This window comes from Copadichromis virginalis, linkage group LG13 (genome assembly GCF_057382275.1).
Source record: "Copadichromis virginalis isolate Kocher_CV1m ecotype Utaka linkage group LG13, C_Virginalis_male_GT1.1, whole genome shotgun sequence".
NCBI lineage: Eukaryota > Metazoa > Chordata > Actinopteri > Cichliformes > Cichlidae > Copadichromis > Copadichromis virginalis.
The window spans coordinates 16964600-17036688 of record NC_140630.1 but is presented as its reverse complement, the minus strand read 5'-3'; the positions used below and the strand labels follow the sequence as shown (position 1 = coordinate 17036688).

The 72089-nt window shown below is 41.6% G+C and overlaps 1 protein-coding gene across 10 annotated transcripts; it reads left to right on the top strand.

Moving 5' to 3' along the window:
* Positions 1-15444: 15444 nt before the first annotated feature.
* Positions 15445-44826, top strand: pax2a (paired box 2a). Of its 10 annotated transcripts, none has more exons than XM_085477620.1 (13): positions 15445-16044; positions 17485-17650; positions 18309-18329; positions 18786-18983; positions 22434-22519; positions 22694-22813; positions 23771-23815; positions 30572-30747; positions 32660-32780; positions 38933-39148; positions 40313-40414; positions 41717-41803; positions 42005-44826. In XM_085477620.1, the coding sequence occupies exons 1-13, from the start codon at positions 16002-16004 to the stop codon at positions 42124-42126; spliced, it is 1503 nt and encodes a 500-aa protein (XP_085333746.1). In that variant the 5' UTR covers positions 15445-16001; the 3' UTR covers positions 42127-44826. The 10 variants fall into 10 exon arrangements, with proteins under 10 accessions (XP_085333746.1, XP_085333747.1, XP_085333738.1 ...); XM_085477621.1 differs by having other exon boundaries at positions 41986-42132; XM_085477612.1 differs by lacking the exon at positions 38933-39148.
* The last annotated feature ends 27263 nt before the right edge of the window (positions 44827-72089 follow it).

The window sequence follows — 72089 nt, the reverse complement described above, 5'->3', positions numbered from 1 at the left end:
CTCTTAATTTTCTCATTTGTGTTATATGGCACAATGAAATGGATATCATTATATAGAATAGCACTATCATACAAATACCATGCTGTGTCCTTGAAGGCAGCATAATAAATGGTTCATCACTGGCAACCAAATGGCAAGACAAATTTATGGCTACTGATCTCTTCTCATCATCAGAGCAAAGTACTCAGTAAAATTTCATTGTAACTTCCAGGGAAATAAATAAATTTGGCCCTTGACCTTGAAGAAAAATCACCTCCCACACATCCAGCTTGACTTGATGGACCCCTCTGCCTCTTTCACACCCCCCTTCTCTCTCTTTCAGTCGCCTCCATACATCTTACCTTCTTTGTCACTGTGTCCATAGGCTAAAGATGGGTATCGCACCTTCACTAGCTCTATACTTCGACCCCCTGAGATTTGTGCAAGCGAGTGTTTCTGTCTCCTCTGTCTCTGCTGAGACCCCAACCCACCCCCGCAAGGAGCAATGATAGAAAGATAGGGGGAGTGCGAATACAGAAGATCTTCAGGGAGGGACTGACAGAAGAGGGAGAATATGTGGAGTGGGGTTGGAGGAAGAAGATGGCGAGAAATGACAGGAGATTAATATGCAGAGGGTCTCAGTTTAAGTCAAGAAAAAAGGACAAAAGTAGAAAACAATAAAGGGAGCAAAGCCCTGGATGCTGGGCATCTCTGAATTAAACACATAGCTGTGGGCTAAGGTGCTGTCAGCCTGGGTGCAGTGACATTCCTGTCTGATAATCTGCCCTGCCATAAAATTAGAATAGCAAATACCCCACTGACAGAGATGCATGTCCTCCCTCTCTTGCGCCACCATAAAAAACTCCTGCCAGTGTCTTGGAATGCCACAAACTTCAATTTAAATTTACTGCGCCGCAAAAGGAGAAGTGATATGCATTCGAAAATTTTAATAACCTATTAAGTTATGACTTCAATTTCATTTTATGAATATTTTCCTTGGGGAGCGCTGCCGTCGCAAGAGAAAGACAGAAATTTAAAAAAGATAAATAGTGCCATTAATCTATAACATTGCGCTCCCATTATTCTTGAAAATGAGAAGTTATTTTTGCTCAGATCGTCACATAATTATCTCCTTATACTTGACTTACAAGCCAGAAAATGACCATGTTTGAAAAATTTGAGGACTGTCTTTTGTTTCAGGGGGAAAAAAATCATAATTTGTCTTAATATATTGTCTATCTGACAAGGAATATTTGAAGTTGATTAGGCTTCAATGGCTTTATTATTAACAACTACTGGTTCAGTAGGAGATAAGTACTCCACGTCTGACATGCTGTGAGATACAATTGCTCCAAAGGTCAGTAAGCCTGCTCTATTTTGAAAGATCACTAAACTATAAATTCTCCAACATCGTGCTTTACCATTTAAACTGCTTTTAAGCTGCAAAACTATTAAACAACTCATCTCAACTCCACTTTGTGGAGGGTGAATGTGGGAGTGCAGCAGGGTATAATAGCTTTAATCTGTCTGTTGTTTGTCTCATGGGCATTAAACACCATCTTGATATGAGTGAGACTACAGTGCACACAGGAGGGGGTCCTCATAATATTTAATAGGTCATCAAAGGGAATGGGGGGTAGACTGCTGACATTTGCCTGGATAGTTAGGAGAAACCCCAGGAGTTGTCATATGACTCATTACCAGAGCACAGTCGACTTGGTTGCATCATCGTTCAAAGAGGCTGTCTGGCAGAAAAATCATAATCCAACACATATAACTATTCAAGTCACAATGGCTCCATTAAGTAGCATGAGATTTTGATTCTTGTTTCCACCCTGAAAATAGAGACTAATCAGTTAATAAAATTCTATTACTGCCACCATGAATGAGATAGTTGCTGTCATTAGTGTGGAAAAACCCTGTGAGTAAAGCGGCCTGAGCTGGTGCCATGCTGCAGCTCAAACGAGGGCTTTCCACAGACAGATGCGGGCAGGCTGTCTCGCGGCTGTGTCTCTGTTGGCGTACCACTTCCCCTGCCAGCTACCTCTGGTCAAAGTTTAAAAACTGAAGCCTACCAAGATGATGAAAGGACATCATTTGGAGCTTCAAGATTTTCCACAAGAGGGAAAAAATGAAATGTGGTGAGCGGGACAGCTGCTGACCTCCTCGGGCCTCCTGGACAGCAGGTGTCAGAGAAGCATGGTGAGAGTCAAACTTAATGAGTACCCCGCAGTCTATTTTATACTTAAATAGCCTTTGGATGTATTTAGATTGACACAAGAGAGGCCCATTTGTCAAATAATGAATCTAAACATTGCTGTTGTGAGATGAAGCTCTTGATTTTAAAAATTGTGGGAAAAATCTGCCTTTTTTTCCTCTTTACATTCAAACACTGCATAAGCACAACAGGTCATACTTAAGAAAATTGTTGTTTTTCTTGGGCTGTCATTCAATTAAGCTTAAGCTTAACAACCTATATTTTAAAAATAAAACTTTTTTATGTTAGCTTCCAGCAAATTTGAAGTCGTATCAAGCTTATCCTACCTTTGGATTGAGCTAAAATATTTAGATTAGGGGATGGCAAAATGGGGGAATTTGCAAGTCCAGAAATACATATAGAGAGAAACACAAAACATGTCATTTTAATTCCCAGAGTTCTAAATACTTTCAACAGGATGGAGTTTACTATTGATGAAAACAAGAGCCCAGTGTTGGAGGATGGTTCAGCATCCACCAGCTTTTTAGACCCAAGTGTAGACTGAGCTCTGACCCCGGTTCACAAAATCCTCGCCATACAGAAGCAAACAGAACACGGACATTTCAAAAGAAAATTTAGCTGTCACTTCCAAGACCCCTCAAACTTTAGACAACCCCCACAGCCCTGCAAAAAAACAGCAGCAGGGCACTTAAATGCCCCTCACACATTGATTCCTTTTCCCAAGGGCCCAAACCAATTTCTCTTGTTTTCAGACACTCTCCCTCCCTGAACCTGCAGTGGCCATCAAAGACATTCATCCATCCACCCAGGATGACTATGACTGATCTTGCCACCAAACGATCAATTTGTATTTGCTCTGTCTTTCTCCATTTTTTTCTTTTCTACGTGTGCGTTGCGTTGTTCTTTCCCTCCTTCTCATCTCTTTCCTTCTGTTTCCCTCACTTCATCCTCTTGCTATTTTGTTGATGTGCAGAATATGATGAAAAAGTGAGAGTGCAGATGGCTCTGACACCGTGGCACGTGAAAGCAACAAACCAATCACTATTTGACCTTGGAGAACAACTAATTCATATGTTCATCCATCCATTTGACACACCTAACTTTCCTTTTCATTTCAGCAAAATTCACGTGAACATTAATGTAAAATATCCAGTAATAGGTCTTAGTGCAGTTTGAATTTGCGAATTGCACACTAAGTTATTTCAAACAAGCTTCAGCATGCCTGATTTGTTCAGTAGTATATGTCTCTCCTTCATTCATTAAGTTGTAATTGGACATGATTCTCATCCAGGAATGCGGCATCCTCGGATTCCTCCAAGGCACGCAAGGTGATGATGACAGTGCTAGAAAGAGCTGTTAATCCATCTTGTAATTGCGCCGAGCAGATTGCAGGGTTGGACGTGTCTGTGAAAAGGCTGCAGAGAAGCATTTGTCACCAGACGTGAACAATAGGAGGCATTGTGTATTTGAGTGTATCTGCATGTGCAGTGAAAGCTTTTGTATGTATTTGGGAGGGTGTGGTGTGTGTGTGTGTGTGTGTGTGTGTGTGTGTGTGTGTGTGTGTGTGTGTGTGTGTGTGTGTGTGTGTGTGTGTGTGTGTCTGGAGGTGGTAAATGAAGGTAAATGTGTTGTTTATACGTGTGATTCTGGTATATGTTATAGTAAATGGCCTTATGTGTGTGTGTGTCCTGCATCTTGATGTGGATAGTGGTGTGTGTGTGTGTGTGTGTGTGTGTGTGCGTGTGTGTGTGTGTGTCGGGGGTCCCTTTTCCTTACTATTCACAGACAATTTGTAAGGCCGGCTGTTGAAGTCAGGCTGAAGCTCGTGGAACAGCTGGAGCCTCTCAATGATTGATAAACGTGGCGGCAAGAACTTCATCTCCCCCTGAATGAAGACAAAGGCCCCACAATGCTCAGCCAGTGTGTTACGCCTGCCTATCGTTAAGTGCGGGCTGCGGACCTGCCCCGGTCCTCAGCTGGGGGAGTCGAGGTGCCAAGAGAGAGGTCAGGACCCAAACTAATTACCATTTTATGACAAAATGGTTCTTTCTTTGTGGTTATATAATTGATTTACCTTTCAGGGGGAGATCATTATTAAGTGGCCTTGGGAGGGTGGGATTAAAAGGAGGCAAAAGGAGATTAGCTTCACTTTTACATGTCCTCAGTGTCATAAAAGTGCAAACCAAATATGTCTACAAATATGAATAAAGTAATTACACAGCCTGAAATAAAGCTATATCATATACCATTTGCATGTGATTGAATATCCTTTACAAAGAACTACCATGAAAGCAACAAATGGACTATTTAATATTGAATTGTAGAAATCACTGACCCCATGAGTGGGTATGTGTCATGAATTACGTACTTCCACCATGAAAACAGTAAGCAAATAATCAGTTATGAATGATTAAAAGTGTTTTTCAGAGTTGTATCGATTCTGGCAAATACCGCCACATTTTCCAGGGAGAGATTTTAACAGAGACGTGTTCAGAGGTCCGCTGCCTCGGTGTCGTAAACTTTTGCCTGTTTGTGACCCATGCAGGAGCAGGTCAGTGACTCAGAGCAGGGCCAGCTCTGTCAAAGTCACCATGGGGGCTGATAATTGTTACATTTGGCTGTGATGATTCCCACCCAAGAATCTGCTTCATGTGACTACACAGTGAACAGCCAATATGTGTGCCGGCATCTGGATTTTGCATTTTTGTCATCTTATGTCATCTTTCCAGTCAAAGATTTGAAAATTTGAAAAATCTGCTGCTATTGCACAATGTTTGTTTTTGAAAGGTCTGACTTATGTCTTCAATACATCGTTTGCTTATGCGCATTACCTCTTATAGTTGCAAGCATTTCCTTCTGTGAAACAAATGATGTTTTGTACTCCCAACTTTCTCTCTTGGACTCAGAGAGCATTGTAGCCTGCGTACATCCATCCTTGACCTATTTAATGGCTGGGTTCTGTCGAAGACCCGCTGCACAAATTGGAAAGTTTTCAGTCACTAAGTGAAATGCATGGCTCTGCCTCCGCTCCAGAAAAATTGGGGATTGTTCTATTTTAATTCCAGACTCAATTTCAGACGTCCTCCACGCTGCAACAAAAGTGGATTTCAGACCCACGGTTGTTGACATTTCAGCTGCCAGGACACACGATGAATGAGTGAATATTGATGAACACAAAAGATGTACCCAGGCCATTTTTCCTCCGCTCTCTGTTATTGTTGGTGTGGAGGTGGGGAGAAGAGGAGAGATGAAGCGCCCTTTGGCTCCCCTGGGAGCGAGGAACCCCTCTCCATATTCAGAATATTCCCTGTGAAGTTCAGAAAGAGATATCAATCTCACTTTGAGGCTCTGGGCCTTCATTTGTTTGTGAGAGATGCGGAGCGCTGCTCAGATGACTGTGCCAATTCTTCAAATCCCACTTACAGTAGGAGTTCGCACAAACACGCACACCGTACACTGCAGAGCATCTGCCACTTCCCTCAGCCTCTTAGTCTCAGGCATCAGGGTCTGTGGCAGTGGAGAGTGCACGGTGGCACTCTTAGGTCTTGATTGAGGAAGCAGTTGCAGCTTTGTCAGCATACTCTGGTTGTTTGGGCAGAAGCAACACAAGTTGTTGTTTTTTGTTGTTGAAGAAAAATGAGAGAGAACAAAAAAGACCTGACATATTGCAGGTGAATTTAAAGTTATTTTGTTGGTTTGCTGATTGATCAGCGAAGCCACTAAACTTTTAGCACTTTGATTTTTATTGCAGGCATCAGGAAAGTGGAGGATGGGGTAAATATGGAGAAGACACTCGTCTATGTCACGTACTTCCTAATTAATGGACACCTGAGCTCCCAGCTTCACTATATTTGAATGCTGCAATTTATTTATTGATTATAAAATGCAACTTCTCCCATCACTAACTGGTTCAAGATCATTTTGCACATCGCCTCTCGTTCTGCCTTAATTTTTTGTCAGCTCCTTAATGCTTGCTCTCCAACTAAATAAATCTAAGAGAAACTGATTAAGAAGAAATATCCCAAGCTGAATATGATGGATAAATACAGAATGAAGCATGGTGTAAAATCATTGGGTGTAAATAAACACACCTAATATTTCACATGGAGAATTATTTTCTGTTGCTATATAATTTATCTCACAGCTTTTTGTTTGTATGTTTGTTTTTGAGCACATGCTGTCTCGTGACAGGCAAATCTCTTTAAAATATTATAGAAGACATTTACTCCTATTCCCTCTCTCCCTCTAGCTCTGTCTCTCTTCACACCACCTTTGCACATCTCTCCTAAAGACACCATTGTGTCAGGTGCACAGCCTGGCTATGGTTTGGTTTTAGGAAGGCAATGGGCCATGCAGGCCTTTTTTCCACAGTGGGATTCTGAGTGGAGTCTTTGCCCTCACATGCATTCAGTTGGGCCTGCTTTACCAACACTATTGATTGCAGGTGATGTTCTGGACTCAGTCCAGCTGACCTCGAGGGGGCATTAGATACATCATTGTCCGTAGAGGAGCCTCTAGAGACCAGAGAGAAGCAGCACGTGTGTTAAGGATTCTGACTGACCAGAAACTGCATCTGTCGGTTTTTAGGACATAAAGCATCTGGGCTGAGTGGTGTATGTTTGAAGAGTGAAGTTCGATGATCTCAGTAGTGAAGCAGGAAATAGATACTCCACAGACAAAAACGTTTTCAGCTGACCATTCATGCACCACATAGAGTATTCCTCAACTTCTTCACCTTTTCCTTTTGCCCGCTAATTAGAAATCTTAATATGCAATCATGTTAACATTGGGTCTAATTTGTGCACCGTGCCTCTTTGTTTCTTACACACCTCACAGCAATTGATGGATATCCAATGAGACGCAGAGTCCCTGCCAAAGGGAGTAGCTCTGCAGCATGTGACACATCGCTGAGGCTGTGGGGAAGTACGCCTTAAATTAATTAACATCGGACCTCTTGTAGCTGTTCACTTCTGTAAACAAACATTTTAATATGCAGTGATTAATTAAATCTGCCAAGCTCCTCTGCCCCTCCCATAGATCTTCCTTCACTCTTACTTTCCCCATCTTGTTAAAGAGTTTATTATGTGCTGTGCAAGATTCACAACTTTCACAACAACTCCAGGAACGCTCCTTCAAGGCATAGATTCTCTAAACGTTCAACCTGATAGGTGATATTTTATTTCTGCTGTCCTGTTTGCTTCTAGAATTTCCATTTCAGATGAAAACTAGGACCGATTCTTACGTGAAACTTTTAAGGAAAGGATTAACAACATTCAGTGCAAATCTGCAAGAGCCCTCATCTCTTTAGAAGCTTCTGGGTTCTCCCTGCTTTGGCTGACTTCAATGAATAATCTTTTTTCTGGCATCTATTATACTGTAGCAGTTTACTATGTGCAAGTGTCTTATTATATCCAATAAGAAAAAAAATGAATATTAATGTGCAGGCTTTATTTAGTCAACCATGTTCAAAGTGTCTTACTTTCAAATCATTTAAATCACGCAAGCCTGCACTATATGTATGTATACTTGCTTCCAAATAGATAAATAAAACCCTGTTAATTCTATAATGAGCAAACAAACATTAGGGGAAATCTGCATGGCAGCTACATTAGAATAGAGCCGTGCCAAATATCTATGGATTAAGGTTCATTTGGCAAGATTTAGCCATGATAAACAAATTCAAACACTTCAATAAATCCCTCAAATTATCTACAGTGGATAGTTTTGCATTTATCAAATATGAAATAATAAATCAAAATAAAAAAGATTGCACTAGTTTATGGAAATCCACATCAGCGGGGAATGGATGCCTACTCAAGGGGCATCACTGCACAGGTAAGCTGCTTTTGGAGGGTTCATGTAAATTCTAAAGTCCAAAAGTCAATTACTGGGGCATCTCAAGCGTGTGTTACTGAAAGACTCTGATGTTTTATTGAAGAGAGGCTTTAATTCATCAGGCTTCTCAGCTCCCTTTCATGCAGCTTGGAGAGGGAGAACATGGTACCTCCTTCAGATGGCCAGTGTCATATATCACACACACACACACAGGAAGAAAGAAAGAAAGAAAGAGAGAGAGCGAGAGACAGAGAACACACACTAATGCCCAAAAACAACTCTCAGGTGGTCTGCTTCACTCCACTGACCAGACCATTACCCCCCTACACACACACACACACACATGCACAGCCCTCTTAGTGCAGACCACACAGACTAAACAAGAAACTCTAACTCACCCATTCAGTATTTTCAGCTTTTTCTGTACAATTATAAACATTTCTAACTACTTAATGTAAAATTTCAGTTAAAATTTCAAGAAAAGTCTAATTATACCCACATAGACACTTCACTGGCCATTTTGCTGGGCTTTTGAGATTTGACTTAAGTGCTGTATCTTAATAAAATCTACAGTACCTTGATAGATCATTGCATCACAGCTGGTTTGATAGCATTGGAAGGTGGGATGTACTGTGTTATTCTGCCGTTCCTACCTGCTGATCGCAGTGCGCCTCTGTGCTTTGTTCCCGCTGGAATATTAATAAACAAATACTGCTCATCGGCTGACACAGTGCCATCATAACAGAACGAGCACTCTGTCTGTCTCTAATGTCTCCACAGCTGGAATTAAGGCTCATGGTGACATTGCCCACAGAAAGGCACGCAGACAGCTTATTTTTCTACTGTGATTAGCCAAACTGTGCAGCTCATATACAAATGGAAATGGGATGTGCATGAGTGTCCCCCTCTTCTTACCCTCTCTCTCCCATCTGTCAAGACAATAGATTTTAATCTTTAATCCATGAGCAGCCATTGAATACTGGGGAATTACAAATTACAGATGTTTCACTGTGCTTCTTTTTTTCTCCCACTCTCTCGCACAGACACGCACAAGATCTCCTGCCCACTGTGTTTTTATCCGTTCAGGCCCTTCAGCTACCTGCTACCACACAAAGGTGTTCACACTCCCGCACTCGCCACAAACAAATGAGTGCAGCGGGGAGAGGGAGAGACACACAAGTACGCACGTTTCACACACTCGTTCTGTGCCATCATGGTACCATATGACACTGTCATCATTTGGTAATTAAACCCTTGCTGGCTTTAAATATGAAAAGCTGGCAAGAGTTGATGATGATGATACTGGCTGTCGCTCAGCCCAGATTTCCGACAAACCATCCAGACACCAGGCAGGAAACATATTGTCACGATGTTGTCTTAGTTTGGCCGTCCATTCCCCCCGCCCCGGTGAAAAGAAACAAGATACACGTGGTGTATTTGATCCTTTTTTACTGTTTAGGTATGTAACAATAGTTAGATGAAACTGTAAGATTACAGTTTTTTTTTAGTTTCCAAAAAACTAAAAAAAAACAAAAAAACAAACAAAAAAACAAGAAAGAAATATATGTGACTGTAACGACAGAGTGTGGTGTGATAAATGATGGGCGCAGCCTGGTGCATGGAGTTACAATGGCCTCCGAGTGAGGAGAGGGAGTTGGTGCCAAGGAGAGATGGGGGATGGGGGGCATGAAGGGTGAAGGGGGCGAGGTTTATTTAATGTTCAGCCCATGAGCAAGTGGGACGCTATTTTTTAAAAACGGGAAAGGAGAGGTGGCGGGGGCAGTGGCAGTGTGGTGGTGGGGGCTTTAGGATGAAGGGTGGAAGTGGAAGTGAAAACTTTGGCTGTCCGTGGAGAGGAGACAGGAGGAGAACCTTTACATATACATGTATGCACCTACACGCACGCGCTCCTCACCACCAAACACACACACTTCTTCGCTTTCAGCATCTTGGCAGTCTTGGACAGAGTAGATACTGTTGACTAGTCTAATGGACTCTGCCATAAGATCTCTCTCCCCCTCACACCTCCGTCTAACCAAAATTCACTCCTCTCCCTCAATTTTCAATCTGCCTCTCCTGCAGACGCCGGTCATAACCCGTAAATGCGGTGTGTGGCTCTGAGAAGAGCTTAGGTTCCATTACTGACAGCCCACACAGCTTTACGGCCATTTAAGATCCTCGATTTGGGTTCCTCCCATTTGGATGTTCCTGCAGACCCTTAGTGTGTCGCCTGAACAGACAGAGAGGGAAAAAAACACTTAGTGAGATCGTTAATGTCAAGCTTACCAAGGCAGACTCAGCTCTTGCTGCTTGAAATGTATTTTTAATACTCAGCAATAAACAATAGCACTGTGAAAACAAGACAATAGCGTGTGTGTGTGTGTGTGTGTGTGTGTGTGTGTGTGTGTGTGTGTGTGTGTGTGTGTGTGCGTCAGTCTGCAGACTGTTAGGGATGATGAAATCATTATAATAACAGAAAGCTTAATACATAAACACATTTTCTAGATATTTAATTAAAAATGAGCTTCCTAAATTTGGATAGTTTTATTATTTCCTATTGAAAAACCATTAAAAAAATCTGATTATTTGATTAATTTGCCAATAGTTTCTGCTTCTAAATCAATGCTTTCACTTAATTATTACACCTTATCTGGTGCAATTGTTTTTTGGAAACAATATATTTTCTTTATGTGAGACATTTAAATGATGTGTCAGGAAGATCTAATGTTTTCAAAAGGAGACAGCACCCAGCTGCAAAGTGTGTTCCTGTTTAAATGACATTTTAAGCGAGGAAGAGCTGCGTATAAAGGCTTCCATAATATCCATTACTGGTCCTTGGTCCAGTGGCAGTCTTATTGCCATTTCTGAACTTCAAGCACTGTAAAGACTCTTATAATACAAAATGTTTGTTAAATAGCCGATAGAGACGCCATAATCTTTTAATGTTGGATTTTATAGCTTTACCACGCTCTGTCGTTCTTGTGGATATTGTAATATTGCATTTTTACTGGTTATTCATCTGTTAATGTTCCAGTTACTAAGTTTTATACTCTCCCTTATACATTTTTTTTTGTATTTCTTTCCACTGTTAAACACACAGAGAAAGTTTCCTGGGCAAAGTTTATCTGCGTGACACCTGACTGCATTAAGTATCTCACTTTAGGTTAGGTCTGACAGGCAGGTGGAAACAACTACTGAAAATGTAGAGTTTACAATTAGAGCTGCACTATCATATTTCCTGTTTGTCCCCCACTCTGAGACACAGAGAGAGAGGGAGAGGGAGAGAGGCCTGTACCATAAACAGCCTACATTCTGACATTTAACCATTATTTTTTAGATAATGGCCTTTTCCCTCTAATAATTTTAAGTATTTTTCTTCTATAGGATTAATACATAAATTCAACATTTTATTAATTCAACTTAGTGTTTAAGAGGTAGGACTGACAAGTCACTTCTTACATTTTTGAATAAACTGTAAAGTCTCCAGAGAAAATCATATGTAGTCCACAGTGTGTCGAGTTATAACAAAGTCTGCAACATGATGTTAATAAATCTACATCAGTGCTGCCGAATAAAACAGTGAAAGGCACAGCTGTTTGCAATTTGAAATCGATTTTTATTTATTTATTTTTATTTTTGGTGATACACATTAATGGGCAATTTTTACAGTTTCTTTTAATTCAGCACCTGCAACGCTGTTTTGTTCTTTGATTTCTTTGCTTTTTTCTTCCTCGTTCCTTTATCAATTCGTAGCTCATTGGAGCAGGGTTGCTTCCTCTTTTTGTTGTCGCCTAAACCGTTTAGTTTTGGATGATCGGTCAAAGATTCTGACAACCAGCGGGGAGAAGCAGGACGCCCAGCCGGGGAGACAGCGCAGGAGGCCGGACAGATCTACTGGGCTGCATCGGAGAGTCGCACCATTAGACAAGGGAGAGCCATGCCTCACAGCGCGGGTCGATCAGGTAAGGATTTCTCCCTCTGCCTCATACTAATGTCAGCGTTTGTTTGCAGGTGTGTTGGTTGCGCTGTGCGGGACAATCTCTGGCGGATGCAGCTTTCTTCCTAATACTCATCTGGATTTGTATTCTTTATTATTTAACCAATCTGCGCTTTTCTTTCGTTATTGTGAACTGCTTTTACGCATTTATATTTCGTTTTTGTTTTCGTAAAATATCAGAAATTAAGGTAAGAACTTTGTATTTTAATGAAATTCATTATTATTATGATTATGATTATTTTTATTTTTATTATTATTATTGCACCATTTTGCTAAATAGCCTATCAACATCACCTACATGCTCGAGGCTCTAATTGAAAACATAGATCACAATCTAATTCACCTCTCAATTTTGAGTTTAGATGGGAAGATCAATGGAAAACAGTTGTAATGATCTAATTAATTATGGAAAAATTAAAAGCAAGTACAAAATCAATCTGTGGTGGTGTCGAGAATGGAGTCAAATTGATATCCATCTGCTCCTGTTATAAAGCACATGAATAAGCAATCTAAGGACGCAGCTGATATCCTGCAGTTTGGCATAGCCTACCCATATGGCTTTGGGTGTCAGGAGACTCCAGATCATGGTGGGATGCTGCACGTGGCTCTCGATATGATGCTGATGTGTTAACAAATAAAGAGGAAATGAATTCATGGGGAAAGATTAAATTACAATTGTGAAAAAAAAGAAAGATAAAAGATGGAAGTAAATTTTTAAGTGCACCGTGCGTACTGCACTTGAGCACTTGAGGTTGTTGTTGTTGTTTTTTTTCAGCGTTTACTTCACTGACTCCTGGGTTTTTTCATTGAGTTGAGAAAAAAAAGTGAAGTTGGACATTTACGCTGTGCAAACAGGGATTTGTAAGATTTTTATTGATTTATTTTCGATAAAATCTAATAAATCTCAATAAACTAGAGTTAGAGCTTGCGCAGAAGTGGAAGTGAACAAGCTTTACGCTTAAAGAGAAGCTTGCAGGGAGTTGCTGTGCAGTGGTGTCATGGGGCACATTAGGACTCCTCGAGTATATTTCAAATGCCTAATTAATGAAGATGAAAATTGTCACATTTCTATCAATCTCTGTGTTATTTCATTCTCAACTGGTAATAGATGCAAATTTACAATCAGATATTTTTGCATTGAAATTAGACTATATAGAAACATACAACGTGGGCGATCGACGCTTACTTATTTTATTTTATTTTATTTTTTTATTTGTGTGTGTGTGTGTGTGTGTGTGTGTGTGTGTGTGTGTGTGTGTGTGTGTGTGTGTGTGTGTGTGTGTGTGTGTGTGTGTTTACATTGTCCCATACAGCAGCAATCTGAAAATAGTGGTGCTCATGTGCTATTAAAAGAAAGAAAGAACGAAAGAAGGAAAGAAAGAAAGAAAGAAAGAAAGAAAGAAAGAAAGAAAGAAAGAAAGAAAGAAAGAAGAAGAAGAAGAAGAAGAAGAAGAAGAAGAAGAGGGGTTTGTCTTGTCCTTTTTGAAACCATCAGACCCTCCCTCTGTCTCTCTCTTCTGTGTCTTTACATTTCCACACAGTGAACGTATTAAATATAGTTATCAAGATTAGCCTGTAATTTCCGTTGTATAACACAAGCTTGATATTTACATTCCCAATAGCGTGTATTTGTTGATAACGAACCTAAAGGATGTGTAAACAGTTTAACCTCTACCAGCATCATTCAAAAACACTGACAAAAATTATCTGAAATATATTCAAATCAAATGTTCTTATGTTGTTTTCCACGAGCTCAGAGATTCTTTACTGTGTAAATCAGGCAAGGGGAAAAAAGGAAAATCGAAAACAATAATCGTATTAGGTCCTTGGTGGCTGTGGCTTTAAAGGGGGTGAAGTCAGGACTAACAGTTTCTTAATTATCACGCCGTTTGTTTTGCTGTAGTGCTGTGACACGGGGACGTCATCGTGGCACTACAGAGAAGTATGGGGGCAAATAGGGGTGTTGTGGGCGAAATAGCAGCAGCTTTAGGGCAAAAGTGCATCGATGTGTGAAATTACAGCCCATGGTGCTACATATTGTACCAGAAGCTCTCTTCCCAAAAAATGCAGAAACAAAAAAAAAACGTGGAGGGAAAAAGGTGGAAAAAAGAGGAATAGTTCTCAAACGTGTCCAGAGGGCAGCTGGACTCGCAACTCAAACTGCCGCCATGAAGTCCACAAAACTTCTAAATAACAGCCAAAGATTGCGGTTGTTGTGCTTGCTGTGCCAGTCAAAAACAAACGTACAAAAATTCAGCTGAATGCAAGGTGACTGCTCAGGCACACCATTCACTGGAAAACACAGCTTACAGTTCACTATCATCCAGCCTATTTATAGAAAACAAAGTGACACCATTCTGATGGATAACCTGAAAAATGCATTAACACGTAGAAGTTAATGTTAACCTCACGCTTTCATGTTTTTTCTTCTCCTTTTCTGACGGATTGAGTTCCTCCAAAGAAAAGATTACGAGTGCGTAATTGGCAGTACTCTTACCACACCAACCTTTGACCCGACCAGCCTCAGCAGCGTCAGCCCTCCTTCCTATACCTGTCTGCCTCCATGAGCGTGGTGGGCTGTGTAACCTACTGTATGAGCGCCATCTACAGAGCGGTGCTGCACACAGGCCCAGGAGTAGATGATGATGATGGTGATGATGATGGTGGCCTGCTGACTGACGCTCCCCTGCACACCTCACACACCACTTCTCTGACCACACACACGCACACACACATATATGGGTAAATAAGGTTTGGCAGTTTCTGAATGTGAAAACTTTATTTGTATTTAACCAGCGCCAACATATTTTCAACGTGTATTTAGGAGCAGAAAAAATTAAAGCAAGGAAATGCTTTCATATAGATTTTGGTGCAAAAGTTCACGAAATTCCTTTTTAGCCATTCTCCCAAGCTTACAAAGTTGGTTAAATAAAACGCGGAGGGTTTCGTCTTATCTTTGTTTAATTTACAAGAAAATTGTACCATCTGTAATTATGTAATAATGATTCTTTGAGGTGTCTGCGTGTTTTTTAGGCTCTGCTATAACAAAAATCTTCACTGTGTTTGTGTTGGTAGTCCTCTCACTGAAAGCGTCCGAGCAGCATGGCTTTAAAGTAGCCTGACAGTGCTTTACCTCTTTTCTACCTCCTGCCTTTAATTTCCTTGATTCTTTACCCCAAAGTCTCATCATTTCCCATTTCGTCTCCCTCCCCTTCCTGGCTGTCGGATGCAGGGACCTCCTCATTTGAGCTGCAGGTTTTTACGTGGGCGAATCACAAAGTGTTGGAATCTATTGCCTTTGTCTGACAAGTCATCCATCTCTATGCAAGGGGATCTGTGGGATGGAGGTAGGAGGGGGGGGGGGGGGTGAACTGTGGGACTGCAGCTTTTAGAAACAGACACACAAGGAGAGGGGTTTCATTTTCTGCCCAAAGCTTCGTTCAGGCACAGCCCATTCTGGAGGAGAGGGGGACTCGCTGCTCTGTACTTCGCCGTGTCCATGTTGTTGTCATCTCCGCCCCTATCTGATTAAACCACAGAGCCTGCCGGTCCACCACGCCGTCAGAGGAGAGGGATTTTTTTTTTCCGGTCGCAGATTCCTGAGCGGAGCAGTGGAGACTCGGTTTTACGCTTCTGTTTTCCTCATGATGTCCCTTAAAAACAAACAGTGACCCGCTTCGAGCCAATGTTTCCGCGACTGGTGCGCTCTGCACACGCGTGGGTCATGCACTGCACCTGACAGCCCCTTCTGCAGACTTTTGAGTTTAGACTTTTTTTTTTTATTCCAGGAGGAAAACTTAGCATCGCGCCCAAGAAGTTGTTCACTGCTTGTTCACCGCGGACTCTTCCCACACGGACTGTGTTACACCAACATCTAAATCCTTGATTGTTTTTTTCTTTTTGTCATTTAAGCTGCATCACCGAGGCGAAACGGCGACCTCAGTCGATTACCTTTCTTTCCTTTGCTATCCCATGGATATTCACTGCAAAGCAGACCCCTTCTCAGCGATGCACCGTGAGTATGCTGAATTAGTTTAGAAACCAAAAACATGTCTGTCATCCTACTTTACTTTTTAGCGCACAAAAAAAAAAAAAAAACGATCCTGTGCACTTGCAATGATTGCGCTCTAATTTAAATAGAAATGAAACAGTTACGATAGCGAAATGTAAGGTGATTGATATTTTTTATTGGGCCTCGCTGTTTTCCCCCCTATTGTCCAATGAAATGTACACGATTCTCACATCTAAAATCTTGCTACCTTTACTTTTTTTTTTTCCAAATTGATTTTTTCCCCCACTGGTTGACTTAAAAGGCTAATTGTAAAAATATAGTTTTAGCAGTTTTTGACGTTAATTTTATGATAATATAATGCAGAGTAAATAATAACAGATGGCTGATGAATTAAAATAAAATAATAAAAAACGGAAGATTTCTGACTTATTTTTAAACCCACGTGGGTGAAATCCGCTTTTATTTGTGTGTTTTTAGTTTATTATCTTTAAACTTTATTAACCCTGAGGTTGGTTGTGGGAAATATGTAGGTCTGTATTTAAGACACAAGTGGAGAGGGGGGGAGGATTTAAAAAGAAAAGAGTTAATTTAAATACAAAGCTTTTATTACCTGGGAAATCACCTGCCACATTCAGGCTACTTTTAGGGAGGCAGGGAGCACGCTGTGTGCAAATGGATGTAGCCTTAACGTTTCACTTTATTAACAATCTCTCACTTTGATTCGGATGGTAAAGAATTAAAGTGACGACAGAATTTAGAAAGCGTCTGCTTTTTTCTGCTTGTTTTTTCCTCGCGTATTCCCTCCATATGATATGCGTAAAAGAAGACCCGGACTCTGTGTGAATTATTTATCCCCACCTCCTTCGCACAATCCGCGTTTGTAATATGAGTTATCAAAGCTTGTTTTAATTATTTACAATAATTGTGCAAGGAAAATTAAACAGGTTGAAACGTAATATCTGCGACATGTGTTAGGCTGCAGGAGGGGGGGAGATCCTTTTGGAAAATATTGCCTAACCAAGCCAGTGAGCAGGGACAGATGAGATCCTGGAAATGAAAAAGAAAAAGCAGATAGATTTTATTTTTAAATTGTGATATTTTTTTTCTTTTATATTTCACTGTTACATTTGCTGGGCAAAAATCCTCTAAAAATTGAATGTTTTAAAATTAGTTTAAAATTGTGGCAGCTTTAATTCATTTATTATTATTATTATTATTATTATTATTATTATTATTATTATTATTATTATTATTGAACAGCATCAGAGTTCGCTAATATTCAGATTTGCGTCACATTGTGTGTGTTTGTGCTACTTTGATTTCATTTACTCTGAAAATTCAACACACACACACAGTAGAGGGCTGATGAGCACACACAGCAGTGTGTTCTGCAGGTATGTAATGTTATGTCCCCTCCTCGTGTTGCTGTTGTATCCCACGCAGGGCACGGCGGTGTGAACCAGCTCGGCGGGGTGTTTGTGAACGGCAGACCCCTTCCCGACGTGGTGAGGCAGCGGATCGTGGAGCTGGCCCACCAGGGCGTCCGGCCCTGCGACATCTCCAGACAGCTACGGGTCAGTCACGGCTGTGTCAGCAAAATCCTCGGCAGGTAAAAGGGGGGATACACTACCAAACAGAGCCCTGTGTGTGTCAAACATCAATCTTCTATAGCTGCTATATGCGCACCCAGCTCTATTTCAGCCTCAGTCATCGGTTATATAGGCAGGTCATTTTTTTCTCTCCCTTTCTTTCTTTCTTTCTTTCTCTCCCTCTCTCTTTTTTCTTGAACGCAGCAGTTCTGTGTCCCAGATTTTCAATCCATCACCTGCAGCCCCACAAGAGAAAAGCATCATAATCATGAAATAAATGTTAAGAGGGGAGTTTACAGCTAAATATTAATGAGAAAAAATATCCCAGAGAAATATGAGGCTGGCTGTCGGTGACGAAGAAATGGTGCTATCACTTCTCTACAAAAAAAAGGAAAGAAAGAAAGAAAGAAAGAAAGAAAGAAAGAAAGAAAGAAAGAAAGAAAGAAAGAAAGAAACTCGAGTTGGAATAAAAGCGGCAAAATCCAGAAAACTACCACAATCTACCCAAACTTGCCTTTGAGCATCAGATGTTACTGTGAGAAATAAACGCCAAATATATACTTTCCGTTCCTATATTTGTCCATCGGTGTAAAAAAATAAATAAATATGAGCAATTAGGTAATTTTACTTGAGAGCAGAAATGCTGTGAGATAATATTCTGACATATATTTTTTTCAGCTATCAGAAGGCATTTCAGAGGTATTTCATTTCACACACACTGTATGTTTGTCACCAACATTTACCAGTAGGTCATGGTGGCATGTAGTGCATGCTACTGTAAGCTTATGCAGACTGGAAATGAGGTCCAGACTGCGCTCTTACATCTAAACTATCCTTTGTTCTGTCCTTCTCACTGCTCATATTGTTTAATTTTAATTATACTGCTTTTTTTCGTTGAAAATCCGCTTTGTGCGCCTTCCAGCTGACACTTAATTAGGCCCATATAACAGCACACTTGCAGGCCAATTAATAGATTAATGCCGCCATAATGTTCGTAGGTATTTTTTTTTCTTTAGCCTATATGTAACTGCAGAAGATCGATGGAGATTGTTTCCACACAAACGATTTTGTTAAAGCCACCTTTCTCACTGATCACACGACTGATTTAAATAAAGGAGGGATCCATTCAGGAACACTCGCTCTGTCCCCATGCAGGTACTATGAAACCGGCAGTATTAAACCCGGGGTTATTGGTGGCTCCAAACCAAAGGTTGCAACTCCAAAAGTGGTGGACAAAATTGCAGAATATAAACGGCAGAATCCAACCATGTTCGCTTGGGAAATAAGGGACCGACTACTGGCTGAGGGCGTCTGCGACAATGACACGGTTCCCAGCGTTTCATCCATCAACAGGTAGGTGGCACGGCTTTATTTTATTTCTTAGAAGGCGCGCTAAACTGCGCCAAAGCGCGCAAACTCTTCCAGGAATAAAGCTGTGAACTTATTTCTTTTTAAACGTCTGCGTGCAAGTGATGGAAAAAAACAGGGGGGAACAGATAAAAAAAAACAAAAAAAAACAAGAAAGGAACTTTTTGTCGTTTACCAAACTTAAAAAAAATAAAAGTGTAGCTTTTTTATCCCCACATACAAGGCTAAAACGAGCCTGTTAGGGGTGGTCTCATAAGTGCAATTCAATCCCCTGTGCGGCCCTGCGCAACACAGCCAGCACTGCCGCTGAGGCTGGAGCCGCGAAGAATCACATCTGTCTCGATAAAAACCGATCAATACAGCGTAACCAGATCCAGAGGCAGAAGGAAATACCCAACAAAGTCGTTCAATACGCGGACCACAGAGGCGGCAGCACCATCTTTATTGCCAGCCAAATGGAGGAAGAGAGTGACAACAGACCACATAGGCTTTTACAGGACAGTTTGTAAAATTATTATTATTATTATTATTATTGTTATTATTATTATTAGTAGTAGTAGTAGTATTATTCGTATTATTCGTATTATTCGTATTATTATGTTGTGGCTGTAGGAGCTGATTTAACTACAGAATTAAATCAACTAATGTAGAAACTGCAAGAAAAAAAAACATTCGTCCAGAAACAGAGGTGATCTGCGGGTATTTGTGGGATAAGGGAGTTTCTGTTCCACGAAAACAGCGAAAGCAGTAGACACCCTACACCTTCACCTTTCCACATGAAGCAGGACAGCAGCAGACAAAGTGTCTTTAGACAGAGGACTCTGGTGAAAAAAACCCCTCTGCATGTGTGCAAAGTGAAAAAGCCCGCAGTGCCTGCCAGTGATGAACTTTGGTTAGGAGGCACTGTTCCAGAGAGCTGGTCATCAGCATTACATTTTAATGAGCTGAAGAGAGTCTCATAACACAAGCAGCTAAATGCAGGAGATGGATGAATCTTTGCTAAATTTAAATTTAAAAAAACAACAACAACAACAGAAAGATAGGGAGAGGGAAATAGCAGAAAATCACATGGCTTTGGAAATTATATCTTCAATAGGTTCTTAGCACTATTGTGTGTTTGCACCTGTTGTTTCTAAAACCACAGCAGTTTGTAATCCATTTTATGTCTAGTTTTTTTTTTTTTTTACAAAAATAAAAAAACAATTTTTGATAATCTGCTCAGTTTGAACTTTGTGGAACAGCAGGACAGGGAGGAACATGTCCTTTGAAACCGCATTAATAATTAACTCTTAGACTTTGTTGCACTGCACAAATCTGCATTTTTTTTTTCATTCCTTAAACATGGCATCACAAATCAAAACATAGCAATCAGTGAGCCTTACTCCACTTTTATTCCCTAAAGTCTTTCTTGGCATTGAAAAGAAGTTAACTGGCACTTTTAGCAAAATCTTCTCTTTGCTCTGTATAATTGTGAAAGTACTGGCTTTTTAAAATATTAGCTTAATTTCTTGCTTGCTGATGTTAAAGGGAGGAATGGGAATGGTGTGGAGGAGGAAGAAAAGAACGAATAGAAGTATTAGAGCCAGTCAAGAGGACTGAAAGGGAGAGCGGACCCCTGGTGGTCTTTGTGGTTAAGGATCTGACCTCTGCTCTGTTGACTAAAGAGGATGTCCTGGCTTTAAACACATTTTTCCTGCATTAATTATTAAAGATTACACAGAGACTGGGTTGCACTTTGTTTTGTTGTCGCAGAGAGAGGAGTTTCCATCCGCTGCACCATGCCCAGTGAACAAAGGCATAGCCGTGAGCGAATTTCAATCATATTGATCCACATTTTAATACTTCTTTGGGGATTACATTTTTTTTTACAACTGTGAAACACCAAAGTCGTTAATTCATCCATCCAAATTGCTTATTCAATATCAACAACATAGACTTGAAACAAAGTCCTTGAATTTATGAGACTCCCTCGAGTCATGAGGTCAGATAACTGTTGTGGTGAGATGTTAGAAATTCAAATATGATATTGATGTGTGTTTTCTGGAGGAGACTACCTGCCTTTGTTGCCCCGCCTGAAGGAGAGAGCACGGAGGACACATGAGATAGTGAGGGGAATGAAAAGAGTCTGATGTACATTTTTGCCCCTGAGGACGTTAACCCCATAGATGCCTGATTCAGAACTGATAGCTTATTGCCGGATGCCACATGTGAGCGCCATTCGCCTCATTTGCAGTCTGTAGAAGTCCGTTTCTGTCACATACCTCTAAAGTGAGAGGGCACACAATACTGCCTGTTATTCAATGATCTCAAGTTGAGCTGTCAATCAGAACATTACCATAGTCACAGTTTAATGTAATGCGATCATGCCCCATAAGAGCTGAGCTTGTGCAAATCCCATTGTGCTCGTCTTCCTAAAAGAAATACAGCAATCATCAGATTTACTGTAAAATAAAATTTGCCTTCATTTGTTTTAATTACAGCCTGCTTTAGTTTTTTATTTATTTATTTACTTATTAAGTGTACAACAGATTAATCGGCACCGGAGGTGACAGCAGTCTCAGCTTCAGCAAATAAGATGCTATTGGTTTCCTTTCACAAATAATGTATGGTTCACAATTTGCATTTGCTGTTCCTCTCTGCCATTCGTTGTCAGTTTTTCTATCTGGGAGTTCCAATCAATAGGGTCTGATCCTCGGTCAGCCCGGGGGATTCCTGCGTGCTACACTCGTCGAGTGAAAAAGGGCAAAAAAAAAGTGAGAAATACAGAAATAAATCGGCTACCAGTAAAGAAAGAAAGAAAGAAAAGTAAGAGATGGAGGTTTGAAAGGCAGCTATTGCAAAGTACAGTAAAGCTGATAGGACACTGGACAGTAAAGAGAGTTGAAATGAGAAAAGAGGATGAGAGTGGGAGTGAAAGATCAGCTTTGAGAGATGGAGAGAGAGAGAGAGGAGAGCAAGGAGAAAAGAGGGAGTGGGGAGCAGGAGAGGCAGATTATTAGAGTTGGCCAGGTAGAGCCAGTGAAGCTGATCATTGAGGTGAATTGATGTGATTTCATGCTTTGTTTGCAAGATCATTCAGACCAAAGTGCAATGAAGACTTTCCCGCCACATCACATCTTACTGCTATAGGGACTTTATCATATTTCTAACCTCAGAATCCAGCTAGATTGAATCCAGAGTCTCAGGGGGCAGCCCCCATTCAGTCTTGCACAGGAGACGAGAGATTGCTCCTAAAGCCCCGAGATTGGCTATTGGTGACAGGGGCCTGAATATGAGGATACAAGTGCCCCAAACGATGGAGCACTTGTACATGCACAGATGTAAGTGGACGTGATGTGTCATGTTTAAGTGTCCTGTGGCGGACCGGTACGGTGTAAAATCTCAATTCTCTGAAAGCACTATTGATTGATCCGTGTGTGTTGTTCCCCTTACCAGGATTATCCGCACCAAAGTCCAGCAGCAATTCCACCCATCCCCTGACGGATCTGTTACACCACTCTCCACGCCCGGCCATACCATAGGTGAGCATCAATACGGCTACACAGGCCAATCAAACGAACAAATCGGGGCTGCAGAAAGAATAAGAAACGGAAAAAAAAACTACACATGAACACATATTAACCCACGTTAACCTGAAGAGACACACAAACACACACAGTACTGCATGCGCACTCTAACTCTGCTTTCTCCGTCAGTGCCCAGCACAGCCTCCCCTCCTGTGACCAGTGCCTCCAACAATCCCGTAGGATCCTACTCCATCAACGGCATTCTGGGTATCCCCCGCTCCAATGGTGAGAAGAGGAAACGAGACGATGGTAAGGGAGACATAAGATCCCTTTGTTTGCCATCCTTTTAATTCTTTTCATCACTCATCTCCTACTTTTTTCCTGTGTGTGAAGAAGATGGCATTTATGACAGCGCTGCAGCCAAGTGTGTTTTTGTGTGCTGTCTCCAGTGACTTGTTATGCTGTATATAAGGCGGGATGAGAGTTGCGAGAGTGCTGTGATTCAATCAGCTTTTCGATGCCCTACGTTCTACCATACGCCTACAGAGCTGTATCTCAATTTTATACCACGCTCAGATGTATTGTAGATATCCCATACAGCTGTCATACAACTCTAAAGCCCTTCGGAAAAGGCATCAACGCTGCTGCTCCGTGCTTTTATTCCAGTAAAGTAACAAACAGCAGAAAAAGTAGCTCTTTTGAAATTTCCTGCTTTGATCCTGTCAGATAAGTCATGATTTATCATTATGGACTTTTTTTTTTTTAAAGATAAGGATTGATTGATTTGATTATGATTTTAATTATATTTTTCCACGATGATTCAAATAATTTTAAGTATATTAAAACATCCCAAAATATTTTTTTACTAGCAGGGGGCAGGCAGCGAATAGATCTATATACACCCAAAGATTAAGTGAAAGCCTATCCAGTCCAAGCCAGAATTTCTCATTCCGAGGTAAAGCTAGAGAGTGGACACACACACACACTGCCTGAGGGCTAATAGATTATCGGTTGTGCAAACAATTGGCTTTTTTAATGCCTATGAATTAACATGTCCCTGGTGGAGGCTTGAACAGGTGTAGGAACAGACCGGTGGAGGCAGGGAAGGGGCTGTGTGTGTTTGTGAGTGTGTGTGTGTTTGTGCATGTGTGTATGTGTACAAGTGTGATTCTGTGCTTTGAGGTGGCTGATGGGATGTTGAAAATGATCTCAAAGAGCACTTATCAAAACAGGCCACTTCCTTCTTTTATGTTTCTGTCTCTTTAGTTCTCTGGAGTGGCAACCACTTGGATGGGAGGAAAATAGGACATTGTAAGTTTAAGTTAGACAACCTTCTCTTTTGCTTTGGTCAAACAGATCACAATACTGTCACGCACTCTATTTGCTCTTCCAGGGTAATGAGCTTATGAGGTGTGGTGTGGCGGGGAAGACTTTTTCACACAGATTATCTCCCTAGTAATGAAAACGAATAAAGCTAAATAGACTAGAAAATCACGTTTTCCATAGATTGTCATAAACACAATGCAGTTTATTGCAAAAAACAAATGCATATTTACTAACGACTCTATTTTTCTCATTTCTATTCAAACTGACTTGTGATATAAAAGTTCCAGTGCAGGTTTTTTTTTTTGTATTTGGATATTTAATTAAGTAACTTCATTTAATTATTAACCCCTCATATTTTAGAATTATAGCGTCTTTTTTTATTACCAAAAATAAATAGGCACACCTATACAGCAGAAAATATCCATTTTTTAAAGCTAAAATGTTAACATGCTTCTTTGTCTGTTGTAAAAATATAATTAATTTGGGGGGAAAAGTTAAGCAAAATTAGAAACAAAAGGAGATCAGTGCAGGAAAGTGTTTGATTTTTAAATCTACAAATAACTGACTGGACTTTGCACGTCTGTATACTAGTAATTCCTTTAATGCTTGTGCCTGCGTTGTGATAATCTGACCGTGCTAAATGAAAAACCATTTCACACTTTTTGTGCTGATGGTGGTTGCTGGTGATCCTGCTGTGGTTGAAGTCAGTGGTTGCCCTTTTAGGAAGAAAAAGGTCCCCATTACTGCAGGGCTGTAGAGATAATGTAGTGTGACACGCGTTATGTACACCAGGTCCCCGTAAGACGAGCTTCAGGGACATAGGTGCCATAAGAGCTATTAATCTGTCCTTGTCATGTGTTATTGCAAATTAAAAGTAGCATGTTACACTGGACGGCTTTGAGTGAAGATGGGAGGAGGAGCGACAAGAGGAGCAGGGGAATTTGTCGAAAAAAAGTGGGTTTATGAGGGAAGGAGGGAACAAGGAGGTCCAGGCAGCCTCAATGAGAATTGAGCAAGGATTAATTTTAGGATCTGTGCATGCCTGCGAACACACCTATGCACGGAAATGTGTCTTTTATGTGTTTGTGCGTAACTTCGTGGCTTCCGATGCTCTTCACATAGTGAACATAGTGACATTTAAAAAGAATTTGCAATTCTGCAGAGAAAAGCTATTAATTCACAAATTAACATCTCTCCCTCCCTCCCTTCCTCCCTCCCTCTATCTTGGATGTGCATGCTATCGAAAAGACAAAAGAAATAGCCTTAAGGGGGGAAAAGAGAGAGTCTCAGTCCTATCTGTGGAGAGATTGGTTTGCATGTCTGCAAGCAGCGATACCAATTATGCCAGTGCTGGGAGAATGCGTCTCAATGCGCCCCTCTCCTTTGCCCCACCGCTCCCCCCACTCCCTCCTCCCACCACCACTACTACCACCACCCCACCCCGAATCTATCCATAGCCAGATTTATTTGTGTATCTCATTACAGGAAATGGAATGTTGTTCCTGCCAAATGCATTAATAGTGAAGTGGGGAAATTAGCTTGTTGTACAGCCTGCTCTCACCAAGTCATTTAAACCTATGGTGGAGTTGGAAGCCAAGAAAAGACAGAGAGGATTGGGTGACAACTTCTGTGTGATTGTAAAATGTGTATTACAGCGCTATAAGTCCATGCAGTCGTTTGCAAGGTTTGAGGCCTGCGGTAATTTCTCGCAGACTATTTTGAGCTAATTAATATGTCACATACTTGCATGCTATAACTTGTTCTCTTTGTACATCGAAACATGTTTTTATTAGAGCTGCAGCTTAGTGTTTTCTTAGTCTTAGTATATACTGACAGGTTACTGCTGACCTTGTTGCTTGTTTGCAGTCAGGTTGATGTGACCTAACTATATGTTTTTCTCATCGCTGGCTCTCCAAGTCCTGTGCAGAGCCCGGTGGAGCTCTGGGGAGGACAGGCAGTAGGGAGCCACGGTGATAAATTAGATAGAGAAAGCAAAGGTCATAACTTGTGATTGTAGCGTGGGTGTGGGATAAGTGTAGAAGGAGCTGATGAGTGTGTGAGTGGGGAGGGAAAAAAATACGGCCTAGCAGGTTGCTCATTCATGACATAAAACCATGATCATCGGCAGCAGCCGGAATCATATCAACCTTGCTCAATAGCTTGAGCGAAAAAAAATGAATACAGTCACTGTTTTGATTTGTTCACATTTGATATTTGGCCCTTTTGGAGATTGTCCACAATGTATCTTTTAACACACGTGACCCATTTGTGGAGTTTATATCAGTTACTGTATGGATTTAAACCTGGGCCTACACTGGTTGACTAGTCAAGCCACTCCATGACAATGAGTCAATAGAGGATCACTTTAGAAAATAAATGCATCCAGAGCAAGACAGAAAAATGGAATCATGAGCACCATGATGGCCCTGATGGGGTGTGTGTGCGAGAGAGAAAAGCCCAGGTTTGAGAGGGGCCACAGAGCGTAACATAGAGACAAGAGGCTGTTAGGGCCCTGACAGTAGAAGAGGCACAAAAGGGTCCACACTGCATTCCTCCCCCTCCTCCTTCTGTGATCTATCGCTGTCTTTCTCTTCAAGATTTCTTTCCTTCTCTCGTCGTCCCCTTGTTCTTCTTCTTCCTGAGTCTTGTGGTTTAGTAACGTGGCTGTGCGAGCTCCAGCTTACAGTTGTAAACAACATACAATGAGAGCCGTCACAAAAAAAAATTTAAAGAGAGGAAATTTACTCAGTGGAGAGGAATCATGTCAGAGAAAAGTCAATTATGGGCAGCAATGCAGAGAATTAATGGAGCGATGCATTACTCAGCTTGAGGAGGGAGAAACGGCACGAGAAAAGTAGGGATACGTTAATTGCATTTCTACAAATACTCACCACACAGGGCGGCTGTGTTAAACGGCAGACTGAAAGCAGAGGAGGACAAAGAAAAATACAAGATGGGCATAAAACAGTGAGAGAGACTCTGTGGCAAATAGCAAAAAGAATTTCACATATTTAGACGTATGAATATTCCTTTGAATTTCTTTTGCAGTTTTTGACAGATTTGTCCAAGTCAAATATTTTCCCCTCAAATCTGACCGATACAGTGTCTTGCTCAAAGAACCACTAACCCTGCATTCAAAGGCTAAATAACTGCCACCAGATCTTATTAATATTCCAGAATATACATTTAAGTGGTTTTATTTATTTATTATAAACTTTCTGTCAAATCTAGTAAATAAAACAAATAAAATAAAGTGGAGATCTGCGAAATCCTGTCAATGCAGCCGCGGTGGAAGCAGTGAGAGCAAATATCAAACAAGCATCACTGTGCCTGCTGACAGTCAGTACACTGGTTGGGGTGCTAAATCGAATTAATAAAGCTCTTAAACATGCCACAACATAACAGGATCTTAACAGCCATGGCAGTGTTGCTGCTTCTCTCCCTCTTTCTCCCCCACCCCACCCACCTCTCTCCTTTCCGCTTCAGAGCTTTCATAAATATAGCTAGCTTACAGGGAAGGAGTGTTCACCCTCTGGGTATACCAGTTTGCTTGCGCTCTCTCGCTCTCTCACTCTCTCTCTCTCTCTCTCTCTCTCTCTCTCTCTCTCTCTCTCTCTCTCTTCCCAAGCTCAACAGCATTTTTTTTTCTCAAAAAAAACCCCCATCAATAAATGATCCACAATTTGCGATAGCATCATTCCACCTATCAACAGAGGCCGAGTAAGTAAAGCAGCCTCTGATCTGAGGGACTGCATGTCATTGATTTACGGAGAGAGCCAGCCAGTGTGTAGGGATTCATTTGCCTTTCAAACAAGCCTCCACCTCTACTTTTCTCTGAGTTATCTTATCATATAAACAGGAGAGATGAAAGAGGGACATTAGTGCTACCACACCATCACAGGACCTTAACATCCCCCAAAACACGACAGATACAGCTGAGGTCTTTTTCACAATAGCTACTGTTACTGGGAAAGTGTGTGTGTGTGTGTGTGTGTGTGTGTGTGTGTGTGTGTGTGTGTGTGTGTGTGTGTGTGTGTGTGCGTGTGTGTGTGTGTGTGTGTGTGTGCGTGTGTGTGTGTGTGCGTGTGTGTGCGTGTGTGTGTGTGTGTGTGCGTGTGTGTGTGTGTGTGTGTGTGTGTGTGTAATGATAAAAAAAAGCACATTTTTCAACACAACAAGGTCGAACAGCACCTGTTTAAGCTGATCAAAACAAAACAAAAATTTAATGTGGGAATGTCACCTTAGCAGATTCTTGTTTTTATCTCTGTTTGTCTCCTCACACTTTTGTGTTAAAACAAAGAGACGCAGTCAGACGCTGCTGTGGGAGTGATAAGAGAATACCTGCTGAGACACCCAAAGGGGTTGAAGAAACACTAAGAAAAAGAAACAAACCAGTCAATGAGACAAACACACACACACACACACACACACACACACACACACACACACACACACACACACACACACACACACACACACACACATGCGTGCAGTCTGACAGTCGTGCTTCACACTCCACTTGACACACTGACTGTCAAAAGGATGAATCTGATTTAATGCAGCTATCTTATGATATATAGCAGACGTGAATCTCTAATGCCGAATACTGAAAATAAATGATTTGCTGCTTTTAAAAGGCCAAATCAGTCAATTTTTTAACACATAAATTTGAAAGATACTCGCATATTTTCACAATTACAAAACTGACAAAGTCTCTATCATTAGAAATTTTACAAGGTTACTTGTATAAGAAAAGCTTTAACTCTTTCCCCCATAAAGATGACCTCACCTGTACCCTTAATGATGAGTTTCGACAGCTCAGTATTAGAATAGGTACATGCAGATATCACCCTCACTGACCTTAAAAATGACAGAAACTGCTCAGTTCAGAAAAGAGGAATAATCGTTACTCATAGCAAGCATCCATGGAGGAAAGTGTTGACATCCTGCATTTTAGTTGCAAATTATCAGTCTTGTGTTAAGTAAGTTTCCAGAGAACACAAAAAAGTATCTTATGAGGGGAATTTATGTCCTTTCGCTGCCCGTTCAGAGGGCCTGATTAAGTGTATAAGGTGATGCTGAGTATAAACAGGCTCCACATAGTGAATGACAAGCACTTGCTATTGATCAAGCCTCTTTTCTCAGACCAGCTGATGTGAGGTAATTAATGACTCCATTTTCTTCTGTACCACACACAGCAATTGGGTTTCATACAGCAAAACTACTGTTCCTTCAACGCAACACCCAAGGGAGCTGTTTGAAAAAAAAGAAAAGAAAGAAAAAGCCAGGGCTAAAATATTCTGTTAACTCATGGTAAGAAAACACATGTGGCAGGAGAAAAATCAGATTCCTTCATAAATGTTACACAAAGCAAAAGTCAATATATTTTAGCAGTGAAACACACACACACACGCTCTCTCCCATCTACACATAACGCACACTCATACCCAATTGCAGTCCTCTATTCCATTCTCTCCATGGATCTATTTCTTGGTGCGAATCGGGTTCATCCTCTGGCCTCAGCCATTGAGAAAAGGTCAAGCAGCCGAGCAGAATGGCAATAACGCCCCTGAAATGGTACCATCAGTGGAACATGATTGATCAATTGAATTCCATAGCACAGAAAAATGTGGGATTAAGTAGAGTATTATACGCACAATGAGTTGAGGCATGATGTTCATTCCAAGTTCATTTCGCCTCCCTCCTCTGCTAGCGGATCAGGCAATCAATAGCGGCCTTGCATATCATATATCACCGCTGGCTCGCCCAGGAGAGAACATAATCTGCTGCAAATTTAGAATGACAGATTTGTACGGGAGCTAAAGCCCTCATCCGCTGTTGGTGGCGCAGTATAGGGAGGAAGGGGAGGGTGGTGGGAGGCAGCCAGGAGAGTGGAGGGGAATGCTGGCTGGAGGTTTTAGCTTTAGATCTTTTTTTTTTTTTCATTCAGTGCTCAGGACATGATGAGTGAGCAGAGGGAGAGCTGCAGCCGCGGCAGTGGACTCCCTGGCCGAGTTGATAGGGTCAGAGATCAGAAGAACGAGGGAAGCACAGGCTCATTTGTTTATATAGAGTGTGACCAAGTGAGGAAATGCATATGATTGCCCCCAGACACCCCGTCCTCATTCGGCCCTGAGTCCCATCCCCACTCCATTCTGTTTTCCACAGGACAGGTAATATGTGGGGGATGGAAAGAGAAGGAAGAGAGACAGAGAGAGGGAAGGGTAATATGTTCAGGAAGAAATAGTACAGTTAAATAATGGCTCTCCATTTCCCGCCGGCAGAATGAGAGGCTCTGGATGTAATCGCCAGCCCTACTTTCTCTTCCTGAAGCACACGGTCTGCCTTACAAGTATATATTTGCACTGACGGTAATCCATCAATTACCATGGACCTATCACATGATGACCATGCTGATGGTGGCTGCAAGGAGTGGCAGGGGGGAGGTAGAGGATTGTTTGAGTGAGTGTATGTGTGAGAGAAGGAAAGAGCGAGAGAGTAAGAGAGAGACAGGAAAAAACAGGGGGAGATAAAAGCCAAGCATGATGGTGGGTTTCCCTGAATTGCCTCATGCCATCACTATCACACCTGCTGAGCTCTAATATTTTTTTGTTTGTTTTATTCCTCGTAATGCTAGCCTGCTAGAAGTAAAGTATGAAGTAAAAAGACTGGATCCACATCCTCATACCAGTGTTGCCCCCCTCGTCCCTTCCCTTTTTTTTCACCTCTTCCTTTCTTTAGATGGCTCTGATGGTTCGGGCCCCGGCAGCGACTCTCAGGGCAGTGTGGAAAGTTTAAGAAAGCACCTGCGGGCGGATGCCTTCACCCAGCAGCAGCTGGAGGCCCTCGACCGTGTGTTTGAAAGGCCTTCTTATCCTGATGTCTTCCCCACCTCAGAACACATTAAACCCGAGCAGGTTCGACACACACACACATTTCTCCCTACACAATAAGATTTACAGCATTTACACTGATTTCTAACAAGCTGTAGTGAACCCGCGAACGCTCTGACACAGGTGACAAAAAGCTCAGTGCAAATTCTTGCTTGAAGCAACCTGCAAACCCACAGCGTATAACAGTGGATAACCTTTATTTACATTCATTAGACTGTTAAACAACAAGAGACTATTAATTTTTCCATTGGAGCTCTATGTGGGTGCCCATGCAGCCTTAGCAGTGCCCTAATTGAGTTCATTTTCATCTCTCCGCGATCGTGGGGAATTACAGCAGCGATAAATCAGAGGGACAGCCCCTCAGCTGGCTATACAGCCCCTAATGCAGCTAATTACCAAAGTGATTTCTACGGCAAGATCAATACCAAAACGAATTGGAAATGACTTGCAATCACAAAGAGTGGAGGAGAAGGTATTAAAAAGGCGAGAGGGGGGTAGCGGAGGGGGGAGAAAAACGGCGTCAGAATGGTCCAGAAAAATCAGTTTTAATTTAATGTAATATTAATCAGATGGCTTTCCACTCTTTCTTTTTTCTCCCTGTTTCCAGAACCCCCTCCTTTTCTTAAACTGGTGAAAAGGTGGGATATTAGGCTATTAGGGGCTTGTCTGGTGTCTGCGTCAGGGCATTAAAAAGCCATTTTGAAGAGGCCAGGCTGAATAGGCCTCATCCCTCCCACACTTCTGGCAGCCATGTGGTCAGGTCATTCAGGCCCCTCTGCGCTTGCCACTCGCCCTCCGCCCAGCCCTACCCGGCCCTACCCGCATCCCATCTGCATGACAAAATGACTCTTGTGCTGCTGAGGCCCAGTGGAATAGAGAGGAACATCCAGCCTAGTGCCAGGGAACAGTTGTAAGCACACAATTAGAGTTTATCTGGGATAGAGGCAGACAAGACTGGGGTCACCAGCTTGCCCCTGTGGGACCCCAACCCATTGAGAGAAACAGATGCACGCACACACACACACTCTTTCAAATAAACACTCACAGACACTCTCACACACACACTTATCCTTTCAAAGAAAAGTTGTGTCAGGAAGTGTCATCTCATTAACAAACAGGATTCATCACAACTGCTAGCAGAGTCTTAACACGAGATTAAGGTGAATAAATATTTAAGACACTGGATGGTGGTTGAAGTTTTCTTCTGCAGTAAACTGTGAATGTGAATCTGTTAAAATAAAATAAATAAATAAAAAAGAAAGACGGCCAGAGTGGCACAGAGTATTTTATAAGAGTGGAACAGGAATGCAACGAAAGCCTCCAATGTGACATTTTAAAAAATACAAGTAAAAGTAGAAAAACTCATAAAGTGAAAATTCACAATTTTAACATTTTATTAACCCAGTTTTATGTGTTCATCCTGGAGGCAAAGCACAAAGGGCTGTTTTTGAGGTTGTACTCGCCTTTAAAAAAACACACCACATGTCTCTCCTGTAACAAAGCCCTGAATGTCTCCTCCCTTGACTGGTCACAGGGATGACTGCAGTGGAGCACAAAGAGCCAGCTGACACCCCGTCCTTTCACTCCTCTCCCAATCCCTCTCTCATCCCTCTCTCCCTTTCTGCCTTGCCCTCAGACAAGCTCTAATGCATGCATACATCATCATAGGTCTTGGTAAAGCACAAGGAGCAGGGGCAGGGGTGATGTTCGCAGAATTCACAGGAAATGTACAGCAGCAAACACGAGAGGGGCGTTCATCGTGACATTGTTTTTTATATGTCGTCACCTAAACTAGGAAATCTGATCTAAATCCAAGAGCGATTTTAACCAGATCATGACCTGATCTGGTGGAATGTAAAATTTAATTAAAGCAGTGTGAATTGCTGTCTTCGATTCCCACCTGCTCACACATGGGGCTTTTTTTTTTCGTCTACAGGCGAATGAGTACACTCTCCCGTCCCTGAACACTGGCCTGGAAGATGTGAAGCCGAGCCTCTCCACCAGTGCCAGCTCTGACCTCGCCTCTAGCGTCTCCCAGAGCTACTCTGTTGTGACAGGTACAATCTGACTCATGCTACACTGACGCCTAACAGAATACACACAGTGCTGCAACAAAATACACCGGCACCAAGATGGTCGAACTGTGCGTTCTTTATGATGCCAAACTCTTGAAAAAGTTTCCCAGGTTAACCAGTTCTAATTGTTTTTTTTAAATACCACCAAACTGTCATTTTACCATCAGTTTACTGATCACTTTTTTAGGGTTCCTACTTTAAAAAGACATCTCGCTCTTATCTAAACTTCTACATTATCACTGAATCATTAAGATTTTGATTGCCGTTCCCTGATGGCGTGCACATTTTTCCAGCCATATAAAGTTATCACCAATGTCTTTTTTTTTTTACATGAAGCTCTTTCAAGGCACTTTTTGGGGTGCTCTGTGTATTTCTAAGGGACGGGCTGAGGTAACATATCATCTGAGTCCATTAAATCCCACAGGTCTTTCACGCAACGCTCCTAACTGGCCATTGTGTTAGCCTGGATTGGCCCGCTAACAGATTGACTGGGAGCACTTCTCATAAGAGACAGCTGCTGTTCTCGCCACGACATGACGTTGTCATCAAACGCTATCATAGCCTGTTGATTGACAGCGGCTGGAATAGCACTGTGACTGGCTGGCTGCCTTATGCTGTGGAGAGAGAGAAAGAGAGAGAGAAATATAGAGAGAGAAAGGGGCATTTTTTTGCCAAATCGTTTGCACTGAGAGTCAACAGGTAATTGGAGGTGCAATTTGTTAACTATCTTGCAGTGTCTGTATCAAACATCCCCTGTGTTGGACCGAGTCTGTGGTTGCTTTGCTGTCCAGGTTGATGGACATCTGGTTAATTGAAATATTGTGTCATTGTTGCTGTTGAGGGTGTTTCCCAAGGGAGGTTAGGTTTACTGATGGCCACACTGGCTCGAGAATAATTATGAGCCTTTTAATAAAAGGCTCATAATTATGCAGTGGGAATCAGAGTCAAGGAGTGTACTTTGTGTGTCTGTGCATGTGTGCGTGTGTGTGTGTGTGTGAGAGAGAGAGTCTAAGTAAAGAAGAGGAAGTTTGAAAACTACAGCGGCCTTTTCATATGATCCCAATAGTTCAGCCACACACTCAGGCACAGAGCTATGGGAAAAGAAAGAACCCCTTTTTATTCCTGAACATGTGGGAGGTAGCTTTGCCCCAGAAAGTCGGGCCTCAGGAGAAGAAAGGTGTGTTTTTCCCTTTTATGGCGGGCTCCTCCTATGAAAGTGGTCTCGCTCTGGTGAGCACACTCATAGCAGGTGGCCTCCAAGCCACCTGGGGGCCTGGGGGGCCTCCTAAAGCGATACATGCAAGGGTTTCGCCCAGAGTAAAGAGGGAATGAACTAGCAAAACTTTTCTGAAAGTAATATATGACAACATGTTTTGGTACAGCCATTTTAAAGATGTGTTTTGAATATATTGAGCACCAAATTAAACTCAGAAGTAATATCCTGTAAACTTTTATTACCCAATTTTCACAACTATGCAAAGTAATGCATGAGGCATTTGATTGTGTGTAGGTTGTTAGTGCATAATATTATTTTTCCTTCCATTAGCAAACCCTGTAAATAGGAATGTATGCCAAGGCTGAAAAAATGCTAAATTACCTTCCTCACTTAGGCTGGGATCCAATTATCAATAAATTATGCTCTCATACTGGATGGAGCTATGAGATTATATTCATTCTTTAAATGTTTTCTGCTCCCAATTAAAATTCATACAGTTATTGATCTTGTTGATTTTTATGTCCTGAAATTTGCATAATCTATTAAAGATGAATGATTAATGAAGTGCTCAGCTTTGCATTACAGGAGCGCTATAACGAAAGCACGGTCGGCCATCTTTTGTGTCCCGAATGTGTGAAAGAGAAGGTTACCTTGGAGGCAACAAAAATAGGGAGAGATTGATCGCACTTTTTTGCACCACTTACTAAGATGCAACAAATATTACTTAAAAAAAAATTATTTTACATATATCTATATATCATTTTATATATGTAGATAAAAAATCATAAGAAATTATTCTTAAAAGTCTTTTGGATTGCTTTAAAAATGCATTGAATGTAGCTACTGCTAAAATTACAAAAGATATCACATTTAAATGAATGATTTTATACACACTATATAGAAAAAAGTACTGAGCCACCTAGACGTTGCATCTGTAGGAGCTGCTTGGCCATGAAACTCCTGGAGCACAGTTTTTGTACTGATGTTAATGCCACAGGAGGCTCGGAGATCTGCAGTCACTGAGTCAGCAGATCTTTGGCAAACTTTCACACACTAGTCAGCTCATAACTCATGGACCCCGACCTGTAAGTTCACGTGGTCTATTCTAGCAGTTTGTAGCTAAGTTTCTGTGTTTCTCAATGCTTCCAATTTGCAATAATACCACTTACAGCTAATAATCGGATCCCATTACAGTACCATGCTCAAATTGAGCGAGCTATTTAGGACCCAGTCAACTCTGCATAGCTAGGTGCTTAGTTTTATACAGCTGTAGCTACACTGCATATTCACTATTTTTGAACATGTACTGTATTTCCTTATCACCTTATCCTTATCATGATTCAGCTCTAGTGTTTGGCTCCAATTGTGTACCTGCAGTTTTCTATTGATGCTCAAAGAAAGTCAGAAACTTACATTCAGACACGTGCAGCGGTCTCTGTGCAGGCTGGGCCAACAGAGCCTGTGGGATTGGCAGGTGTAAAGTGGCTCCACTCTGGCTACAACAAATCTAGCAGGTGTGAAACGCTGTTGCTTTTTCAATTTCGTTTTTACTTATTTATCTATATATTTCTCACTTTATGCACAAAAACATATAAAGTGCCGAGTGCCTTCTTTCAGGTTAATTTCTGCTGAAATACAAATCAGAATCTGAAGCTGTTTTTATGAGTTGGCAGTACGAGCTTTTCTCTGCTGGGTGGCAAACAACAAGCAGCCACCTAACTTGCAATGCCTGCTGTGTGGCCTGGTGACAAATGACTCTTCTCAGCTCAGTTAACGCCTGCAGCCCCAAGACTGGAAATTAATGTTTATATCACCCCGTCGCTAGCACGCTAACCTTTGAGCACACATTTGATAATGAATCACTTTAAACCTCTAAATGGGGAATTGAAGCTATTTTTGCCTGCATTTGTTTTTCCACAGTTTCCACCTTTTACAAATGTTCTTCTGTTTTGGTTTTTTTTTTTTGGGGGGGGGGGGGGGGGGGGGTTGGTGTAAGTAGTTGTAAATTACCAAAGCTTGAATGGAAGAAAGCAAATCCAGAGGCTGAAATGCTGCGATACAAACATGAATGTGTCCCTGTCTGGGTAAAATTTGAATTTTATTGTCTGTCAGCACAGAAAGGAAGTTTTGCGTGCATGAAAAGTTCTCTGTAGATTGAATGTCAGCCTTTCTAAACAAGAGTTCTCCCAGTAAATGGTTTGTGCAGCAAAGTTCCTCGGTGCACGTTTAAAAATGAAATGCTCACTTGAGAGAAGCCTTTTGTAGCTATATCTGGAAGCATCACTCGGAGGATTGCTGTAGGTTCTTAACAGTCCATTTCTATGGTTGATGGGGTCTCGATGTAGTATCAGTGGTGGAGCAGAGACAGCTATTGGAGAACTCTATACCATCTCCGCTCATTCAAAGATGTGTTTGCTGAGGAGAAAAGTCCCCAAGGACCCTGAGTTTATCTTCCATCTCCATCATCAGGGCCTTCGATTTGACAGGCTCCCTTTACCAGGCGCTGCCTTGTCTCCAGGACAATAAGCAACACCATGTCTGATTAGTTTCAGAGTTCAGTGGTCTTGAACGCAGCATTTGTATTGGTTGTTGTTGCGTTGTAACCCCTGTCTGTTTGACAACGGTTGCTCGGGCGCTGAGAACACGGAAGCCTACAGTAGTGTGGAGGAAGTCTCAGATTCAGTGTAAACAGGCTTGACCTTGACTTCATGTTAGACATCCTCATTCGCAAAATTAAAGTCCCAGCATGCATAGAGTAAGAGCGCAAACCATACTTAACTAATGTTAGTCCCTTGATGATTTCACGCTTGAATTAATACAGGATATATCATGAATTCACAGTTAGACTTTTCAGAAATATTGTTTGGCACAACATCACATTCAGATTCCAAAAGCTGGCAGACAGGACAGGGTTTAGTCTCGGTTTTTGATGCCTTGTGGCACTTAAGTCCTAAATGAAGGTAAATAAAGCCAAATGTACCTGAAATCGATACAGTTTGGTGGATAATTTTGAGTAACCACCCCTTGATTGGTGATCTATTAAAAATTAACTGAAGCCGTAGTCGGTGAGTAGCAGAAATTTACGGTACATCCAGATGTATTAACTCGTCATTAGTGTTTCTTTAGCGTAACGTACTTTGTACCCCAATTATAAACTGTTACCAGTGAAGAAAATAACCTGGCAACGGGGTGTTTCTAATAATAGCGCGCATGAGCAAGGTGCACATAAAAAAGCCCTCTGAATCCACTGCTGCACAGTTGGTTCATTTTTTTAAACCGCAACACACAATAAAGACAAAGAGAATCAAATTATTTTCTTTTTTAAAAATCTGACTGTCATAAAGCTGTTTTACACTACGGGCTCTCTCTAGTAGAGATTTGCGTTTGGTTCATGGGTTTACACTTGATGTCATCGTGATTTCATGGCTCAGGTGCAGGTGGAATATGATGCTTTGCTGTGTTTCTGAAACAAGCTAGCTGCTAGCATTGTCCTCTGCAGTATTTTTTTCTTGTAACTGGACTTTTGAGAGCTGTTTGAACTTCAAAGGCTTTAACAGACTACATGTTGGCTATAATTAACTGAAGAGCAGAACTAAGCACAAGGGATTTGCCGTCATTCCTAAATGTAGACCCAGTTTTCCAATATAACTTATGACATACTTGGGCAGTACATGTGACAACATTTTGGTCCATCCAATTAAATGGAAAGCCTACTCATTAGAATACTTCTGTTCATGCCAAAGATTCGGGGCAAACGTTCCTTTTAATGATCTGATCATATGTTAGAAAAGATTGTACATTGTTCACACTGTGTCTTTTCCCCATTGTGTTGTCATTTTTCTAAGAAAAGATTCACTCTAATTGCAGTACTTCTGTCTAAATCCACATTTTTAGCTATCACCAAGACAAAGAAGGAGAATAACGTTAGGAGAGCCTACAATTTTATTTTTCTGCTCCTAGGGAAAAGTAGTGAGCAACATTGCCTGTTTCTCTGGAATTAGGTTCTTATGGTTGACATTGTTGCACTCCCCTTCCATTGAGCAGCCCTTATCTTAATGAGGAATCGCAACACACAGTCCTGTTGTAAAACAACAATGATGGGAGAAGCAGCTAATGAGGCTATCATGGTGTCGGGAAAGAGCCATCTCTCCCTGCAGGCCCCCGAAAAAACACAACAGGCTTGCAGTGGGTACGGAGAGGCCAGAAACAGAGCTCACATTGATTGCACAGGTTCGAGAGGCAGAGACGCTGAAATGAAAGATGCCAAGACTCATCAGCCAAATTAGATCAAAGTGCAGAGTTTTGAACTGTCTACAAGCCGGCTGCTTGGTTATTTGTGGGAGTGATTTTGTTGTGAGAAAGCAGCCGTGAGATTATGTTGTTTGTTTTCCCAAAACCTTGGGGAAATTTTTTACGCATTTGAGCTTGATTGATCAGGCGCGATGTGTTGTTGCAACATTTCACTGGTGTACGTTTCCACTTAGTTGAATGAATTACCGCTAGGTGCATATGAGATTATTATTATAAGCCATGTAAATGAACAAATCAAGTGGTAAAGACTGCTTATCTATTCAGTATTCATATAAAATGTCTGCTTGTGAGTTCTTAAAAGATAGCAAGTTAATGTATTGCTCCTAATTCTTTGGGCTCCCTTTAATTAATACGTTAAATCGGAGAGGGATTTGTAGTCCGCTCTTTCTTTAATTACGAGCGTCTATGTCAGCGACAGATCTAATTTTTTGGCTTTTTGCTGTTACCCGTCTACGCTTGAGTTTGGACATCTACACAGCTATAAATCCATCTCACCATACTTGTGAGTGACTGACATAAACGTATGTACAGATTGTGTGGAGTTGTATGTCTGCATTGTATCAATTTTTTTTCTTTTTCTTTTTCTTTTTTTCCCCCCACCTGCCAGACTCTCACCCGTCATATCCACCTTCCATGTGTGTAAAGCGAGAGCCCCATGAGGCATCCTTTGCCCCCTTCACCCCCTCCTCTGTTGGGGATTCTGCTCTAGCTGACATCTTGCCCCACCAGTCCAGCCTCTCAGTAGATGCATCTACTCCCAGCTACCTTGCCCATGCTCACAGCTCCTGCTACAGCCAGTATGCCAGCCAGCCCTTTATAGCAGGTACAACTTTTCCCACAAGGCCCCGTAGCCGGATAATAATTAAAATGATTTCTTTATTCACTCTGTGCTCACTTTTAGTCTCAGTTCTCAGTTATGTACAAATTAAAGTGGATGCCTCCCCTGTTGCTCTTTTTGGGCCTTGCAGTTGTGTACACAGGAGCAAAGTTGAACGTTTGGCTCTCATTAAAAGCAGACGATCTCTACCCTTTCCCTCCGTGCTTTGCTCTGCATTTGACCCCCTGCTCGTCTCTCACTGTCACAGTAGACTTTCTGGTCCTTACAGACTCATGACAGGGCCAAAGTGTAGGGGGCCACAGGAGGCCAAAACAGGGGGTTTCAAAGGCGCAGATATAGGCTGATACTGGGGCCCGCCTTAAACCCATAGCTGCCAGTCATGTGTGCCCCTTCATCTAGCTGGGTTGCTGTCAGGGTTAATTAAAGGGCTGAATATAAAGCAGAGGCCAGCGTGATGCTGTCATTGGCCTGATGCTCCTAACACTGCTTTTGACACTAGTATGCTATGTTTTGTTGTAGTGTCATGATATTGATATGTGACCCCAGGAGAGATATACATACCGGTATATATAATTGGACAGCAGACATTTTACATATTATTTCTGAACATTTTTGGAAAATCTCTAGTTTTGCTTTTACAAAGTGAGCGTGCCTAAGAAACAGGATGAGTCGATGCATTGTGACAGACAGGGGCATTGCTTGTTATTCTCAGTGGCTATATGCATCACTTCACTTTGGTGATTTTTGTGTTTATGTACAAGACGTTTCCAAAAGCAATATGCTTCGAAGGAAGGTTTTCGTTTCCATCTTTTATCATCAATTTAATGACAAAACTCTTTCATGTTGCTCAATGCAGAAACTTATCTGTAATGTTTACTGGTAGCACTTTTTTTTTTCTTCTTCCAGAACAATTTTAGTTTGCATCAGCTCGGTTATGACATAGCACATGCCTTTTTTTTTGTGGCTTTTTATTCTTGTGATTAGGCACTCACTACAGGAAAAAACCTCAAATCCAGGAAAGAGCAAGCTGAGTGCTACACACCCTGGACTGGTTTCAGCTTAAACCCACTCTCTCAAGTAGAATATACTTTTAACTCTTCTCCTCGTGACCATCCTTGTGATACAGATCCTCCTTCTGTGTGTCTGCAGGTCGAGATATGGCTAGTACCACCTTACCTGGCTACCCACCTCATGTCCCCCCCACAGGACAAGGCAGCTACCCCACATCCACACTTGCTGGAATGGTTCCCGGTAGGTGATATAGTTAATTCTAACATATTTGCAACACATAGTACCTGTCAGGTTGATACTGTAAAATTTACGGTCACTTAACCCTACAAAAAAAAAACCCAAAAACATCAAACATAAATTCACTGTTGAGACAGCAAGGACACTTTAAATCATTGCTTTTGACTCAAAGGATTGAAGCAAGCTTGTTATAGCTTTGTTAGACTGCGGTTAGCGTGTGGTTAGTGTCTGTGGATGAGGACATTAGATGAACTCGATAGGCGATCACCACAATCAGTGGCCGTGAGATAGGACAGTTCCTCTCAGTTACACTCCAGCTCCCAGCGCTCATTACCCTCGCCGTGTCCACACAGCGCACTCTCACCAGCCCCATCGATAAACACTGCTTTTGCTCCTCTCCTCGCCTCCCCGGACACCCAGGGCTGCAGAGCGTATCTCTTTCCCCTCTACTTAACCTGCAGTTCAGGTTCACAGCAAACAGTTAAGGGTCAAAACACAGAGGCGTGGAGGGCCTGTAAATATTTAAATCACTATCTCTCTCAGGGATGAGCTTAAGTTACACAACCAGCGGTGAAGATGCTGCCAGCATGTGTAGATCTGTGCTCCAAACAACTCAAAACACAATTCCCTTTATTGCGGCGTGACATGTGCCTAACACTGACAAACAATCAAAGCAGCCGTGTAGGATTAGCACGTGATTTTAGCCTATAGATAGAGGTCAAAACACATATCTCAAATCAAATAAAAAAATATGTGTGTTTTATACAACTGGAAAGTGTGTATGGACACAAAAAGTAGAAAAACACAGCAAAACCTTCTTAATCCAGGGGTTGTGGGTTTTTTGTGTTTTTTTTCACCCAGTGGTGAATAACTAAGATTTAGTGACCGGCCCCAAACACCGTTAAAGCAAAGGCCATTCTTCAGCAGCTTCATATAAAACCCAGCCTTTATAGTGCCATAAAAGAAAGAAACCTGTGGGCCTGCAGCATCGCTCTGTGATATCCCCTCACCCTCCCATGCTTCTCACTACAACCTGCAGGGAGAGGACAATGAGAGAGGGTCTGAAGCAAAGTGTGACTGCCTACAAGCAGGACAAAAGTCCAAACTTACATACAGAACAGAGCAGGCAATAAAACAATTAACTCACCTGAAGGGACTCTGGAGAAGCTGTACAGACGTCCAGAGAACTGATGTGTCAGTAATATTGTTGTGGGAAAAAATCTAATGTAACTGTAGTGTAGGCTTTTGAATTTTTCTATTTATTAGCTTCTTATAAATATGTATTTTTACCATTTTGTTCCCTAGGAGGGGATTTTTCTGGAAACCCCTACTCTCATCCACAATACACAACTTACAATGAAGCCTGGCGGTTCAGCAATCCAGCGTTATTAAGTAAGTGTCTGACATCATTAAAAAAACTGTCATGCTGAACATGCTCTAAAATTTAAATCCTATTCAAAACCTAAAAAGTCAGTCTCTGAATATTCAGCGCATCCTCAGAACTTTTACACACGTGTCTTACATCATGTTTGACCTCGTGGTTTCCAACGGTTCGTTCTTCTGTTAACTTTCAGGTTCCCCTTATTATTATAGTGCCGCATCCCGTGGCTCCGCACCTCCCACTGCTGCCACTGCCTACGACCGCCACTAGTTACACCAGAGACCAGCTCAAACTGCAGGGCCAGAGCTTCGGCCTCCATATTGTCCCTGTCTGAGAAACACTGAGGTCAAAGGGAAGCGAGGTGGAATCCTAAATGAAACCCCCGTCAGCAAGTGCGTTGTGAAGGAAGGATGGCCGAGGTCGACGCAGATGCACCCAGCTTCAGCGTCTCACACACACTTTGGGTCAAAAGGGCCCGGGGGCATTCAGAACTCACCTGTCATGCCCTTATTCTCTCACAGGCCTGAGCGTTTCCAGAATGACTTTAAGAGATTATATAAATATATATATTATAACATATAAATTGAAGAAAAACAGTGTGAAGAAAACCATGTGGAAAAAATGTCGTGGGTTTTTAATTTTTGTTTCTTTGCTGTTGTTGTTGTTGTTGTTGTTATTTTATTCATGGATCGTCACATTCCTTTATGTAATGAACTGCAGTATTTTTCTGCTCTGAAGACAGACGTCCAGGGGGAGATGACAGTGGTCCTATAGCGTAACAATGTAGCGAATTAAACCAGTGTTGTGGGCCCCTCTGACCATTAACAAGATCCTGGCTCCATAATGTAGAGCGGGCTTTACTCTGGTGCTTTGATGAACTTTTCTGCTCCCATTTCTCTGATAACACTTAAATTATAAGACGAACACAGCATGCCCTGCAGCGTTTACTGACCCTGGCGACATCGCGCTCCCCGTGGCAAACAATCAGATGTAAAAATGTAAATCATTTTGCAAAGTATTAAAAATGTGGTGACCGTGAACTTAAAATGGTCTTGCCAGAATTTGAAATACTTTAAATTATATTTTCTGTTACATTTTTTTTAATATAAACAACGATTTTTCAGAACGGCTGTCACATTTCCCTCATGTCCATGTACGTGCGCAGTGTCATCCTTTGCTCTCTTTTTTTTGCACTATAACCTCAGCTTTTTTCTCTTTTTTTGTGGTACATTCACCTACAATTAACCATTTTATAAGCATAAGTTGAAAATATATATGTTGCATTCTTAGAAAACCACAAAGCTAACAAGCTAACAGACCCGTTTGCGTATGAACATCTTTTTTCCAAGTAAAAATGAAGCCATAACTCTTTGGCTACATGAGCAAATCCTTTCAGTTCAACTGTATCTCATTCAGCTACTTAGTCATGCCAATAGATGCCTACACAGTTTAGAAAGCTGCGTGCAGTTGTGCAAACCGACTGCAAATTAGCTTCAACAATTGCCTTACAGACCAGTTTTTTTAAAACATAAATTCATGCCTGTTAATTGAAATTAATTGCCTTTAAAAACACAGACTCACCACCCTCCACGAAGTTAGGTTCCACTCTCCGTAGGGGCTGAAAGGAAATACTGACTCATTTTAAGTTTTGGAAAATATTTTGTGAATGTACTCTTAACTACATTTGCCAAAGACTTAGTTTGATATTTAATATTTTATTTACAGTATATGTATGCATAAATAAAGCAGTATTATCTTTTAAATAAGTCAACACTGAACATGTATGTCATGGCATTTCAGCTGGTGAACATCATGCTGCATTTGTAGTGCGAAAGGAGAACTTCAGTGATCTAATATTCCACTAACTGCAATGAAATGCTGCTTTATAGAAGGATTTGTGAATAATGTGAAGACAATTCTCTGTAAATATATTGTCACTCACACACACACGCGCACACACACACACACACACACACACACACACACACACACACACACACACACACACACACACACACACACACACACAAACACACCATCGCAGTATCATACTAATGTACTGGTTCCCTTTGTAGATATACAGACTGAAAAAAAACATGCATTACATTTGTGTCTAAATGTAATGTTGTGCTCTGAGGAATGGCACAACAGCTGTTTAACCTATGGCTACATCAATAGCAGGTTCCAGATGCTAACATCACATAGGTTGTCTTTGTCATTTTATTTTATTTTCATGATATTGTCATGATGATGTTTTATGTCACTATGCAATGAGTTCAATGGCTTTCTGTATCATCTTTTGTTGTATAGAATAAGTTATCCCCATTGAGAACAGCATAAAAGCTGCAAAAGTACAACAGACCTCCAGTGTGACATAATTATTCTCTAGTTTTTACGTTTGCTCCGCAAATTCCCTGAAATTAAGATACGATCAAACTGATGTCCTTGGCAACAATCAAAGATATTGTCCTGTTTGCTATTTGTAGATGTCGTGCTCATTATGTTACTCCAAATTACAGTGATCTGTGCCTCGATGTAAAGAAACACGCCCATACTTCTTCCCCTCCACTCTCTCAACTCTGCTGCTGACAGTTTAGCAGAAGGCATCAAAAAAATAACTTTTATTTTATTTAATTCCATACAAGCTAATGCATCTTCTGGTACCAGGGTTAAGTGTCATTGCTGAGGGCACCAGATAACAGAGAAATAGACTGCAGTTCTGCTCTTCAAGAGAAGCTATCCTCTACAAATTGCACTTGGGATTTTAACTATTTCTGTCTACTTGCATCTGAGAGTGAAACACTGGTGCAGAGTGCATGCCACCATCATTCAAGCAAAATCTTTGCTTTATGAAGTGGAGCACCATTGCAGGAATGGGCCCTGTGCCGTTGTAAAGATGATACAGGAGATGTGGCATGGACATAAAAAGGATTTCTGATGAAAATCTATATGGAAAGCCTTGTGGCCTCAATCATTGTTTCAGTTCTGTTCCAATTCTTTTTGTGCACATGAGAAATAAATTCTTTTATATGTCTGTCGTTGACTCGGTGTCCCCTCATTATTAACCCCATAAGAAAATGATTCAGAGTTCAAGGTTCCCTGCGAGCGTTCCTGCTGCTGGTGTATTGACATTTGACTTTATGAACAGTCAGTAATCCACGAGGCGCTCTCTAAGAGGAAATAGACAAAGGTTGCACAACGTAGCACAGTTTGTGCGTGTTGGTGTTTAGATCTCTGAAGAAATCCTTTAAATCGTGACTGCTGTTTAAAATTTGCTATTCCCGTGTTTAAGGGAAGAATTGCCTTTGCTGGAGGAAAGAGAAGTGTTAAACAAAGAAGCAGGACAGTTGGGAAGGCAGGCGAGCAATGACTCCAGTATATTTAATGATGCATTGGTTTCATTCTGCTATACCACACTGGTGCTGCCTCACTTCCACTTTCTACTCTGAAACACACAAGCCCAGCCAGTTGTAATTCAATTTCTTTGCCTCCTCTGCCTATTGTTTATTTCATGGATCCCCTGTGAAGCATCAAAAGCTTCTGTTTCTGTCAGCCCATAACTGTCCTATGTGTTTGTCATTCAGGCCTTGTTAAAAGATAAAATACACACCCACATACACACACGCGCGCGCTAACACTCCCTCTTCTCCCAGCTGAGTATTCCCAGTGGTAAAATTATTCCATTTAGATGGGAACTTTTTTGTCACTACCCTGTCTAAATTGGCATATCTGGCTCTCTCGTAGAAACCAATAAACTGTGAACCCGGATGCATCTGTCAGTCAAGCTCATCTTTACTTTAGAGGGCCAGATGACAACAACAGGAGAAGAGACACACACCAGCAGAATGGAGCCCACTGATTGGCTCTCATCAGTTAGGCATTACGAAAAGCACCTGTCATCCTCAGGGCTTCTCAAACCCACACAGAGAGGCCCTGCCACGGGGGCCAGCGGGCCTCGTGCAAGATTTACTCAAACACTTCACCCTTATTGTCAGCTTGGCTTGGTGATGCCCTATAGCTAGGCCTATTTGGCATGATTCATGCCTGTCACTGATAATATGAACAGCAAAATAAGACACTGGTAGGTGGACACAGTCTGAAGCAACTGCATTACATTTCACATATGTGAAAGTTTATATATTGTCAGATGCAAAATGTGAAAAAGTACCATTCGGACCCACAATATAACAGTGAGATTTTAACATTACAGATTATTCATCGCATCAGATCTAAAAATGGAAATCATACATAAGCTTATAACATGCAAAGTGTGCCCTTATTTGAAAAAATAAGGTCCCATACTCAAAAGTTTCAAACATTCTCATTTAAATAACTGCTCAAATTTCATGTGCTGCAAAAAATTTTTGAATGTAAAACTGTACATGATCATTTAAAAGCATTTTTACAAAGTATATTTATCTGAAGTATTTTGAAATGTTTGTATTAGCACTAAGATTTTTCCACCAGAGCTAACAAGGTGTTTCCTTTGAAAGCAACAAGCAAACAACTAAGTACAGCACAAAGCCAGGGAAAACTATGTTTAATGTTTTTATCCCTTGGATAAACATCTACAATCTGAGACTCGATGAATTTCGCGGTGTCAAACGAGTGCAGCATTGTTCGGGGAAGAGGAGCGGTGGTGGTCTAGCAGTGACGTCCTGTCATCTGCCTGCATGGGAGCCTGTCATCAGCCTCATCATGTGGCTGTCATAGTTGATGCTAGTGAGGGGAGAGGCCAACCCTGCTGTGTCAATCAACGGGCCCTCATTAGAAGCAACTTTAATTAGTGGCTGCACGGGTGCAGTATTGTTCACAATGCTGCCTTCGTTAACTCTGTTAATCCCAAATGGATTTGTGTTGGGAAGAGGAAGCGCCACAGTGGTCCAGTGTTTTATCGCTGAGTTGCTATGTGGTGGGGGTTAAAAAGATTTCTATGCTGTATTGAATATGCGTACAATAAGTAGATGTAAAAGTGTTTAAGTGTCCCCGAGCAAGTAGATGTGTGATGTGTAGTAATTTGCTCAAGGATGAAAAGTATTAAGAGTTTCATCTCAAGTTACTGTTATATCCACATTTAAACAATTTCTGTACAGTTTCTTAAATAACCTTTGTCTATACTAATAACTGTATACCAATATATCATACACATTCATTGAGTGTGAACGTGCAAATGAGAAACAAATGCTGCTTGAAGAAAATAGTTTGGAGAATGGGCAGAAATGGCAAAAAATAAGACCTGAAATTTCTGCCACTGACAGTTTTTGAGGCTAGCTGTTGTGGCTTAATTTTTGTAGTTGAACAGACCCACTCAGGAAGCTTACTTGGTGTCTGTTTTGCTGTTTCAAAACCCTTCTCTTCTGTTCATCCAAACTAAAAGACAATCCCAAAACAGAATCATCAGTGTTTCCAATTTTCTCTTTTTTATGTGCCTTAAAATGCTCTGGGAGCTTGGACACTGGGCTTAAATTTAGCAAAAGTTACACAAAAACATGTAATTGTTCATGTACTTTAGTGTGTCACGGGAGCCAAAGAGTTCAAGCCTGTTCGCTGATGATCGCGATCCTGACAGAACAGTGATTATGAGGTTATTTTCACTGTCAGCGGGTGAGACCATCCAGGCGACAAGAACATGACTTTGTGATGTTTGTAATGAGTGAGCATTGATTGACTCAACGCAGCCTAAAGAGGTCTCCTCCATGTTCAAGCTCAAAGGATGCTGAGGCTCTTTGTGCATCCTCGCACTGTCGCATAGTTCTCAATTAGAATAATGAGGAGCCAAAGAGCTGTCTGGAGAAATGCAATTGCTGCCTTTCTCAACCCAGGCCTCATCTGCCAACTATATGCTATTATACCATTCCCATCCCTGTTAGATCAGTCAGCAGTGCACAGCAATTTCCCTTCAGGAGCTAAATTATCGCTTTGAATGGCCATTGTGCGACACATTGTGTAATTAAGCACTAAATATGCCTTGCTACCTGATTATGTCACTCTCCAAAAGAGCCGAGGAGCTGTGGGGCGAGAGATGGTGGTCTTGTGTTTGTGCGTGCATATCAAGCAATGGGGAGGGATTTGTAGTTGGAGAGGAAGTGTGTAGGGGCGTAACAAAAGGCCGAAATGTATAAAATAGGGTAGCACTGACCTGCGTGCCCCCTTCAAGCTGAGAGAGCGTCTTCTGTCTGACAGAAGCCCAGCCGGATGGGGAGGGGCTGCTGATTTGTTTGAGTCCCAACTGTTTTGGTAAAACAGTTCAACAAGAGCACCAAAGCTTCTGCAGCGCAAGAAGAAGAAGAAGAAGAGACGAGGGGGAGAAAGAGGAGTAGGAGGCCACAAACACCAACCCCCACCACCTCTGACTGGCTCCCCACACCACTTCACAACGCCCCACATGAACTCACTCACACACACACACAGACACACACTCCCCAGCACCTCCACCCACCCCCCAGCCCCCCTCCCCTACCCAACACCCAGTCACTGTCAGGCCAAACACATGATGAATTGCCCTGTCAACAGAATTCATTCAGGGACCAATTAATTCAGCAGAAATGAACTAGAGCCATCAGTCGCTGAAAAACTCAGCGCAAAGAGAGCAAAGTAGCCCCACTTCAGAAAACGAGGAAGCGAGGGAGGGAACGGCGGAGAGAGGGGTGAGGGTGTAGTGGAGACGAGAGGGCACGCAAAAAGAGAGAGGGAGAGAGAAAGGGAGAGAGAGAGCATGGTGGAAGTTAGTCTGACAGAAATTGGTCATTTAATGCTTTAGCGCACTGGAGACAGCCCCTGTCATAGACGAAGGCATGGCAGGGGCTCCCCTGGTATTTTATTTATTAATTATCCTATGCAGCAAGGGGCCTTTAACTGTCTCAGTCCAGCCCCGTCAGCCCGACTCCCTGTCATTTTCTCTCCACAAACAGATCCTTTAACACCGTGCTCCAGGTTAATGGAGACAAAGCCAATATCCAACCAACCTTGCCTTCTCTCCCAAATACAGTATTCATCTGTACCTTATCCAGGTAATTATGTCTCAGGCGAACTCCTGAATATGTCGTTGGGATGCTAATAAACCACTTTAGAGCTGGCGTGCTGAACACGTCTGACCTTTTCAACTCACTGCTTCATGGTGGCTACACCTCCTGAGGAGGGCAGCAATTATTTACACCTTATTGGGAACTGCATGTCATTAGAAGTAAACACAGTCCCAAATAGTTTAATGATGGCGGCATATATTAGTCAGGATATAACTGAGACAAACTTGTGCTTATGTCCTCATAATTGACTGCTGATATGTTTTATCCTTTTAACTATGCTCTCGTCTTCTTTTCTCTTCTCGAGGAGGGGGTGTGGATGGCTCCCCCTCCCCGAGCCTGGTTCTACCAGAGCTTTCTTCCTATTAAAAGGGAGTTTTTCCTTCCCACTGTCGCAAAGTGCTTGCTCAGGGTCTTTCAGTTGTTGGGCTTTTACCCAGTAGTGTAGGGTCTTTACCTTACGCTGCAAAGCACCTTGAATCAATTGTTGTTGTAAATTGGATCTTTATAAATAAAACTGGCTTGAATATGTAACATGATTCAGTGTAAAATGTCATTTTGCCATGTAGAGCTACCTGTAAGGGGAGATTTCCTCACAGATTTCAAATGCTTGTGGTCGTATATGTGTTGTTGTAGTTCAGGAGGTAGAGCAGGCCATTCATTTGTTTGTGTTTGTGAACTCCAAACTTTACCCAGTGCTACACATGCATGCAATGTGTGGCTGCATATGTGAATATAGCACTTCAAGAGGTCATAAAGCATTATCAGCACTATATATAAAAGCTGGTTCATCATTTAAATGCTCCCTCTGTTTTTTCCTTAACACTTTTGACAAATTTCAAAAGAAAGGTACTTGCCAGAAGCTATTTTGCTGCTGGTGACAAATTAGTGCTGTGAAGGGCGATATCAGCACCAGCTAATTAAGGTGTCGTGTGATTTTGGGCTTCAGATCAAGAATCTGCTGATTCATCCCATGGGTGATTATCATGTCCATATGGTCAACGTACAACGAGCTACACTCGGAAACACTATCAGCCCGCTGCAGCAGTGGCTCTGCCAAAAGTTTGATCTTGTCTTTTGTGGCTGTGTTACGTGGTGTTCATCACGGCTCTGAATTATTAAAGGCATCTTTTCTTTAAGCCCAGGATCCTCTAGTGGAAAACGTGGGATGAGGGGCAGCTGGGAGGCTGCCTGCGACTGGCTGCCGCTCTTCTCTGACATCAGGAAGTGAAATTCAACGCTGTTTCCACTGTCGTTCATTGATGGGCTTGTGCACCTTGGATGCCCCTGCGTTAAAGTCACTCTGTTTATCATATAGAAGCATTTGTACACAAACAACAGCAACGTACAACAAACTCATGACCAAAGCAAACCATAAATATTGATAACCGTAATTTAAATTAATATGACAAAAGGATTCAGTTTCTCATAAGACACTGTGGAACAGTAAACTCTTTCTTTCCCTCTCTTTTCCAGTCCTCTCCATTAAGTATTGTACTGTAGTGCTAAGCACAGTGAAAATTCACCTAATAGACAACAGTGGCATACAAGCCAAGTGAACCTGACAAATGGAACAGAAAAGCTAACAGAGAAGAAAGAGGTGCTTAGACCAACTGTCACAGGTAAAGTGCTTTCCTGATTTCTGTTTACTCACCATGCGAGTGAGACTTGACCTGTTTTTCCTGCAGCTTGCTGAAGAGATTCTGCTTGTGAGTCAGCTGGTTGTCAGCTCGACTCACAAGAAAAAGAAGAAAACAGTAATTTAAAGTCAAAGTTGAGTGAGGAAAAAGTTGTGAAGTGCAGCTTTTTTGAGAGTATGATAACATGAATCATTAATGTGCGTATTTCTCTGTATTTCAAAACATATTTACGCCCAGAAAACACGTCTGACTTCCATATGTTACCAATACACAACATGTAAAGACTCCCTGTTCTCTGCATATGACGTGTAAGGAAGTAGAAGAGCGGGATGGGAGTAAAACCTACGGAAAGAAATCGCCTATGAACAGAGAGGAGATGTGCTGTAGAATATAATTAATTAAATGAGACTAATTAGGAACATGAGAGCAGGTGCCAAGCTATGAGCTGACAGGGAAGACAGCAAGACAACATGCCAGCACGAAAAAAGCACAGTCACAAACACACAAGTGCAAGTGCACAACCACACACACACACACCCGCACACACACAGACATACGCACAAACACACAGCTGCGGTTATGAGGGTGGATCGTGACAGGCACGGGGACAAAACAACTTTCTGCATTTTGTCATGTGAAACCCCACAGGAATACTCATGACAGGAAGCAGAGACCCAGGCACCATGGGGGTCTCTTGCCTTTGTCTCACACACATTCTCTTTATTATTTTGTTCTGCAGTGGTGGAAGGAAGTTTGCACAAGCCAAAGATTTCTCTCTCCTAATTATTTCAGCACTTACTCAAGACTGCAAGCTGTGTAATTCATGGACTGTTTTTCCTCTCAGACTTCTTCAAATGCTCCTGATTGTGGAGCTGCTTCAGCAGAGGAGATCTGAAGAGAAATTTGATCTGCAAAAAAAGAAATTGAATTTGTTGATGTTTGTTTTCTCTTCTGTATTTAAACCCAGCACTAAGCCAGAGGCAAATACATGCATATCATTTCATTCATCTATTTTCTTAACTGATAATCCACTTAAGGCCCGTGGATGTGCGGCAGGATCACAAACAGGTCACACAAAAACATGTGATTTTTATTATTGTGAATTCAGTTGCAAAAAGAATTGTGATCAAATCAATCAGCTGATTGATGTAATACTTCTGCAGCTATTTAGAAGATGTAAAACTATATATATATATATATATATAGATAGATAGATAGATAGATAGATAGATAGATAGATAGATAGATAGATAGATAGATAGATAGATAGATAGATAGATAGATAGATAGATAGATAGATAGATAGAGAGAGAGAGAGAGAGAGAGAGAGAGCGAGAGAGAGAGAGAGAAAGATAGATTTTACACAAAACACCAAAATTGGGTTTTTTTTCTTTAAAACGCAAAAAGAAGACACTGAAGACTTTCACTGTTATTTGAGATTTCAAAGACTAAACAGTGAAATATAAAACAAAATATCTCCAATATATTGTAACATCACAAAAGAAATAGTATTTGTAGGATTAAAGACCCTCACATTAGTACAAACAAAATAGTACTAATGGCATTATTTTTTAAAGGATATCAACAAGCACCACAAATGTAACCGTTACTTCTTCACACTGCCAAAATCCACCTCAGTGTCTTTCTAATGTCAGGTTCAGGTTCAGGTTTCTTTATTTGTTCCTCTAGGGGGACTTGGTCTGCAGTAGGTGGATAATAAAGAAATAAATAAAATAATCATCATCATTATTTATACTAATATTATATTTTTGTATGAGTGACAGCTATTAGAACAAAGCTGGGTATTTATACCTTGTCGCTCTGTTCTTTGGGGCTAGAAGGAAGAAAATGAAACGGTTCCAAAGGGTGTGAGTCATCGAGTAAAAATGAATCAGCCAACCACTGTAACTGTCTGGAATACAAGGTGGCTGGGTTCAGCTGTGGCTCACCAATCAGCCTCTTAGAGCACTTAATGATTTGATTGAGCGAATTTTTCTTCTTTTCACATAAATATCTAAACCAGGACAAAACAGGCTCAATAAAAACATGTTAAATAAACATCAACGGCATTGGTGCCCTTTATGTACACTGCAAAACACTCCACAGTTACATATTTGACCCAGTAATGCAGGCATATCTGATTTCTTCAAATTGTACTCGGGTACAGCCTGTCTGAGATGCACTGGCTGTACAGAACATTCTCACTACATTAAGAAGATTTCATAAGAAACATAAAGAGTGAGTCCTGAAAGTTAACAAGGATATGGTTGTTTTCTTTTCCTTTTGACGTTAGTGTTAATAATAGCACAAAGTCAGTTGCTTTTGCTTGAGTGAGACAAAGTGGGCAACCATTTTAAGGCAAAGAACTTGATGAAACCACTCTGCTGTCAATCACAGTCAGATACCAAAGATCTATACCTAGCTTTCTTTCTAGAAAACACACAATATAACAGCATTTAGAGGGCTACGTGGTCCTGCAGCGAAGACTCTGCGAAGCAGACAGCTCAATATCTGGCCTTAGTGCAGCTTGTCAATGCAACACCAAACTCAAGACAGAGAGAGATGGGGGTGGGTGCAGGGAAGGCTTTTTTAATTATCTGTGGTTGGGTCCGACTGTGCATCATCATTAGAGAAACTAAATAGCAGTGGTCACTGACTCAGGTAGTGGTAAACGGCACAATTAACAAGCTGAGGAGGGAGAACTGTATTCAATTTGAAAGCCTTCTCTCCTAATCCATCTCCAGTGATCAGCAGTGCTGCTGAGCTACGCCCTTTTACATTCAATTACATTAATCAGGTTATTACCCAGCAAAAAGTCAACATTTTAATCAAGATCTGGCAAAGTAGGGCAGGGCATTATTCCTAAACAGGAAAGTGGCAAAACATAGAAACCGTTTTAAGCACTGGGTGCATGTTTTTGCTATTCGGATTTCAAAAAGGCTCAAATTCTGCTGCAGTTAAAACATTAGACTGAATGAACCTCATCTTTAGGTGGGAATGTTAGCAACAATTAAGATGCTTGTTTTTCTACTCCTCTGGGCAGAAAATACCCTTGGAAATAGCCCCCTGATGGGGTGTGAAATACAGGTGCTGGCTTCACAGGCCAATAAATATCCTGATAATCCCAAATTCCTTTTATCCTTTTTATGGAAGCGCTAGAAAAACATACTGTAACACACTGTGTGGTTGCAAGCATGTTGTCTAATGTATGTAGAATACCAAGGTCAGTAAAAGTGTTATTTCATTCATAGCAGAGGGGAAAAAAACAATTATTATGAATATGTGCTTAGTTCACAACCAGTTTCAAGTTGACTTTGCTGACTGATTGCTGACTGAACACACAAAGTGAATCTAATTTACTAGAACCTCTGGCTAAGCAGTAGTTTCTCACCCATTTTCTCCCACTAACAGGGAAGAAATCAATTCTCTGGCATCTATGACATTCAGGAGATGCTTGTTTTGTTTTTGTGCTTTTTTTCCCCCACACTTCTTTATGCATTTTGGCTTGTTAGGGGTTCTGTGATGGCTGACCCATGGATTGGGTTCTGATTAATGGAGGGAAATTCTTGTTGTCCATCCCATAATGAGAGAAGACAGAGGTGAGAACAGCTCAATAGGAGAGATAACCACTCTTTGATCCAAACGGTCATGCAGAACCTATACTCGCTGCATCGTCAGAAAGTGTGCTGTCAGGCTTCTCGCCTTTAAATCCCTCCTCAAAAACTTTGTAAGTGAAGAAACTGATTGCAGTTAGATTTGTTTCTGTTAAAAATAATCATGTAAATCTAGACCAATTTGCATTTGTCTGTTGTCGCTGATACAGCTTGCAAAGTGATAGCAAACTGTCTGGCCTTTGATCGCATTGTTTCCAGATCACAGCCTGCAGACTATTGCAATATAATAATTGACTTCTTACACTCAGTTACACACAAACAGCAGCCCGGCGATACGGCATCTTCACACATTTTCAAAATATTAAACTGTCTAAGTGCCATTTCTGAATACACACTAACAAGACCCATCTCAACTTAAGATGTCTTGTTAAATTGAGACCTCGTTCCCCAGTGGACTTAAATGTAAAACATATCTCTACCCTTGACAAGCAATGTTAATCCATTTAGTGTAACGAACTAACATGTCCCTAATTAAAATATGCCTTTTAATGATACATACTGACATCCTAGAAAACACTGTCACGCTTCCCTCCTTTAATACAGGAATATGCTAATTGATTCAGTAACACTGGTGTTCAAATCCCAAGGCTACTGCAGCCATCCTGAGGGAGTTCATGTGCTGGGGTTTTGGAACCTCTGTTCACAAAAGAGGCCCTTCAATATGACCATTTTGGCCAGAGTAAAAATATTAGATAGCTTCAGAGGGTGTATTCATTTACACATATTCAGTTTATCATTTGTAAGGCTTCCACCGTCACTCTTCACCTTTTTAGCCCACTGTTTCACCTGTAGTCACCGGAGGGCAGAGAGAAAGAGAGCACCGAGCCTCTACCCCATCCCGCGGCAGCTCATTTAAAACAAATCAGGTTGATTGCAGCACTCACAAGCCCAGGTGATAAAGCAATTAAAACTCTCTAATTCTGCAGTTCCAAAGAGGCCAGTAGGTAATTAACTATATAATGTAATCCTTCAGTTACCTCTTTGTTTTCTCCGCGTTTGATTTTTTTTTTTTCTCTTGTGATGTGTGAGGAGGTTTGATGGGCAGTGACAGACAGGTCCGCGTGGGTGGGGTTTGCAAACCTCTGTGGCAAGGACCTTGGATGCGAGCAGGGTGTTAGATAATAGGCTCTCTCTGGACAGATGAGGTCCATTTAGAGGTTAATTTAAAAATGAGTAGAAGATATACAGAGAAAAAGTGATGGGAAAAATAGAGCAGGCAGTTCTTTAAAACAGCGAAACATAGCACCAAGTCATTTATTTGCTATGTGTTTAATTAAACATGTGATTGTTAGGTAGTCACAGAGCCAGAGGAACCATTTAGCCACATTCTCACAAATGAAAACAAGGAAGCCTGCTCCAGACCAACCACAAGTGAACCCTATCACTTCCCATCCGTGAGGCCACTTCTTAAACATTGAGGCATTGTTCAGATGCATGAACTGCAGCTCCTGCCTCTGAATTTCCATTTCTTTCCCCCCTGTAGAAAGGCTGAATCTGATCTGGACCCATTGGTGTGTGGATAATGAAGGGGTTACCAGGAGCTGGGAGAGGCCCAGTAATTCCCTGCACCAGGGGACTGGGTTTTTGGGTGGGGTTTGGATGAGTACCCCTGCTCTATGATGCATGCACTCATGTGAGCTTGTGACAGCCTTTACCCAAATCCAAAGCCAGATGTAGGCGCTGCATGTATTATATAGAGATACAGTAGAGAACCCAGTTTCAAAGATTTTACTGCTGCAGACATGCTCTCGTTCCATACAAACAGAGGTCATGCTGTGTGAGAAAACATCACAGTTTTTATTATATTTATAGTCTCTACATATAAATGACATCGTGGCAAAATTATTGCATGCATTTAGTCGTAGTGGAGCATTTGGAAATATGAGACAACCACAATAGCTGTAAATAACTGAGTGTCAACATAAACATGAAATTCCAAGTGTGCAAATGCGTTTTTATGTGGCGCTGAGTTCATTATCCTTTTTCAGTCGGTGTGGGAGTAACCCAGCTCAGTCTAAGGTCACAAAAATTAGCATATCATCTGGCAAAATGGTTAGCCAATATGTGGGCGTCTCCCTGAGGGGGGTCACCTTAAACATCAGTGTTAAGGCACCAAGAGACCCCAGCGTACTCCAGGGTTAAGTGTCTCCACTTCATTATGATAAAGATGTGAACAACTAGCCAACCTGCCAATGCTTTCAATAGACGTTGAAAGCCTGACTCATCCTCTCCCAGGACCCGGCATGAGCCTCCATCCATCATCTGAATACTCCAGGGCCGAATCATTGCCGATCATTATAGTAACAGAGATAGTCCTGATGATTGGCCGTGATTATAAGATCACAGGGATCTAAGGGGTGATCCATCATGCCTGGTGGCACACTAACACCTCTGTGTGATGGGGTTCACCTCAGGGGTCACGGCCAGGTCAGTCAGAAGAGAGCCCATCCACAGAGAGCCATTCAGATAACGCTCTCAGTTATCTCACAAAGACGGCCAGAGTCCAAGGAAAAAATCATTAGAATTTCCAATCTGATTAATTAATGCTGTTGATTTAGGAATCATTAACACAGAGAGAGAGAGAGAGAGAGAGAGAGAGAGAGAGAGAGAGAGAGAGAGAGAGAAAGAGAGTGACAGGCAGAGAGAGGACACTCTCAAAGGAGGAGAGCAACCGAGGAGTCATTGACCCCTTCCGACTTGTTTCTCAAAACTGGTGCAACACAACACGGTAACCTGAGGCTATGTGTTGTCATCCAAATGAGATAAGTTTATTTTCCCTAGACCAGCATTTGTTCCATCAGCCTGTAGGGTCGGACACCACACCAGGAATCAGTGGGGAGTCTTTCTCAGCACCTGCAGCTCTAGCGAGGTGGCCCGCTAGCAAGGAAAGGCTTTGGCCGCAACCCAAATATCTGCCTACACCTTCTGTGCAAACGCACCAGCCTTAGGAAACCAGGAGGCAGCAATATTGTGGAACAAATGTCCTCTAATCTCAGCCTGCTGGTCTGGGATCCTCAGTGGGGCCTTCTTGTTGTCCCATCATTTGACTTTTTTACTTTAAAAGGTTATATTGGATGGTGGTTATACAGTAAATTACAGTGTAAAAGAGGGCACACCTACACGAGTGTGACAACACTATCTAGTCCAGCGGCTTCAACTGATCAAGCAGTAAGGGTGTGCCAGTGATCCAGCAAACCAGGAGTCTTAATATCCTATAAGGCATGTAGATAAAATTGTATCCATGCAGGATATTTATTTTATTTTATGTAAATAATTCTTTGTGTGAATCTGGAGTTTATGTATTTTCCGATTATCACAATAGTTCAGGAAAGTCACAAACTGTGAGCTTGATTTCCATTCCGTTTTTCTCTGCTTACGGTACGCTCACTGTTCTTGCTAATGTAAAGCAAAACAGGTCAAACCATACACAACAATTTCTGTTCTCCAGAGTTAGTTACTGTACATTTAATACATTCATAAAAACAGACATACAGTCTTCTGGTGGGTTTTGAACGGAGAAGCAGCCTGGCGACGTGTTATAATGACATCTCTGGAGATTGATGTTCTGCTAATTATTGATATCTTTAACATGCTGAGTTCATTCTCTTCTATTGAATAGGCTATGTGATCACTTTAAGCTGTTTTTGTAAATTAGAAAATGAAAATTCTGCCTAAGCTCTGCAGCAAATTCTCAGTAAGTCTTTCTTATTAAGCCTCTGTGTCTGGTGGGGTAGTGCAGCCTGACATATGATGCAATAATAACCCATAGTTTGCACATCCAAAACCCTGCCACTCATCAGTACAAAGGCTAATATATACAGAGGTCTACTGGGCTACATCTATTTATTAATACCTTGGCAAATGTTGTTATTACTCTGTTTATAACACATGGTCAGTTTTTATCACATAAAAGCAACTTTTTTTTAAAGAAGATATTGTGTGATCACATCAAAATGAAGTTGGATTTCTCAATAAATTTAACAGATATTCAGTGCATGCCTGTTTATGAGAAGTGGTCATTTATGGCAGTGATGCCCACTCTAAAAGCAGAGGGTTGTAACAGTGTGCATGTGTTCAGTCAAAAAGTTTTTATATGTAACTTCAGCTGAAATAAGCCACGGTGAGCAATGCTAATTACTTTATCAGCATTGTTTCTGGCAAAGAACTTATTGAGCCATTTGTTGTTTTTTAAGAGCAAACGGAATGAAGGTGAAAGTGCATCTACAAGAGGCATGTAGGCATTTACTAAATGAGTACAATGCAAGGTATTTGTCCGTGTTAATGTACTATCAACACTGATAACACCTTCTCTCCACACCCACAAATTCAGGCTGGTGAATGAAAATGTAAGGCAAGGCAAAACAATAAAGTAACGTTGTAAAAGAAAAACGACACTATTTGCTACAATATATTAAACAATGCTTGAAGTGTCTCCATGGCTGCAGTCTGCTACATTAAAAAACATTAATAAACATATTGCATGCTTTAAAATGCTAACAAAAAGACTAAGATTGCAGACCCTACAGGATCATTTCTCTCTTTACTATTTATTTTGTATTAAAGCAAGAAAAAAAGCTATTTGATTATGCTGGCTTTGGAAATAAATTATCCCGTCGTATTTGTACATTTTCAAACTTAGATTTTGTCAGTCAAAGCTCGTGCGCACAAAGCAAATTCCAGCTCATCCAATCGGGGAACAAGACCTGTATCTTCTTTAGCCTGGCACACGAGAAGTTGCCCTGTGGAGTGTGTTATTGGAAAATAATATTTGAAATTATTTTTCCTGATCACTGGCTTATCTCTTGGAATTTTTCCACCTCCAGTCAAAAGTTCTGCAATTTGAGCAAAACAAACAGAAATGCACTCATCTTCAGTGACTGAAATTTATTTTTACTGTTCCAAAAAATGACTTTCCATTTTTTTGTAATCAGCTCTAATAGATAGCAATTAAACCTTAGAGTGCATGAAAGAAAATAGTATTTTCTTTTCTCTCAGTGTTCACATTGTTCAGTGTTCACTTTCTGTTGCTTTGGGTGAAGAATAAAATGACAAGAGCACATAAAAATACTCAAAGGGCCAAGCAGATCAATCGTTTTTAGCTGATACATAGTACATATACAATGTGTGCGTGTGAGTGCGCGTTTACTTCAAATGAGCAGTTGACTGGGGGTAGAGAGTGTATCTATGGCAACAGTCTGGTCCCCAGCTGTCACGGCGAAGAAGAAGATGGGTGCCATGAACGAGGAGACCACTTAACCTCAGCTGCTCCTCAGCTTAGGGGAGTCAAGATGCTGCTGAAACCCTTACAGAACCTCACTTAATATGTAGACAATAACCCCACCACCATTGGCAGCAGACAAAGGATGACTTCAAACCAGCTAGCGGAAACAAAAAAGAAGCTCTTTTTCATAGTGGAGTTCACTAACACAAGCTCATATACAGCAGATGGAATGTTTAGGGGTACGAGAGAAGGGGGGCAATTGGCAAAAGCTAATTCGATCTGGTTTAACTGGAGAAGTGCTTTAATTGTTAACTGCTAACTTCTGATAGAGGGGTGCCAATTTGCAGCAGATTTTTAACTCTGCTGTAACCATCTGCCAGAGTTACATCAAACTACGCAGACTGAATACAAAACTAAATGAGGAAATAAGCAAGCAGTGTAATGTGCACCGCTGAGGGGGGTCCTTTAATAATGGGAAACACTTTATCAGGTTGCACCCCAGAAATTGTGTTTACATGTTGCTAACTTATTACAGCAAATATATTATGATTGATACATAATTGAGTCCAAACTGGATTCTTGGTCAAGATAACGAGAAACGAATTTGAAACGAACCACAAAACGGTCACACAGAAAACATCTGAGAAGTGTTCGCTGACATCACTGAATGCGCAGATGATTTAGGAAGCCGAGCCTTTTCTAATATCCACCTCAAACTGCTGCGAATTGTTTGCAGTGCAAAACAAAAGTGCTTCATTCACTCAAAAAAGTGCACATGAGTTAGGTGGCAGGAGATTTCTAGATGGCAAGTAAGTTCCTCTCCACATTCCCATAAACAGTTTACCTCTGTATTGATTTCAACACTGCAGTATCACTAAGGACATACACGCTAAAAGTCATGCATTGTTAAAAAAAACAAAACAAAAAAACACTATAACAGTACACACAGTCACAGCATTGGCTTGGTTTGGATATAATACCAATGCAAATACAACCATTTCAGTCTGGCTTATAAATCACTTTATCAAAAAGAAGGGGAAATGTACAATATAGCAAATATGCTGATGATGTTCTTAACAATTATTATTAACAGTTTTTTTTTTTGTTTTGTTTTTCCCTGAATAGTGTTTTTTTTTTATTATTTTTCAGCCAGTAACATAACATAAATTAGTGACCCATATTTTTTGTGCTCTATAAACAACACTTCATAAGTGAGAAATGTTAAATTTACCGGGATTTTACTCAGATAAAAGCATTTACCAACAATAAGATATTTGCTCATGTTTTACCCTTAATCAGTAATGGATCAACTCATTTCCTGTAATTTGATACTCTTACCAAAAAAAGCAGTATTAATCATGACAGTAATTAAGGCATGAAACTTTAAAGGGTGTTTTAAGGGCTGTTTTACAAACACTGAATTATACTTCAGGTAAATTTATAAAAACTCAGTAAACAGGAGGAAGCTGTTGCATAAATTATCTCAGACTCCCTTTGTGATACCTGCTGGTGAAAAAGCAAATGATTTCAGGGTCGTCAGCTGACAACGTTGGAGTGACTGAGCTGAGGTTGGAGGGAGGGAGGTGGCAGGGAAGGGTGAGTTTGACAGGGTGTCGACGCGGCTGTGACACGTATTGCCAGTGACAGAGGTGAGGAGTCAGACAGGAAGGTCTGTTGTTATGAAGGGGAAGCGGGGTACATTGTTCAGCCTTCGTTCCCTCCCTGACTGAGCAGCGATGCCCTAAGCAGGCTCTGCTGTCTGACATAAACAACACAAGCTTTTCCCCTTTATCTACCATTGTCTCTTTGTCTGTTCTTTGTCTCTTTGATTAATACCTGTCTTCTTTCTCGTCCTATTCCTGCAGAAATTCTTTCTTCCTCTTCTTTCTCTTTCTCCTTTATGCATTTTCCTCCCTCCGCACCCTTCTAAGCCTATCCCTCTGGCACAGGCATCACTTACTTTGGCTTTCTGTATGTGCATGCATTTGTGTATGTGTGCGTCTTTGCCTCTGGCCTTCCCATGGGAGGTTTCACAGGCTTTAGAGGCCAAATGAGGTGTAAGTCTATTAAAAAGGCAGAGCCGATGTGAAGATACCCAGCACGGCACGTCACTGGAGTGCAGTTAATTTCCACTTGATCAACAGTAGATGTCTTGCTGAGGTGAGTCCACAAGGACTGACAGGTCAGCATCAGTGCGTCTGCGATTTCCCTGTTTCTCGGCGTATCCTCGGGTGACCCTTTAGGCTTACAGCTGTTGCTGAGTTTTATGTTCCAAAAACATCCTGGTCATGTAGCGAGATCTGAGCTCATTCCAAACTCTGTCAAAGTTTCCACATAAATTCAGAGGATGACAGATTGGTACCGCATCCCACTGCAGTTCATTTGCAATGGAGATTCTGTTGATAACTATTCAAAAGAAACAGGACAAAACAAGCATGTTTATAGGCATCACAGACTGTGTTGTTAGCAAGCATGCCTATGTGTGTACATATATATATATATATTTATATGTATATAATGCCAGAGAGATTAAATAGGCCTATTTATTCATATGAAGATGACAAATGTACCAAGGCGGAGGAAAACAAAATGCTTGGAGGACACACTATTCATTATAGGAGCGCCTGTGGGTCATTGAGTTTTTATCTGAATCAGGTCCCAGCCCGTATTCCAACTCACACCACCAGGCCAGTTTCATGAAGGTCCACTTAACCCATTTCAAGCATTTAGATGTTGTTTTAAATCTGTTTGCATGTAACAGTAACATATAGGGAGCGCCGACAGCCAGTGAATTTTCTGGAAAACAGCAATAGCGAATACAGTTTTTCAATAAGTATGAATTATAATCAGGAACTGCTGTGAGGTCTAAACAGTGTGTGCACTGGGAGCAGAGTGACACGAGCAGTGCAACTAGAATCTGTCAGGGCTAATTACAGGTGATTCTGAGTGTAGCTTGCACTGCTAAAAAATTTAATTTGCTATTGATTTGATACTTAAATGGTCTACGTCTATTCCTATCATTATAACATAGAAGCAGCACTGCCAATACAAAAAGAAAAGACCACTGACTCTTCTCAGGGTGACTCCAAATGGCTGCGAGTAAGTTTTTGTGCACTCAGCACCAAATTAATTTGTAGCATCTCAGTTTACCAAGTCACACATGCTGAACCTGTGTGAACTGACGGTACAGTTTGAAATTTATTCTCCACATTATGGAAACTGACCTTATTTTTCGGCAAAACAAACACACAACATAGAAATTATTGAAATATGTAGAAAGAGTAGAACTACATGTGTGAAATGCAAGCCCACCATATATACCTGGACTGCAATGCAGATTCCAGTGTAACTGATTAATTAACCATGGAGTGCAAACACACTCGATGTCTGTCATCTCAAATATAAGCTCACAGTGAACTAAAAGCCAAATCTACACTATCATAAAGTGGGAAAATTTCACTTGATTTTAACTGATTGACAAAACAACAAAGGTTCTTGGCCAAGTTGCATCATGGAGCAATGAAAGTATAAGTGTCAAGGAGGAAAATGACATGAAAGCCTTCACGCTGGTATTGATAAAAGTCAGCAGACGCCAATGATCGAGCTGAGCATTACGCTGTAGTCAGCCTGCATCAGGGTGTAGTGGCTGAGGGGGAGTTGAGGTCAGTAGCCCAGCTCTGACCTCTCTGGGCCCATTTCTCTGACAGACATTTGTCACTCTGCAGAGAGCTGTGTGTGGTAATAGATTATTGACCACCTCAGCGGTCCCATCACTCTCAGATCCTTAATACAGCCACCGATTTTGCCAAGCAGAAGTCAGAAGTGAAGACACAAAGCAACAGCATGAGGAGCACGTGTAACCACAAATGAAATGCTTGGTCACATTAAATAGTTTGTTTGAAATTTGCACGGTAAGTACACAGATATCATTCTTTGGATTGCTGGACACAAGCAACGAAGCCGGTGAGATATTTAAAAGTGAATGGCAACACTTTTTGTGCAGAAGTGCATTAACAGATGCATGAGTGTCATGTGAACGAGTCTAAATGGTCTAGAAAGTCGAAACTTGCTCCTTTAAAAGAGGATGCGACATTGGCCTGGCTCTGATGAATGAGGGTAAAAGTAGGTCTTTCCTCCATATTGTGTGTTTTGTGTTTTTGGCACATTCTGCAGTCCTTAATTGTATGATAATTCATCTCGGAGCACTAATTTACCCCCTGCCAGTCGTTTTAAATGTTGGACCATTTTGTGAACCAGCACTCAGAATTAGAAATGAGCCCATGGCTCAAAGAAGTGTGTCTTCCAGCTAAGGAGCATATTTCATCCCATATTTTTCAGAGTTTTTTCAACCTTAGAGCTTTGGGCAGATTCGTGGCCATATGTGGCATTTCTGATTTAGAGACATTGTTTTAATGTTTGATGTTTCATTATTTGCCTCTCTCACACTTCTCTGAAAAGTTTCATGTTAACCACTTTTGTAAAAACGCAGACACAATCTTGTGACTTTTCAGAGTAAGGCTAGCAAGCGTGGGCATAAGTTGTGGCATTTGTAAACAATGGTATATGAAAAGCTGATTTAGCAGGAAGCATTGTGCAGCAAATTAGCACGCACACATAATGATTCAAAGCCAGTGCAGTGTGATGGTTTTGATGTGGCATGTTAGGTCTGCAATATGTCCCTCTCCAGCAATTCATATAATAACTACCTGCTGTTCGGATTCTTGGGCCCTGTCTGTCATGCGATTGGGGGACATTTAGGCTTATTTTGCCATTGCTTATTTAGCCACGGGAGGCCTATTAATTTCAGCAGGCCCTGTCCTCTCCAGGGGCGATCGCTACCCGCAGCACGCACATCTCATTGTTTAGTTCCATTTACATCTGTGGTCAATGAATAATGACAGCTCCAACACAACAAAACACATACTTGCACACAATGTGCAGGGACACAAGTAGACACACAAGCTGAACACAGAGTTCCCAAATGTAGGGTTAATAAAAAGGGAAAATGGAATTTATGGGATTTCTGTGCTTTATCTGCAGAAAATTATGATTAAGGCTGCAGAATGCCAAGCGGTGCTGTAACTTTCCTTTGTGATTCTCCGCCCTGTTAGAAATGCTGCTGGTACGGCTGTTAGTTTGGCAGCCTCCCAACCGTATTTGACCCATTAAATTAGCCACATTGGTTGATATGGTGCCATGCTAATGTTGAGGTTTTCTCTCCATCGGGTGCACAGACTCCTGGCACCCGGTATTTCACACTGGCTGTGCAAAAGAGGCTGTGCCACTGCTACCACACATCATAGAATATTAACCCTTTTCTGTTCCATGGCAAATGCACCAGATGGCACACCACAATAACAGCTGTCAATTTCAAGGCAGTGCCTCTTTGGTGGATTTCCCCCCCCCCCCCCTTGCTCTTTGGGATTCTGGGAGAATTTTTTAAGACATAATAAGCGAACTGATGTGCTGTTTCAGATCGTAATGAATCAAATGTTAGAGAGGAGCAAGAAGCGTGTTGCCTCCCTGGGAAACCAAAGAGGTGTTACCAAGTGAGTGCGGCAGCCAGCTGCAGCACACCAAACACTACATATAAACGCACACACACACACAACTTGGGATGGAGCTGAGGAAGAGATTTTGCACATTGAAATGTAAGGCACCAGGTTGAGGTTTCCCCTCTTTGCACCCGAGTGATTGTAACAGTCATGAGATGAGGTCCCTGGTGCCCCCTCAGCTGCCACTCTAGTTAAATTAAAACTGAGGCCACCAAATACATTCCTCATTGTGGGCCTAAAATGCAGGAAAGTTGTATTTGGCCCAAGTGGCGGCTGGGGAATTGTCCCGCTCACCCAGTCCCATTCCCCTTATTTACATGATAAAAGCTGGAGTCAAGAAGAGATGCAAGCCCTGGGCGAAGGCGTTTTTTCCCCATTCGCTTCTTTACCAACATGGCTTCTCCATCAGAGTCCAGTGATGAAATCATAGTGTGGCAATTTGGATTTACCTTAACATACTCCCTGGAAAACAGGGCAGGGAATTGCCTCTGAGCTGGTCACGTATCTCCACCAACATCTTGCCAGCTGAATTTGAAGGAGGGAAAGTGTTTTACATATCTCTTATTGTCCCATCATTTTGTGATTTCCCAAGCAGGGCTTTCCCTGATTCCTCCGATACTCTTACTCTCAAGAGGAGTTAACCTGCTTCAAGATTACAAGAGTATGAAAAAAGGTAATATGGATTTTTAGCTCAGTCTCCTTTTCAGGTCAATCAACTGACTTTCGTCGGCTGGAGTTATGAAAGGCAGACACACACTGTATAACTGTCACAGAGGTCATCTATCTCTCTCACACTGTGCTTTGTAACTCAATTTCCCACCTGGCTTGAGCTGAGGGTGACACACAGAAGTCAATTCCAATAGCAGCTCCCCCGAAGTGTACGTCCAAATCGAGAGCTCTGCAGTTTAACCTAAACGGACTTCATCAATCGCAGAGTTGAGATAAATCAATTTTGAATTGACCGAAGTCCCAGCTCTCATTCAGGGGACACTGCGTTGTCTATACGTGATGGTTGTCTGCACCTGACTCTGCTAAATGAATCTGACTTAATGACATCACGCTGGAGCATATAACCACCGCCGATGCCAGCAGTCCAAGCTTGCATTTCTTCCGCGAGTCTTTTTACGCCACAGGTTTGCAGCCTAAGGGTAAGCAGAGAAAAGTGCAGTCAGCAGGAGGTTAAATCCATACACGTCTCCTGAGATCTCATCACACTGATCAGTATAAGAAGTCATATAATCCTGGTAATGTGTGAGTGCTTGTCGATAGCAACTCTCACCAAGACAAAACTGTTCTAATTAGAAATGAGAGTGTGAGCACACTTTATCTCTGTGTCTGTGACAGGGGGAGAATCAGTGAAAAAAAAGATGATGAAAAGCTTGTTAGGTTAATACAGCAGTGGAACAAACACAGTACTGTGCAAAGGTTTTGAGCCTCCACTTACTTCGTTACATTTTGCTTCAAAGGAGCCAGACGTGTTTGTCATTTTTAAAGTGGTCTTTGGGAATGGTTCTCCAGGCTTTCTGGAGGTCTGTCAGTGTTTTTCTTTAGAAAACTTTGGCTGCTTTTTCACTCATTTTCAGAGGAAGGTTTTTGTGTTTGTTTGTTAAGCCATTTAACACTGACCTATGAATCATTCGAGCTTAAAAGAGGCACATAACTCAAGGAATGAACCAGTGTTGCGTCGACACATAACAGACAACTTAGCAACGAACCAATTTTCAATTATAGCTTTAGGCACTTAGGGAGACACCATCCTTGAGAAAAATGAGGAAAGCTGGACAAGTGGGGGATAGAAGAAGAAGTCAAATGCAGATCAGCAGTATCCGAAAGTCATGTCTTTAAGAAACAGGAAAAAAATCCAGAAAGACCTGACACAGGACCTGAAAGATGATCCATCTACTGTTCACTCAAGTCTCATCAGAATTGGTGTTAGTGGAAGGATGGCTGTCAAGAAACAATTCTTAAGGAAGGAAAACTGGAAGAAAATGCTGAGGTATGCCAAATTACACAGGAACTGGACTGAAAATCAGTGGCAGCAGGGATTAATCCAAATTTGAAATTATTGGTTCAAATCATCTTCAATATGTACAGAAAAGGTCAGGAGAGAGACACAACAGTGAGCATCTACAGCCATCTGTAAAATACGTTGGAGGGGCTGTACATTGGTTGAGATGTGTCCACATCTCAACCAATGGTGTTGGTGATCTTATCAAAACTGATACCTGGATAGTAAAACACACAACAGAACACTCCCAGAGGGTGGACCTCAACATCACTGAAGCAGTGTGGGATCAACTTAACAGAGAACAGAACAAAAGGGGGCCAACATTTAAAGAAGAAGAGCTTTGAATGTCCTTCAAGAAGCCTGGAGAAGTATTTGACAAGAAAGCTTCCCTAAGAGAGTTCAGGCTATGTTGAAGAATAAAGGTGGTCACACCAAATTTTTAATCTTATTAGAATTGCACAAACTCTGTTTTTGCCTTAAAAAACATGTCCGGCTGGATAACCGCTGCTCATCTACCATCACAATGAACACCGGTGTACCACAAGGCTGTGTGATGAGCCCTTTCCTCTACTCCCTCTTCACCCACGACTGCAGACCTGCTGATGGTTCCAACACCATCATTAAGTTTGCAGATGACACCACGGTGATTGGCCTCATCAGTGACAACGATGAGGCCGCCTACAGGGAGGAGGTGGATCGTCTGGCTGAGTGGTGCGACACAAACAACCTGCTGCTTAACACCGAGAAGACCAAGGAGCTCATCGTGGACTACAGGAGGAATGCTGACCCACATCCACCCATCCACATTAAGGGGACGGCTGTGGAGCGTGTGAGCAGCTTCAAGTTCCTGGGAGTCCACATCTCCGAGGATCTCACCTGGACGACCAACTGCTCCAAGCTGGTCAAGAAGGCTCACCAGCGCCTCTTCTTCTTGAGGACTCTGAGAAAGAACCACCTGTCCTCAGACATCCTGGTGAACTTCTATCGCTGCACCATCGAGAGCATCCTGACCAACTGTATAACAGTCTGGTACGGGAACTGCTCTGCCTCGGACCGGAAGGCGTTGCAGAGGGTCGTGAAAACTGCCCAGCGCATCGCCGGAGCACCACTTCCTGCCATAAAAGACATCTACAGGAAGCGGTGTCTGAAAAGGGCTGGGAAAATCATCAAAGACCCCAGTCACCCATCACATGGACTCTTCACCCTCCTGCCCTCTGGGAGGCGCCACAGGAGCCTCCGGACTAAGACCACCAGGTACCGGAACAGCTTCTTCCCCACAGCTGTCAGACTCCTGAACTCTGCCTCCTGACATCTGACCCACGTTAACTCATGGACTGAACATACACACACACACACAATGGACAACTGTACCCTCAAACACACAATAATAACATGGAGTGAACCACCACTCACAACCACTAGCACTTTATATAGCCTCTGTAGAAACTATCTACACCCTCACTTATCTTAACTGCACTACTGTATAGCTCTGTGTAAATAATCATTCTGTACATACGATAATTTTTAACCCTACAACTGTTTACAACTTGCATAGTTCCCATTTCTGTATAGCTGTATATCTCAGATTCCTGTAAAGTTATTTATTTCATATTCTGTATAGTTTTTCATATTTATATCCTGTCCATATCCTGTACATAGCTTGTACTCACTACAGCCTGTACATACTTATAGTTATAGAATATTCACAACATACTTCATACCGTGTACATTATAACATAATAGACCCATTTCTGTAATATACTTACATATCTATATTATTGCTAATATATATTGTAATATATCTATATCACTAAGCACTTCTGGATGGATGCAAACTGCATTTCGTTGCCCTGTACCTGTGCATGTGCAATGACAATAAAGTTGAATTCTATTCTATTCTATTCTATTCTAAAAATGTATCTACATGCATTTTTCCACATTTCAATAAATCACTGCACCCAAGTATAAAGAAATGAGGAGTGGCTAAAGACTTTTGCACAGCACTGTACATCAGTGAATTTGCATGAGCGGTTCACCTCTTTGTAATTTTCATAATTAGCTGTATACCTTTCGCATCTACAAACGACTTCTTCATACCCCCCTGCCATTTCTCCCAAATGGTATCCTCCCCCTTAAAGATTCATTGAAGCTGGGATAAAACAAAATGGTTCCCAGGGGGTGGCCCACTGTTTGTTATTCATGTGGGTCTGAAAACAGCAACAGTAAATCCTCTAAGTTGTTGTTAAGCTGGGGATATTACCATATGTGTGCCATTTCCATAGACTGACAGCTCCCTCTGGATCAACTGGGGACTATTGATCTTGCAGCACTCCATTTCAAGTTAATTGTGCTTGAAATGAGGTCCACACTCCCAGGCATACCTTTGTTTGAAAGGTGGATATTCATTTTTATTCAGCAGGATGTTGATATCAAAGACACAGGATATATTCCATATTTTGTTTATGGTTATCCTGCACACGCAGTTTCTCTTGCAGTGATTGGTCAAACAGTCCAATAATAGACTAAGAACACTACGGAAGCTCAGTTTTAGTCCTGTTTTCTCTCCATTGTGATTGGACAGAAATAATGCTCTTCCTGCTCCACTGGGGGGAAAGGGAGGCGATAGAAAAAACAGAACATGATTTTCATTGTGCCGTGGAAGATATGAGGTATAAATGCTCTGTATGTGAAACAGGGGGCACTGTAGGTAAAATTATGCTTTCATATTGACCACTGTTGAGGAAAAAATTGGTTCTTTTGAGCCTTGAGACAGATCCCTGGGTTATTAAGGAGTATTCTCATTGTTTATTTATTTTTGGCTCTATTATATACAATAAGGAAATATTTATCTACCTATATGTGTTGTTTTTTGTGAAAGATTGCAGTTTATATATTTAACTTCCTCTAATAGAGAGCTTTATTGCTCTTATTTATTCCACGTCAGTGGTAAGGTGAACTTGATCACCTCATCTTAAAAATCGCAAATGCACATGAAAAGAAAACAGACCTCCCCATCGACAAGCCAGCGCACAAATAAATGCTTCAGTCGGTATTTCAGCTACTCATTGTGGTAATTACTGAAAGAAAAACCCAAAACCGGGAACTCTGAAAGCTACTTATGCAAGACCTCTCAGGATTTACTTCTCCTGGTTTTGTTTAGTTTTAATTCCTAATCAGAGAGAAATTGTCTACCTTGAAAACGTGTGCAAGACTCACAAGAAGGTGAACTTCCCTGCTGGAAAACACAGACAAGAGCACTGAAAAGTTTCATAGCTTTGTGACCTACTGTACATACAGTCTAATCCCTGTCATGATTAAGTGCAAATCGGATTAGTACATGTGACATATGTGTGTTTTTACAGCTACCTCTGACAGCCCAGCAGAAAGTGAGTGTGAGACGTAGGAATGAAGCAAAGTACAACCTCATTAAGACGAGAGAAAAACCAGCGAGGTAAGCTCTACTGCAGGAAATACTGCCACTCTCAGTGATTTAATCTCTCAGTCTCAACTGCATCATAATCCTGCCTGGAACTCATGAAAGTGCAGGCGGAAAAAAAAAGACATCCAGCGAAGACCGCAAACAAGTGTCAGTCTCAATCTGAAAACCATTTTGGAATGTTTTCTATTGCCTGCTCCTGCAAGGCAAAGTGCACTTGGGGATGAGAATGGATGCAAATTCCATCTTCCCCAGTAATCACTCCCATCCCACTCTGATGTCCCTGACTGTTGCTGGAACCATATCTGTTTGCAATATCACACAACAACAAATAAAAGGTGCATAATGGAGGACATTAGAGGGACCAGTGCAAAGAGGCAGGGTTTAATTTGCATGGCAGATTAGCCTTCTAGTCCCTCTGGTGGGGCTTCAGCCTCATGGGCTAACTCCCCCCCTTTCTCCTTTTCTCTGTCTCTTTTATTCCTTTATTAATAGGATCTAGTCTCTTCAAATCCATTAAGTCAGTTATGCAGGACCATATATAATCTGATTTCAAATCCAGCATGGAAATGCTTAACCACTTCCTCCATGCTGGTTTCCTGAATGGAAGGTCTAGTGTGAGGAGCCTGGATACACACATTTCTTTCCACTGAGAAGATGCTTGAAATCAAAAATTAGCATTTAGGACACTGGAAATTTGACCATGTGACTTGTTCAGCCACACAGTGAAGTCACTGCATCTGCTTTCACAAAAGTTAAAAAAAAAAAAATCCCTGACTCTTGTGTATAACATAAATACATGTTACATCTTCCGTGCTACCTATTTCCAAATCCCAGTGGAAGAGAGAAAGATTGAAAGAGAAAGCAGGAGAGAGAAGGAGAGAAAGCACGGCTGGAGGCTTTTTGGTCTCTGCCCTCTGCGCACTGGCCTGACTGGGGCCAAGTTACGCCTCAGTGCCCCAGCGAGACTCAGCTTTACACAGGCAGACAAATACACACACACACTCACAGCTGGGGTTACCAGTTATTAGACAGCAAGAGGAAAGAGCCAAGTATACACTTTCACCAAATCATTCATAAATACATTTACACACCCTAAACTCTTCTCGCAACAACATGTAACTGAGTGACATGGAGACGAGCGGCTTGACAGCTTGAAAACGGCATGAAAAAGAAAGGCGCAGCGATTACAAATACAGGCTTGTAATGAGCTGCATGGGCTTTTTCTGTCAAAATATTACTGAATATGTATATTTTTCTCAAGTAAAATTGATTTTCAAAACATCCTATTTGATACTAAACTAAACACCAAATGTTAAATCATTTTCTCATTATCAATCATCATCTGCGAGTGACTGCAGGGGCATTCTCTATTGACTTTGAACTTTTGCCTAAGCTCTGCCAAACGCGTGATATCTGTCACTAAAGGTGCATTATGAATCTTGAGACGTCAACCTTGAATTACATCTGTGCACCCACGGCACCCCCACCCCCAGTCCACGTCTTATTAACATAGACAGAAACAGCAGCAGCAACAATGTTTTGCTAACAGTTCATGCATTACTACTCAGGGGAGGGTTAGCACCATGCATCCCTGCATCTCAAACACACACATGTTCCCCTGTGTGATTCAGTGGGGGGAAAAAAATAAATAAATAACACAGCACTGCTGATCAGAGCTGCTCAGCCCACTTGCTCTGTACTCGGGGCCCCTGACAGAAGCAGTGATGTTTGAGATGCA

What these genes read in the sequence shown, in the direction of transcription:
- pax2a (XM_085477620.1), top strand. Translation starts at nt 16,002, where the DNA reads ATGGATATTCACTGCAAAGCAGACCCCTTCTCAGCGATGCACC. An exon ending in GTCAGCAAAATCCTCGGCAG is followed by an intron (nt 17,651 to 18,308) that starts GTAAAAGGGGGG and finishes TATTTTTTTCAG; the next exon opens with CTATCAGAAGGCATTTCAGA. An exon ending in AGCGTTTCATCCATCAACAG is followed by an intron (nt 18,984 to 22,433) that starts GTAGGTGGCACG and finishes TCCCCTTACCAG; the next exon opens with GATTATCCGCACCAAAGTCC.